The 72,089-nt window shown below is 39.7% G+C and overlaps 2 protein-coding genes across 2 annotated transcripts; one reads left to right on the forward strand and one right to left on the reverse strand.

The window, feature by feature from the left end:
• Positions 1 to 11,420: 11,420 nt before the first annotated feature.
• On the reverse strand, positions 11,421 to 12,895 carry LOC131677821 (uncharacterized). Its single transcript, XM_058957883.1, has 3 exons — positions 12,579 to 12,895; positions 12,059 to 12,521; positions 11,421 to 11,997 (listed from the first exon to the last, which is right to left on the reverse strand). Exons 1-3 carry the CDS (start codon positions 12,823 to 12,825, stop codon positions 11,547 to 11,549), a joined length of 1,161 nt encoding a protein of 386 aa, XP_058813866.1. The 5' UTR covers positions 12,826 to 12,895; the 3' UTR covers positions 11,421 to 11,546.
• A 23,951-nt stretch (positions 12,896 to 36,846) lies between these two features.
• On the forward strand, positions 36,847 to 52,819 carry LOC131677822 (peptidyl-prolyl cis-trans isomerase G). Its single transcript, XM_058957884.1, has 10 exons — positions 36,847 to 37,046; positions 37,116 to 37,322; positions 44,878 to 44,983; positions 45,042 to 45,129; positions 45,654 to 45,683; positions 45,744 to 45,883; positions 50,458 to 50,590; positions 50,654 to 50,750; positions 50,963 to 51,163; positions 51,218 to 52,819. The coding sequence occupies exons 2-10, from the start codon at positions 37,116 to 37,118 to the stop codon at positions 52,706 to 52,708; spliced, it is 2,493 nt and encodes an 830-aa protein (XP_058813867.1). The 5' UTR covers positions 36,847 to 37,046; the 3' UTR covers positions 52,709 to 52,819.
• Positions 52,820 to 72,089: the final 19,270 nt, after the last annotated feature.

Raw genomic sequence — 72,089 nt, forward strand, 5'->3', positions numbered from 1 at the left:
ATATAATAACACAAATGCGTTGAACACAGTAAAATTCTCGTGTTTGAGCACAATGAAAACTCGAATCGAGTGCCCCTATTGTTGCGCTACCATTTGACTCAATGCGTTGAACAAAGATGGCAGACACTGCTCTAACCAACGGCTTCAAATGGGTAGGGTGATAATAGAAACATGGCGCAAATAGGCTCATCACCCTATATAAAAATCAATGTATGTTTGTATGTATGTCCGCTAACTACTTCTAAACTACAAGTCCGATCTTGATGAAATTTGGTATACGTATTCTTTCCCCCAAGAAGATGTTCATGGCATGGTTTTTTTTGGAAGGGGGGGGGGGTACACTGAGTTTAAGGGGGGGGGGGGGTTGTTTTTTAGGCAAAATTATTTATATCTCCAAATTTATTAGGATTTGGCATAAGTATTTCTTCCACCAAGAAGGTGGACATGATTGTTGGTTTCGGAATCTGAAGGAGAGGGAGGGTTTCTGATGCAATATCTGTCAATTACTTCAAAAATCTACAATTTTGTTGCATGTATGTTTACCAGCACATAAATGGAATGGCAAGAATTTATTTGATAGAGATCTATTACGCGAATGACAGCATAATACTGATGAATGGCAATAATTTGTCGAAAATTAAATTGAAAATTGCACTGGCGATCACGTATACGTATTCTTTCCCCCAAGAAGATGTTCATGGCATGGTTTTTTTTGGGAAGGGGGGGGTTGTTTTTTAGGTAAAAATTATTTATATCTCCAAATTTATTAGTATTTGACATATGTATTTCGCCCACTGAGCCAATGGTTGATAGGAGTGGACCATGAAAGGGGGAGGGGGAGAAGAGAGTTCTGAAGTAAACCTTATCTATTCATTCAATGTGATTATTAGCGATGAATAAAATTTTGACATAAGTATTTCTTCCACTAAGGAGATGGTCATGGGGTGGTTTTTGTGCACGACGGGGAGGGTGAGAAGTACCTAAGCCGAGGAAAAGGAGAGGGGGGGGGGGTGTACTGAAGAACTTTTTTTAGCTACATATATTATATAGGATTTGGCATAAGTATTTCTTCCACCAAGAAGGTGGACATGATTGTTGGTTTCGGAATCTGAAGGAGAGGGAGGGTTTCTGATGCAATATCTGTCAATTACTTCAAAAATCTACAATTTTGTTGCATGTATGTTTACTAGCACATAAATGGAATGGCAAGAATTTATTTGATAGAGATCTATTACGCGAATGACAGCTTAATACTGATGAATGGCAATAATTTGTCGAAAATTAAATTGAAAATTGCACTGGCGATCACTTCATCTGAAGTTAAATCAACATTGCTGGATGATGGACGAACAGCTCTGCCCTAAAATACGTAAAATCGTTACAATATCAATCAAAATTCGGGTGTAAGCAAAATGCTGAAAGAATGCAACACTGTTATATAGGACGAATTCACCAATCGTATATTTGGTGGCGTGATCGGCGATCTTTGTCAAATTTTACCCGTTAATCGACACCTACTGATGAAATCAGTTCTTGCTTAAGGGGGTAGGATTATTGTTGAAAAAAATATCGCACCTCAAAAAAAAATGGCGATTCCGAGAGTGTTAGTCTATTCAGTCCATAATGCAATATTTTCATAAATGTTCACCGCAAAATATTGAAAATTGGGTGTGTTACAGTGAATCTTCAGGAGACACCTCGAATAAATGCGATGTACAGCATAACTCAAAATTTACTGAACCAAATTGTTTGAAATTTTGCACAGTTCTCCTTCATATCACAACATTATTAAAGATCATAACTTTGTTCACAAAAATAAGTTTTATTATTCTTTTAACAAAAATTGCATTTTTAGCTGCAGAATGCTACGAAAAATTTAAATATGAAGAAAAAATAAAAGCTTCGATCAATACCTGGGGATATGTAGAAGAACTGTGCAAACCTTGAAAGCGATTGGTCCAATATATTTTGATTTATGATGTACACCACAAAGCAAGTTTTCAACGAGATACCTGTAGAGATTCTCTGCCACTGGCTCAATTTTCAGTATTCTGCTATGATATTTGAAGTAATATTATTCAATTGCGCAGTGATTATATGGAAAGTGCATGAATATACTAACACTCTCTGTATCGCCAAAATATTTTTTTTAAATGCGCCATTTTTTATGAATTAACTTTACCCACGTCCATCTACACTCCGTTATGTCTTCGTATCATTGGAAATATGTTTCGAAAACAGAACTTTTCACTATATGTGCATTCTTTTATTGAATGATTCTTATAGTCACCTTCGCAGGTCAATTCGCCAAAAAAGTTAGATATATGAATTGGGAAAATGTTAATCGATGCAACAATAAATTCGACCACATTTCCACATGATTTTGTAAAATAATACAATCCGTTGAAGAACTAATCGATTGCGTATATTGACTTCAATTTCATACACCACTCCATCCAAAATAAAATCGATGGAAATTCTGTTACGCATATAAATCTATGGATTATCGTGCTGAATTATTTAATTCAGTCGATCCACCATGCTTTCAGGAGTATTGATTTTATACGTAACCTACCCAGCAGTCTCCGTCAGACGAGGGTTTTTATATTTAATGGAAAGAAAAAAGTTCTTTCTACGAATTTTTGCGATTAAGGAAGTTACTTAAGATGTAAATTGACCTAAAAATATTCGAAAATTGACAATAACTTTGTTGTTTCGAGAGCTACAGATTCATCGTTGTTATAAAAAATGTGCATTTTATCCAGCCCGGGGACAACTTGACAAATAGTGCTTGTTTCATATATGTACCACTAATTTGATGGTGGCGCTAGTATGCCTTCTCCGTACGAGTACCACGAACAACGAAACGAAATTGTTTCAAGAGAAAAGCGTGTTTCGTTACGTGTGTTATGAACGCCGTCAATGCAGCAAGAACAACATTTAGAAAAAACATATTCCAAAATGTGGATAATGAAAACAATTATTTGAGAATAAATTTATCCCTAACTGGAAACTACAGACACTTTATACACAGACTAGCGAAGTGTCAAAAATTTCAGCCAAACGGACTGTCAAAAAGTGCAGCCAAACGAGCATGAGGGTTTTTGTAGAGGGAGTGCAAGAGGAAGCCCATGCAAAGCTTATGGGAGCTTCCGTGATGCCAGTTTACATCCATGGTTGCTAGTTTTTCTGTTTTTCTCTCCGCTAGTCTGTTATATAAAGTGTCTGTACTGGAAACTGTCAGCAAGGTACATAAATCTTATTATAAATTTAACTGGAAGTCGTTGTTTTTTTTGTTTTATTGTTGTGTGATGTGTGTAATCGGTAAATCATTTGTGCTTTTTGCCCAAGAAATATGAATGAAAATCATTTTGGCCAATGAAAGTAAATCACCAAGCCTAACAATTCGTGAACATATGACATCTTATTTCAAATTAATTAAGAACGTCAAGAATTCTAGAATTTCGTTTGGGAATATAAACGAAATATGTAGGATTTTCTACACAGTTAGCAAAAAGGGTTTTGGATAGAATTTGTGCGCTTTTACCAGAATTCTGGCAGCAAACCGGTAGTGCCCGGTTTTAGCAAGAATACTGCCAGGAATATACAATTATGTTCGACTCTTGCCAGAGTTTTGTTCGACTTTTGCAATAATTCTTTCCAAAAGATTTTGCGATGGTTTTGGTACTGATCCCTTCAGAATTCATTTCGCATATTACTCAGTTCCAGCCTGACAGAAAACTAATTGAACGGCATCTACCGGAGGATTTCATGTTGGTTCGATCCCGAAGATTTTCGGAAATTTCAATATAAGTGGAAGTGGCTCGATTTTGAAAGCCATTTTCTTGTATTCCTGAAAATCGATTTATTTTTCTTGGATTTTGTAGATCCAAAATGGAATCTATGTTTCTGTTAAGGTATGGACAGTTTCTAATTTGAAGAGCGAAATAAATTTGGTGATAGAAATGCTTAAATTGTTCATTTTTACAGATATAGAAAATAATAGATGCGCCTTTTTTAAATTTTGTTCCATTCGAGCCGCCATGACATCACCAAATCACCACAAAATTCGCTTAGGAGCTCAATATATGGGAGCTGTCAAGTTGTCCCCGGGCTGATTTTATCGCTTTTAACAACTTTATAGAAGACACTTTTAATAATAAAAAGTAATCGTAAAAAGTTATATTCGAAAAACTGTTTTAAGAGGTCTATCCCAAGTAAACCTACATATCTCGCTACAGTTACTATATAGAGCTTTAGTATCTTCAGTAAAGTTTTTCACGATAATATTTTCTAGAACTTTACTGAAGACAGCGAGCTTCTAGCAAAATTATTTGGGAAAATAAATTTTCTATCTCACTTTTAGAGGATCACTCACTCAATTCATTATATCAAAAGATGCATCTATATTTTTTATCTAGAAACTTCTTCGAAAAAATCCATTCTCCAAAACCAATGATTCAGGAGTTATTGAATTTTGATTGTGAAAACGTCGTTTTGCAACACTGTGCACCGCATGTGTTGCAATTGAAACTTTGTGTGCCTATTATATTAGTTACTGCGCAACATCGACCCACCACACCTGTGCTTTGGTTGAAAAATTTCATTAAAGCGACCATTGTAACTAGAAAATCTAAAGGAGCAGATGTACTGCTACCTCGAATTCGAATGATACCAAGGAATTTCAAACGATTGTGTGTAGGAAAACAGAGCAATTTATTTAATTGTACTCCAGGTGGTCAAACTAAGAACATTGTCTATCCGCGAGAATTACAATAAGTTTCTTCTTAGTAACACAAATATTTGTTATTTTTAGTATATTTAAAATATTTCGTTTAGTCGAAGCGGGTGAAGCGAAGCGCACCGGGTTACAGCTAGTTATTCTTATAAATTCTTCTCATAGACTGGTTACCCAAGTGACCACTAAGCACTAAAGCAAGCATTATATTCACCTTATAACAGCTTTTCAATGCTCATAGGTTCTATACAAGCTTTGCAAATGTCTATAAGCTTTATACAAGCTTTGCTAATGCTTATAAGCACTACGAATTTTAATCATTAAAACATGTCGTATATGGGTATATGAGGCTCTATTGTAAAGCATATAAACCTTAAAGATATAAGCCAGATACCACCGATGCCATTTTAATGCCTGTTATAGTTGACATTTCCATTACTCTAAATAATAAATTCCAATTCAAAACAAATATGAGGCACATTGTAAGCATGGAAACCTTATCAGCTTCCGAGGTTTGGGCATGTCGTCGTAAACAAATTAAAGGGCACAAAACATTCGAGCCATAAAATGATATGGTACATTGCGATGATTTGTTTCAATTTAGTATACATCTAATGATAGTTTTGAAAAATATGATCAAAACCTTGCACCCAATTATAAGTATAATCACAACAGAAATCTCTCAATTTAAGAGCGCCAAATATCAGTTAGATTAGCCAACTCCCAAATGGATCAAACGTCAAGCGCGTTGGAGCAAAGTAACTTCCAAATCTTCTAAAGGCAGAAGTTCGAGCCTGGAACGTACGCTGTACTGCAAAAAAAAAACGAAACGGCGCATGCGACAGAAAGACCTTGAAAGAAAGAACGAGAAAAAAACTTTATTCCCTGTTTTTGTTTCGTTTTTTTCCAACCAGTGGGCTCTACCCACCACAAATTGTTTTGACATATCTCCATAGGCGCGGTGGAAAAAGTAGGAGTAGGCAGTATATCAACCGAATATTTCGCCAAAAGTGGCCTTTAAGCAGCACTAAAGTACGATATTGAACCTATAAGCTCTGCTACCATTGATCTATAAGCGACTATAGAACCGAATTGATGCCATTTTCACGACTTAGTGGTTACTTGGGTTATTTTGGATGTGTAACACCTGCAAAAATATCATGGACAAAGCACGTTTTCGTAACGCATTAGTGTCCGTTGAGTCCGCAAACCAAATGGTGATCGAGTAGCTTAAAAATTCAATTCGCAACGACATACTGGAGGAATTAAAGGTGGAAATTCGGACCAACTTCAAAACGATTGATCGACGCTGTACCAAAAACGCCGGTTCCTGGACCGCGACAATTTTTCTTTAATTCTGCTAAAAGAAAGAGAGACAACGACGATACAGGTTCCAATCCTTCTAAGCTGCTACGTGGTACTGATGCCGCCGGTTCATTGACACCATCCATCGCTGTGAATCGTGAAGATAAAAAAGTTTTGGTTGTACCTGTCAGGAATTTCGCCCGATGTCCCTGATGAAAGCGTCACCAAGCTAGCTGCGGACAAACTCGGAAATTCGAATATCACTGTCGTCAAGTTGGTCCCTCGTGGCAGAGATCCTAGAACATTGGCATGCCCACGGATCTCAAAGAAAAGGCTATGACGGCGTCTATATGGCCAGTTGGCATTGCTTATCGTGAGTTTGAAGGAAGTCGGATTCCAGAAAGGTTTTTTAGATACCGAATGCGCCCGACTCAGCAACAATGACTGCTTCCACTGCTCTTCGCCTTCCTCCCAACTAGTTACATCGCCTGTTTCACATCCTGTATTGCCTGTTCCCGAAGTTGCCGCACATTCCGAGCAGTTTCTTTCCGTTTACTACCAGAACGTGCGAGGAATGAGAACGAAAACACAAGAATTACATCTAGCGCTTTCTTCTAGTGACTACGACGTCATTGTCCTTACGAAAACCTGGCTGCGCGAAGACATATTAAACGCTGAGCTCTCGTCAAACTACGTAATATACCGCTGCGAATGCAACTCAACAACCAGTCATCTGCGTCGAGGTGGTGTCGTCCTAATAGCGGTAAAGAACAACCGCGTAGGCTCGCAGTTAAGCTTGTCTGGAATTGAACACCTGGAGCAAATCGCCGTGCGTGTCGCCATCCCGAATCAATCTGTATATATTAGCTGTGTTTATCTCAGGCCAAATGGTGATCCGGATTTGTGTCACGCGCACGTTAATGCTGTTCAAACAATTCTAGACAATGCTGGCAGCACCGACACTGTTCTCGTGTTTGGAGACTACAATCTTCCACGCCTTCAGTGGTCGCTCGATAATGATCTAAAATGTTACCTACCTATTAATGCCTCTTCGGAACAAGAAATAGCTGTAACGGAGTCTATGGTTGCAGGCGGTCTGTACCAGATCTGCTCATTGACGAATGTGAACCGGAGGATCCTCGATCTTGCATTCGTAAACAACACGGATAACGTAGAGCTGCTTGAACCTCCGACTGCTATTCTCAAAGTCGATCCTCACCACAAACCGTTTGTCCTGCGGCTAGATGTACGTACCAACACTGGAGATGATTCATTTCATTCGCTTGACGACCTTAATTTTGACTTTAACCGTTGCAACTTTGACGAAATCTCCGCACTGATTGCCATTGTCGACTGGACCAACATAATGTGTTGTAATGAGCTTGACGAAGCAGTCGCGCTGTTTTATGGCAAAATATATGACATACTCCGCCTAAAGGTTCCACTGAAACGAGTCAACAGGAGGATGGTATTCAAATTTCCATGGTGGAACGCTGAGATTCGCCGTTTGCGTAATGCCCTGCGAAAACAACGCAAGCGTTATTTCCGCCATAAATCAGACGAAAACAAAGTTACTCTTTGACGGATAGAACTGCAATACGAAACGGCCCGGAATTCCGCTTTTCGTGAGTATTTGAATCATGTGCAAAATAGCCTTCGCGATCACCCATTTTGGAAATTCGTTAGCAGCAGAAAACGATCTGGTAGTACTCCCACTGACGTTTTCCTTGGAAACGCAAGCGCGCAATCTCCAGCTGATACCGTAAATTTGTTTGCTGATTTCTTTCGCGGAGTGTTTAGAAGCGATCATCTCTCGCCCCAATTTATAAAACAGCTGCACCCACGTGCTGTCTCTTCCGGTGTGCATCATTTTCAATCACTCTCTCGCTGAAGGCATTTTTCCTATCACCTGGAAAGAAGCTACTTTCGTTCCCATCGATAAGGCTGGAAATATTCACAACGTCGAAAATTACAGAGGTATCTCATTATTAAACTGTCTCTCCAAAGCTCTCGAAAAGCTGGTCTACAACGTCACGTATGCAGCTGCATCCCACATTATCTCGGAGTATCAACACGGGTTTATCACAAAACGATCAACAACTTCTAACCTGATAGCTTACACTTCTAAGTTGTTTCCCGCCGTCGAGAAGCGTCATCAGGTGGACGCAATTTACGTCGATTTCTCAAAAGCTTTCGACAAAGTACCGCAAGCGTTTGGGATTTCCCACCTGGCTGACTAACTGGTTGCAGTTGTATCTTTCCGATCGCTTGGTATTCGTGAGTACAAAAAACACGCGCTCAAGCACATTCAGAACACCCACAGATGTCCCGCAAGGCAGTCATCTGGGCCCGCTTATTTTTATTCTGTTTATTAACGATATCTGTAGTCTGGGAAATTGCTATACGCGGACGATCTCAAAATCTTCCGAACTATCGCTTCTGCACTTGACGCAGTAGTGCTTCAAGAAGATTGGTGGTATCCAACGGGGAAAAACGATCGGAAATGGTGAGTGAAGCTAAGCAATGATGTGAAAAAAAATTCCCCCCAGAGGCGAGATTCGAACTCGCAACCTTTGAGACTCCGGCCCAATGTACTAACCCTTATGCTATCCCTGGGTATGGTGACATCCCAGAAAGAACATATGATTATCCCACTGGTGACGGTGATCGTACCCTGCCTGCAAAGCGAGAATCACACACAACGGCAGCTGATCACCCCAACACATTTGATCTATTTAATTTTCCCGCTAGATAAAAAGGCCCGGGTTTTATTATCGTCTTATGTCTAATTTTTAGTTCATTACCTGCGTACTTCGGTGGGTGACAGAGCTAATGAAGACTGTCGATTTCTGGTCCCTTGCCCAGTGAACAGAGGTATGACGGGAGCGAACCCGCCCGTTCGAATTAAACTAATAATTCAATTTTTTGTCTTTTGACTTAAGTGCCAATACTTTATTTAGGACTGGTGGTATCCAATGGGGAAAAACGATCGGAAATGGTGAGTGAAGCTAAGCAATCATGTGAAAAAAATTCCCCCAAGAGGCGAGACTCGAACTCGCAACCTTTGAGACTCCGGCAAATAACAAACCTTTTCTCAAGCGCTTCATCGCAATACCTAGTAATGAGAACCGCAGTTACAATAAATTGCTGTACAAAGGATATGTGAATCGCATCCAACAAAACATACAAAGAAATCCGAAAGGCTTCTGGTCATTCGTTAACACGAAAAGAAAAGAAACTGGCCTTCCATTTAAGATGGTTTACAATGACGAAATAGCGAATACGACTGCGGCAAAATGCTCACTATTTGCCAGTTACTTCTCCAGTCTTTTCACGACTGATGTGCCATTTGCTATCGAGCTCAAAAATGCGGTTCGTCCTGTTCCCGTTGATGTTGTGGACAATCGGTTCTCTCTGCAATTCGGAAAACTAGATCGTCGTTTGCTCCAGGACAAAGTGCTATTCCCTCTGCTGTTCTGAAAAAATGTCCCGATATTTTAGCGATCCCACTGAACACCTTTCGCTTCAGCTGCTAAAATTTCCTGATGAATGGAAATATTCGGTGATGTTTCCGGTGTACAAAAAAGGTGACAAATACCAATGAATATATATAGGTGTGGCAGAACACACGGTTTGCTAGTGTGGGCAACCAAAAATATGTAAACAATCCAGAAGCACAACGGGTCGACGTCATAGCGGTCACACGATTCAATGGGAGCGGAACGACCGCCATGACGAAAGCAAGTCTATTTATACTGTGATCACTCACACCACTCATGTAAGATTCATCTTACGAATACCAAAGTGCCATCTTTGCCAGACCTGTATATACGACATTGGACAAATACAACATTGAAAGTTATCGTGGAACAACTTCATTACGAGTTGAGTCGAAGGTTTTCGAATCGCTCATCAATGAGGCACTGTGCTCAGCTTGCCGATACTACATTAGCACTTGTCAGCACGGTTTTTCCTCGATAGATCGGTTGAGACGAACCGGATCTCTTTCACGTCCTTCTGCACAGAACAAATCTAGCGTGTGTTTTGTAAACGGACAATAAGCATACTGTCAAAATTCACTTTGAGAGAAAATTTCAGACAAACCGTAACTCGTCGAGACAGGATGTTAACGTTTTATAAAAGGGAAAAGTTATCTCTTTCGTTTACTGCTGTGATTTATAATCGCCGATTATTCGTTTTTTCTAGAATTTCCTCTCAAAATGGATTTTGACAGCATGCTTATTGGCCCTTTTCAAAAAAACGCGAGAAATGTCCAACCTACTACAGGTGGACACGATCTATACAGATCGTAAGGCTGCGTTTGGCACAGGTACTGTTAACAAAGCTTGAGAAACTTGAAGTTGGCTCCGATCATAACTTGTTCGCCGTGAAGTCGTTGTTCAAATTGGTGACAATGTATCTGAATCCTTCTCCAACCATTCTGGAGTTTCTCAAGGTAGTACGATTGGTCCGCTACTGTTTTCACTGTTCGTGAATGATGTGGTTTTCATCTCAATGCATGGAGTAAAACTGTTCTTCGCCGACAACTTGAAAATATTTCTAGTTATAAGGAAAGAAGCCGATTGCCGTAAGCTACAATATCTCGTTGATAACTTTTGCAGTTGGTGTAAAAGAAATATGATGGTTCTTAGTGTTGCTTAATGCTTTCTTATCAACTTTCATCAAACGAGGAACATGTTTACTTTCAATTAGAACATTGGTGGAACTCAGATGCAACGCGTTGACCATGTAAAAGATTTGGGCGTCATCCTAGAAGAAATACCCATATACCCACCCATATATCACTTCTCAGCAATCAAAAAAACTTGTCTACTAGGTTTTATGTTCAAAATATCCAACGAATTCCACGATCCTTTATGTTTCAAAACGTTATATTGTTCACTTGTCCGCTCACAGTTGGAATTCGCAAACATTCGGTGCCCCTACCATGCAACTTGGAGCCAAAGAATTGAAGCTATCCAGCGCAGAATCAGAATGAGAAAGCATGTGAGCAATATGTGAACCAGAATGAGATCGTATGTCAGCAGAGTTGGAAACGAAAAATGGAAAAGAAAACATCTATCCGCATATCCCGTCCCAGGTTAAGACTATAGAGATATGAGGAATCCTATATACTATACTACTTTTTGGCAAGTAATATTTCAATCAAATCAGCTGGAATTCTTGTATAGTTTTTGCCAAAATATCATATAATATCAGTTCCTTCGTTTGTGCCAGTATTCTGGTGGAAATCAATCGGAACTTCATGTAAACACGTCCTCGTTTGACACTATCGGTCTTCTTTGACAGTGAATTTAGCCACGTGAGTTAGCATTTTTTGGCAGTTATGTTATGGTAGTTCAATAATTGGTGAAAATTCAATTTCATAAAATAATTTTTATTTGTTATTTTGCGTGCAAAAAATGACTCAATTTGCAGGAGGACAATTTCGTTATAATAGCTGTTTCGGAATACAGTATCTTCTTAATCTACAAGTAACATACTACTTCAAGTTCTGCTGATATTCTTCGACAACATATGCAATTTTCCTTATTGCCAAATTCACTTCATCATCTGTTACATTTGTGTAGACAACAATTCGTGCAAAAGCCCAATCTCGGGCGCTGATCTTGACGCTAATACCACGGCCAGAAGAGTCCACTAACCCATCATCAAGTTCCTTCATTTTCACCTCAGCCAATCTTTCTGACAAATCGCAAGATTTGATTTTATTATTCAATATCTGCACCAACAGAATATTGGTGTGAAGGTTATCCAAATCAACGCTAATCAACGAGCTGTTTAATTTATGAATAGATTCCGCAATCTGTCTTGTACGAACATGGTCATCTTTGAGCATAGGAACAATCTCATCCAGAGCGCATAGCCCAGCTGCAGCTAGAAAACCAACTTGACGCATGCCGCCTCCCAAGGCTTTGCGCAAACGGTGAGCACTGTGGCGAAAATAAGAATTCGTTAATATACTAAGAAGAGTAGAAAAAATAAAAATCATACTCTTTGATGAAGTCTTCGGTTCCGATCAAGACAGAACCAACCGGGCAAGCTAATCCCTTACTAAGACAGTAACATACAGAATCCACATCACGAACCACACGCGAGATGGGCACATTTAGGAATTCAGCGGCATTAAAAACGCGCGCCCCATCCATGTGTATTTTAGCTGAATTCTCCTTACAAATTTTAGCCAAATCCTCAAGCCATTGCAAAGGAAGTACCTTTCCACCGCACATGTTATGGGTGTTTTCTACTAGAACCAAAGAAGTATGCGGTTCGTGAACGTCCAGTCCCCTGAACTTGTTTTTCAACTGATTCAAACAAAACGTTCCATCCGGTAGGTTCTGAATAGTATTCAGCAATACGCCGGCTATTTGAGCCGCGCCTCCCTGTTCGTATAAAAACACGTGTGCCTTATCACCAACAATGGCTTCAGATCCCCGCCTACTGCAGTGTACCATGACTGAAAGAATTATGCATTGCATTCATAAAAGATTATTACTCAAATTATGCAACTTACCAGCTAGAAGATTTGCCATTGTCCCTGTCGGCACAAATAGAGCAGCTTCTTTTCCAAACATTTTGGCAGAACGAATTTCAAGTTCTTTAACCGTAGGATCTTCGCCGTATACATCATCCCCCACTGTAGCTTCATAAATTGCCCTACGCATGCTGGCAGTCGGCAAACTTACTGTATCTGAGCGAAAGTCCACAATACGCACGTCTTGCGCATTGGTAATTATCGACGACGTATGATTAGAGTACATTTTGAAGCTTACAAAACCAGAACACCTCCTACCACGAGCGATGAGTGTTATCAACTGCGAGCATCGTTCGTGTGGCAAATTTTAATCGAATCGAAAGGAATCAGTATAGTATAGTGGTCCGTATTAGTCGGGCTTGATGAGCGTTCAAGGATCGAATTGAATGTGGGTAGTTTAACGAAGTCATTTTTTACAAAACTGAGTGCTACTATTACAAATGAGAAAACCAATCGCTACTTTAACTAAATTGTCACCTTAGAAAAATTTGCTATACATGTTTCTAAATATGTATATAGAACAAGCACTGAAACATTTTGCGTTGAAGCAGTGTAGGGACAGAGAATATGTGAAAGCAGATACGCTGCCGGCGTTCGGTAAATTGGTAGGAATATAATATACACAAATGGTTGTGTACTAGATCAGTGGTATTCAACCTTTTTCGTTCCTCATATCCCTTTCCGAATATTGATCCCCATGATGTACTTCTTTTTGAAAAATGCTTATCATCATTACCCTGTCTGAAAAGAAAGATTCTCAATTGGATGAAAACCATAGTTTGCCAATTAAAAACCTGTAAGCTCTAAGTAAGCTACAATATGTAAAGACAAATATCCGACGGGAATGTTAGGATCAAAGTTAAAATTGACCCGTATAATTCATCCCTTACAATAGTCTAATTTTCCCCGGGGGGGAATTCTTCCCCGGTTGAAAGCCACTGTACTAGATAGAATACCTGCATATTTTTCCATGTGACAGGGCAACGTCTGTTTTGACACTACTTTTAGCATGTTGGTTTGAATTTGTATAATGTTATTAATCTTTTTATACTGTTCAATAACATCATTTGTTCTACTTGATTCCATGACTTTTATATTTGTTTTTCATTTGTCTGGAAAACACTAGTAAGTGAGTATTCCATTATGTATTACCGCTCCACCCGTTTGAAGGCGTTTTTTATTTTGATTATAGAAGTTTTAATCTTGGGGTCACCCGCCTCTTTTTTCGGATTAGAAAAATATCTAACCCTATGTGCGGAATTAGGAATAGAATCCAGGGGAGCTGTGTACAAGGCATCGATTTAACAACTACGCTATGTCTGCCCCTTGAAGGCGTTGGTTAGTGTCATACCATAGATAATACTGCCGAATAGGACCAAAATAGCACCCTACATAATACAACCTGCGCAAATTATGATTGCAGTTGATAATCGAAATACGCACATGCGCAAACAGGTTTTTTCCTCATGTTATGTGTGCGCAGTTATTAAGTAACAAATACGCATATTTGTGCGAATACTATTCACTACCTAGATGTGCGTTAGTTGCGCACACATTAAAAAAATGTTTGGCGCAAGTACATATTTCGATTTTCAACTGTAATCAGAATATTTGTTTATTAGTTCTTAGGTTTCTTCATCTAAGGTAAACACAAGTTCGTACACTCAAAAAAAAGGAAATGTTATGCCTATTGATTTTACACATAGATTTTTGCAATTAACGGAGGCATATAGACACTATTTGCTGGCACATAAAAATAATGTGTGTATTTACAAGAAATATTAATCTTACATTCACATTGCATAACTATCAGGCACATAAGACCCCATTCTATAACAATATGCACATATAACTTATGTGTATGCATACATAGTTTATACAGTTGACACATAGAAGGTATGTGTGCGCGTGATAACAATAGCATTTCTTCTTCATATGAATTTTAAGCGGTTTGAAGCAAATTTGAATTAACGTTTGGATTTTTTTCAGTGTACGTATTCCAAGATACCACAGATGTAATAGTGTAACACTGAAAGACGATTTATAACTATGTTATCTAGAAATGTAATTAATCTTTTGATTTCCCCTTGCTTTTATATATTTTGAAGATTGGAGTTTTTGTCGTAAATGCAGTTGCTGTCAGTTTCAGCCTATACACCAAAATGTCTCAGCCTGCACATAAATGTCTCAACCTAGACATGAATGACTCTACCTGTAACGCTTGTCTCAACTTTAATTTTGACACAATCGACTGAGCCAGTGCACAAACATCATAGCTAGCACATGGGGTGTTATGTAGAAAAGCTATAACAAAAAATCGGAATCTCTAGAGGATGAATGAAAATTCTTGTCAATCATTCTCAAACGTGTTTATGAAGGGTTAATCACATACCTAAATGCAATTTATTCCTTTGGATTGCATATACAGTCGAGTCTCCTACTTCGCGATTAACTGGGGGCGTGAAAAATGAATCCGCGTTGTAGGATACCCATAGCTTATGGGATTTCGACTAATTGGGGCTGTGGCCTACTATATTCATAGACAAATCGAGCTCGCCACGCATAATTTAAAGGGCAAGAGAGCGAGGTCTCTTTCACCCAACCACCCCTTCGCACGCGCACACTTGCAATCCGTTTATTGAACTCCGAAAAAAGAGCGTTCTGCTTTCTCTGGAATGTGTGCGGATCATTGCATGTATGAAACTGGCACGCCTGTGCATCATTGGATGGAATGATGCCTGACGGCAGTCATTGAATATATTCCAACCTGTAGGATCCCTCGTACGAAAATAAATGCATACCTTTACCAGTCACCGTGGCAAGCAGAAAGTTAGCAAAAGTTGAGCAAAGCGAAATTGATGCTGGCAGCTTTTTGCGCGATTTGTGCGAGAATTCTGGCAAAGAATTCGCTCAAATGCAACAACCGTTTCTGACAGAAGCGGTTAAACCAACCGATGCTGCTCACTTCATCCAGAATCCAGCCAGGAATGTACGGCCAAGATCTCTGTACGCTTCCTACCACATCTTTATTAGATGTTTGGCTCGATTCGTGCTAAATTCTACCACGTAGGAATTACCAGGATCTTTGCACAGTTTATGTCCGAGTTATGCCAGGTGCTCGGTTTCTGTCAAAATTTGCCAGAAAATGCGAGCGAAACCTAGAGCACTCTAGTTAGAGCAACGTTGGTTAGAGTGTGGCCAAGAGGCCATGACGTATCCAAACGAACATGAAATTTGACGCAATCACAATAGAAATACGTCAGATTTCTGCTCGTTTGGATACGTCAAACGCGTCTTGGCCGCACTCTAACTAGAGTGCTCTAGCAAAACCGAGTTCGCCCTAGCTCAACTAACCCGACAGGATACGCGCAGAAATCTGACAAGGCTGCCAAACCTAGACTGACAGAAATCTAGCAGAACGGTCTCTGCCAGAAAATTTGGTGATTGGGTAAATCCATATTAAATTTGCAAAAGGGCGTATAAGATTTGTAAACAAACTTTTATTTTGATGGTTTCTCTTAATTTACTATAATTTCGAAGCAGAAAACAATTTCAATTACTTCCACGAAGGGTAAAAATTTACATTAACGCATATTTTTCATGAAATTCCACTCTGCAGCAGACTAATGGGCGAAACAAGTTTTTTTTACAAAAAACACTTTCGCCCTTTTGAAGAATTAATATTGAAATGTAAGTAACCTTCCCACTGAGACGTCCAAAAAATTGTTTTAAAATCGTTCAACACGGGTCCAACGATGGACGTTTATTGAACGGTTATTTGGACGTTGACCAAATTGGTCCAACGAACGTCCTTCATTGGACGATTTTGAAACCAACCGTTCTTAGAGGGTTGTTTCGAGAATGGCATGCTGAGAAACGGGGAGACAGAGAGGGAGATTCATTCGAAGCGGGACCGGTACAGCGACTACGTGGAAAAAGCCGACCGATTTTTTATACGAAGATTACGGAAGCGCTGAAGTTTAAAGAAACCCACAAAATACGTGGAGTTTACATCTGGCGACGAGGGTAAATCAGAAAATCGTTGTAAATATGAAAAAAAACATTGAAAAGTATAGCACCAGTTTTTTTTTTTTTTCGTTTACTCCGGATCTATCAAAATGGCGATGTTTGAAAATAGTTCACAATCAGTTTGTGGAGCATTCGTTTTAAAATTTTGGTTATTCCGCTTATAAACCATGCAAGTTTATATTTGCCAGGACTGTATTTAGATTCGGGTTGAGGGTGAATTGCTGTGTGGCTAGGGTGGCCAAGTATGGAAGGCAGTTCCAAGAAAAGTACAGCTGATAGTGTTATATTTAGAAAAAGTTGAATGAACCGTGACAGGGGTCCGGAAATATTTTGAGTTTACTGCATTTAGATTCGGGTTGAGGGTGCCCGAATTGCTGTTTGGCTAGGGTGGCCAAGCTTGGAAAGATGCTACGTGAAAATGCAACTGAAAGTGTTGTATTCAGGAAAGTTGATTTAGCCTTGATTAGGCGCTTCGAAAAGAAATTGATGTTAGGGGGTAAGGCAGAAGATAACATTAAATTTGGTTGGGTACTACATACACTAAAGCATGTGACGAATGACTAAATAATACGTCACAAAAAATAGTAGCAAATTAAGTTACGTTCATTGAAGAAACTTCGATTTTTTTCAGATGGATGATTCCCGTCCCCTTCCGATGTTCAGATGCGAACAAATCGAAGATCTTACACAGTAGCGTTTCGGCTTCGCGTCATCAGAAACCGACACTAACTTTTTGTCGGAATAGATTAGCGCCGGCTTGACGCAAATCTCTTAAAACCAGTGTTTCAAATAAACCACACATTTCACACCAAGGAGCCTGTTTCCAAAGGAACGGTGGAAGCCAATCATTGTTATGCACATTTTTGGGAGTGAGTAAAAAATCAAAGCAATCCAAGTGGGTTTTGACTCTTAGGTTTTTACTCCTGGTTTTGGCTGCTCCTGTCCACTCCGGTTTGTGATTATTGTTCTGTCGCCTCTTATAGACCGAATTTAATTTAAACTCGCTAATGTTTTGTTGAAAATAGACGTTTTTCAGACCTTTTTTGCATTTGTGGACAGACAAAGTGCGTCAAAATCCAACGGTAGCGTGCGTTGTCGATGGTCTCTACCTCTTTGAAAAAATAAGGACCCGATGATTGTTTTGGAGCAAAATCCGGCCCAAGCAGTTACTTTCTGGTCATGCAGTGGTGTTTGATGCATAACATGTGGGTTCTGTGTCCCCCAAATTCGACAATTTTGTTTGTTTACTCCGCCGGAAAGGCTGAAGTGAGCCTGCCATATTTTTTACGATAAGCAGCACAGTTTTCACTATTGAACGATCGTTTTCCATGTAATGCGCTACGATTTCAGCGCGTTCTTTTGGTGTAAATCGACTTATAGCTAAAATGGCACTAAATGATGTTTCAGAATTGTGTTTATCTGTCAAAATCGGCTGGAAAATGGCGGAGTTGTTCAATGTTGAAATAGGATACATCCAGATGGCGCACCCTGTATATATTGAAGCAAATCATTTGTTTTCAATTTAATTTTCTTTAACAAATATATTATTATAACAATAATCACGGGCAAACATATCTCAAATCCGGCGTAAAAATGTTTCTGCTGAAGTGATGAAATCCGAAAGTTCAAATGCATAGTGGAAGGATGCAAAACAGGTGTACTATTTATTACTGCAATGGCCTAAGCCTAGCCTAGTACGCTAACCATTGAATGCTGACCTTCGAGGTCTATCGAAATGAAGCTTTCGCCATGAAGTGTACCAAGGATCTGTTTTGCTTTTGTGCTTGATAAAATTAAAATTGAAAATCTAAATTGAGCTCGGGCTTTTAAACTGTATGCTGCAATTATAATCTAGTAACCTGTTTTCACTCCTTGGCGGTTTTCACTCCTCAGGAGCCAAAAAAACCATGAGTGATGAAATCATGGATTTTAATGATTTGTCGAACTATGGTTTCTTCAACGCATGCTGATTGGAGTGATTTTTGAAACACTGCTTAAAACTAAAACACACTTTGTGTTTCAATCGAACGACTGATCAAACGTGATGTCCCGTCCGAGCAGAAGTTCTGTTTATGCCGATGAGACACAGTGAAGCCGAAACTTGTCTTGGCTTAGCAGGCCTATGCGAAAGCACTATGCTATATTTCACCCTAAGGAGGAAAATTTGGTAAACACCAAAATTTCTCACTAGGGTGAAAATTTGTAGGTAAAACCAATCTTTGCACTTGAGGGCACAAATCCTTATTTCTTACACAGTTGCGTCTCGGTTTCGCCTCATCAGAAACCGACACTAACTTTTTGTCGGAATAGATTAGCGCCGGCTTGACGCAAATCCCTTAAAACTAAAACACACTTTGTGTTTCAATAGAACGACTGATCAAACGTGATGTCCCGTCCGAGCAGAAGTTCTGTTTATGCCGATGAGACACAGCGAAGCCGAAACTTGTCTTGGCTTAGCAGGCCTATGCGAAAGCACTTTGCTATATTTCACCCTAAGGAGGAAAATTTGGTAAACACCAAAATTTCTCACTAGGGTGAAATTTTGTTTGTAAAACCAGTCTTTGCACTTGAGGGCACAAATCCTTATTTCTTACACAGTTGCATTTCGGCTTCGCCTCGTCAGAAACCGACACTAACTTTTTGTCGGCATAGATTAGCGCCGGCTTCAAAAATAAATATAGCATAGTAAATCGAAGATGTCAAGATTGCCAATGAGTGGCAGGAATGGAAAGGCTCATTAGAGTGTTATTTTGACAGTTATCAAATAACCGACCAAAGGATGATGCGAGCCAAAATGCTCCACCTAGGTGGACCACAGTTGCAGAAGGTTTTCAAAAGCCTGCAGGGGATTGAAAATTTCCCGTCTGTTTTGTTCGAAAAACGATGGTACGACGTTGCAATTGAGCGGTTGGATGCATATTTTAAACCACGTAGGCAAGAAATTCTTTAAAGACATAAGTTGCGTAGCATGACGCAGGGCTCCAACGAACGATTTGCACACTACGTATTGCGCTTACATCAGCAACTGAAAGACAGCGGCTTGGATCAGTATTCACCGGAGGTGAGATGTGTGATGGAAAAGACGATGTTATCGTAGAAGGCTGTGCATCAAACGCACTTCGCCGTAGGATTTTGGAGAATGATCAATCTCTTGCTGACATCGAAGCTCTAGGTGAAACCATCACTCAAAAAAAAGTAAACGTTATGCCTATTGATTTTACACTTGAGCCCTGTTCGTCTCGGACTTACTCTCTGCCAGAGTGGATTGCCCTACAATCCTCGGTCGTCTGGATCTTCAAGCCCGCGTTCGAGCTCTACGCAATAACTCCCTTCTGCGAGTTCCGTTCAGGAGAACCAACTATGGTTGCCAGAGCGCTGTTACCGGACTCCAACGAATTTTTAACAGTGTGGCGACGGCCTTTGACTTCAACAGGACGCGGAATGCGATAAAAGTGAAAGTGTTGTCAATACTAAAATGTAATTAGTTTAAGCAACCACCATTGGGGCCAAGGGGCCTGTTGGTGAAGGTAATAAACAACATAAACATAAATATAAATACACATAGATTTTTGCAATTAACGGAGGCATATAGACACTATTTGCTGGCACATAAAAATAATGTGTGTATTTACAAGAAATATTAATCTTACATTCACATTTCATAACTATTAGGCACATAAAGCCCCATTCTATAACTATATGCACATATAACTTATGTGTGTGCATACATAGTTTCTACAGTTGGCACATAAAAGATATGTTTATTTATTAACAGATTAAGGCCGAAGTGGCCTGTGCCGTATACAAAAGATTCCTTCATTCCACTCGGTTCATGGCCGCGCGTCGCCAGCCACGCAGTCTGCGAAGGGTCCGCAAATCGTCTTCCACCTGGTCGATCCATCGTGCTCGCTGCGCGCCACGTCTTCTTGTACCGGTCGGATTGCAATTGAGAACCGTTTTCACCAGGCTATTGTCCGACACTCTGGCTACGTGCCCGGCCCACCGTAGTCGTCCGATCTTCCCGGTATGACAGATGGGCGGCTCCCCCAACAGCTGATGCAACTTCATGGTTCTCTGGTCGACAATGACTGGGCAGTGCGTAAGCCTCTTGTACCTGAAGGCATAAAATAGACCCCACTTGCGGTCCTTAGCCTCCTGCCCAGTAACTCCTAGCCCTGGCCTCCTCGTGGCGTCGACTGGGATACGAGTAACCTTAGTGAAGATCGGGTAACCAACCCCGGTGGTCGTATGCTGGCAGGGAAGGGGGGGTTACCCTTCTTCGGAAGGTGTAAACCTGTCCTGGTGTCCAGGTGGGACCTTAAGCAGTCCTGGCACGACGGCCCACCGGCGAGACAGGTGGTTGGCGTAGGCCCTATAAGCCGCCCCTTAAAAAACCCACATAACGAACAATACAGAAGAGAATACGACCCAGAACAATCGGCAACGACCCAGGCGACGAATAAAGGATAAAAGGTATGTGTGCGTGTGATAACAATAGCATTTCTTCTTCATATGAATTTTAAGCGGTTTGATGCAAATAGAATTAACGTTTGGATTTTTTTCAGTGATGGAAAGCGTTCTGTTCCAAGAAAAGGAGTGGCATGGTCGTTCTTTCAATAACCAACCTAATCAAGTTGTTCACAAGGTACAAATCGCTAGAACCAGGAAGGAACTCAAACAAGATCGCATCGTCAGTCGATTTCATAACAAACCTACTTAGAACAGTAGCTAAACGGGCACAACATGTTTCTCCTGTGGAAAACATGAACACATTTCGAATTCCCCTACATGCCCGGCTAATGGAAAATTGTGTCGCAGGTGCCAGTTAACTGGTCATTTCGAGCGAGTGTGTCGTAAACGACCGCACCGTGATTCTTCTTTCGCATATCCCCCCACTAAAAGGTTCCGAGAAATTAACGATGTTTCCGCACCTGTAGCTAAAAATCAGCACCGGTTTGTGATGTAACCGAAAGCAAGGTGTATTGTACCTTCCATACTGGCAACATAAGCAATATTATTATCTGTCGAATTGGTTGTGTTTCTACGGAGGTATTCATTGATTCTGGATCAGACGCAAATTTAATAACTTCTCAAACATGGGAAATGCTTAAATCCAGAGGAGTAATAGTTCGAGAGTGTAACAGGGGTAGTAACAAGATTCTGAAAGCGTATGGAAGCAACACACCGCTAGCCATTTTGATTTTGATTTACCGAGATCATTGAACTTGGTGAGCGACAGACTGAGGCAAAGTACTTTGTTGTACAGAACGGTCAAAGAAATCTACTGGGGGACAAAACTTCTAAGGAACTTGGCGTGCTCAAGGTTGGACTAGATGTCAATGAAATCTCGACCAGTAAGGAAAACAACTTTGCTTTATTTCCTAAAATTAAAAATGTGCAAGCAAGAATAGAAATGGATCCGAAAGTAATCCCTGTCTCCAAAGGAATAGGAGTACTTCGTATTCCTATTCCTTTGGAGACTGCGGTTAACGAGAAGTTAGATGATTTACTAGCAAGAGATATTATTGAGGTAAAGAAAGGGCCGGCATCATGGGTATCGCCATTAGTTGTTGCAAACAAAGCTAATGGGACCATTCGGCTTTGTGTAGATCTACGACGTGTCAACCAAGCAGTGATTCGGGATCGCCATCCAATGCCAGCAATTGAAGATGTTTTGGCCAGAATCGGAGAAGGAAACGTTGGGAGAACTCTTGACATCAAAGATGCATTTTTCCTTCTGGAGCTAGAGGAAGCAACGAGAGACATAACAACCTTTATTACACATCGCGGTCTCTACAGATTCAAAAGCGTTCCGTTCGGTTTATTATCAGCCCCTGAAATATTCCAGCGAACGATGGATGAGATTCTTGCAGATTGCGACTGCACATACTGGTATCTTGATGATATTGTAGCTGAGGGAAAAACAGTGAAAGAACCCGATCGTCGTTTGAATAAGGTATAAATAAAAATAAATGAAAATAAAGAAAGGCATATCTAAGTTTGACTGAATAGGTCCTTCAACGCTTTAAGGATGGTGGTGCTCACCTGGGACAAATGCCGATTTAGAGTTACAGAATACGATTTCTTAGGCTTTAGAATTAACCAACAAGGAATTCATCTCCCTGACACGAAACGAGAAACAGTTGTGAGTTTTCGGCAACCAGTTAATGAAAGTGAAGTGAGAAGCTTTCTAGAACTCGCCAACTATATGGGAAAATTTATACCAAATTTGGCTACAATTGACGAGCCTCTGCGAAAGTTAATGAAAAAGGGAGTTAATTTCTTTTGAGCGACTCAGGAGAATCTTCTTTTCGGGAAATAAAAGCAAAACTTGCAAATACCAGCTGTCTTGGATTTTATAAATCAGACAATAGAACATCGGTCGTTTCGAATGCGAGTCCTTATGCTTTGGGAGCCGTCCTTATCCAAACACCGCGAGTGAGGCACGGGTTATCTGTTTTGCGTCGAAATCGCTGACAGATAACCCGATTTTTGGAGGTTGTCGTGATGTTCGAAATTTCTACCACATCAACTGTTAAGGAGCTTCTGACCATTTTTTCACGATATGGCGTACCTGAGGTACTACGGGCAGAAAATGGCCCTTAATTCTCTTCTGATGAATTTAGATCATTTATTTATTTATTTATTACAATGGATTTTGATGAAGGAACAATGGATTTTGATGAAGGAACGAGAGAACGGGACATGATCGAGAAGAAGCAAGGGAAGCTGCATGCAGATAATTGTAGTAGAGCAAGATTAGGAAGCATTGAGGTTGGAGATGAAGTTCTCGCCAAATGAACCAAGAAAGATAAGCTGTGTGCTGATTTCGCGCCTGAAGTACATAAAGTGATTAGCAAGAAAGGAACTAACATAACGATTCGTTCAAATTCGTCTGGCAAGGAATATAGGCGCAGTGCGCCTCATTTGAAGAAGATCATATCAAGAGAGGAAAATGTTATTAATGCTGGAGAGACTGATGAGCCGCTACCAACGGAAATATCTTCAGCAGGGCAAGCTTGCTCGAAGTCGCTTGTCTCGAAATCAGGAAATAAAGAAAAATCGTTGGGCTATAACGAAAACATGAGTAAGAGTTCCGGACGGTTTCGGTCTGAGTCTACCCGTCTTAGAGATTATGTAACGTATTAATTTGGCTTGATTTTTTTAATATTTTGTCATCTAAACCATAGTAGGGGTGTAGGGTCCCTCGTACGAAAACAAATACATACCTTTAGGGCATGTTCAGGAGTGTTTCAGTTCTAGATTCATAATTTTGACAGTTGTATTATATAAAACTGAAAATTTTAAAACTAGAACTTGCTGTCCCCAGCAGCAGTTTTGGCGGATGTTCTATTCAGTTTAAAATTCATGTCTCAATATTCCTTCAGTGTTACTGAATTCAAATTTATTTTTCTCCAGTCTATCGGGTCTAAGTGCCTGTGCTGAAAACTTTGCATGTATTTAAAGCACAGTTCTAAACGTGTTTTAAAATCAGCAACAAATATATAGCGGAGTCGTATAACAGTTTTAAATTTTGAAACAAAACTGTTCAAAATTATAAAACAAAACGCTATGCTGGGGATGTGAATGTTTCAGTTCCAGTTCTACTTTGATACTCCTATGCAAAATAAAACGCTTCTGAACATGCCCTTAAATGTATACATCTGGCAAATATTTGTTGAAACTACTGAAAAGCCAACAAATGAATTTGTTGATAAATTCAACAAACAGTATTGATTGAATCAAACCTGAATCTTGTTTGTCACTATATCAAACAGGAAAATTGTTATTTAAACCCAAAATTTGTTTATTTTTACTAATATCACAGACAAACAGACGTAACACGAGATGAATTTTCGTCGCCCATAGAAAAAACGGTCGATTTGAATTATGAAAAATGCGCCACCTCACCGAGCGTGGCGCTTGTGAAGCGATTTTGACACATAGCCATAATGCGTCACTTCGTTACCGCAAGCACCCGAAAACCAAGATGAAGGGGAAAAAAGGTGGAAGCATTCGTCACTTTTGAATGTATTAGTTTTATACACGTCAAATTGAACATGGCGTCCGCGACCCATAAAATAAACATAAAGATTCGAACAAGCATGCTGATTCTTTTGTGCACGCTGAAAAGAGAGAAAAGGATGGACTTCACCACGGATCTTCCGATTCGAACACTTAGTGATACTTTATTATCTCGAAACTACCGATAAAAATAATTATGACTGAACCGAATCAAAACCTCTGGCCACAGAAAAGCCCACCACGTTATTTGTTTTTCTCCTTCATATTCGTTTGTTTTATCGAAGAAAAATGACAACAATGGTCCAGAAATGTGAAATGTATTCCTGACGAAGTGTCCAAGGCAAGAATTGTTCAAAATCATCTCGTAGTTTCCTGCACGATGTCGATCGGTGAGCGGATACATTTTAATATCTTGCCAATTTATGCAATGGAAACTAAAGATATGCTGAGGCCATATTCAATCTAGATATGTTTAATGATCAGTCGCAACCTAACAAGTGATAAAACATCAAGTCGTGAGATTATTATGAATGATAATAACTACATATTTAGGTTGCGTTAGGATACAGTTCCGTAGAAGACCAACACATCGAGCATAGTTTGCACTCAAGAGAAAGATCAAAGATTTCGTTGAAAGGGAAAGTAGTGTCATGTACTCGTATGCAGAAACATCGTGGCGAACCATCAGCTTAGAATTTTATAAAATTAAATTCTCCCATAACCTACATAGTGAGTTTTCATTTACGAAAAACTAAAAATGAAATCGTTGCACTATGGAGTAACTAGAACAAAAAGTTGGACAAAATAGGGATTTTTTTTCTAACTTTTTAATCAAATTATATTTTTTATACATTCTTCAATATTTTCTACATCATGTATCATTAAAATAATAACTAAAAACTTTGATCTAAATTTGTGACACGCGGTCAAACATTATTAAGAATTAACACGTTATTTTTCTACTAAATCAGGCAATAGGAAATAGTTTCTACTGAAATTGAACAATGCAATCAATGAAGCATAATTATACTAGGAAACGTTGCTTATGACCTATTATAACTACTCTAATGCTGGAAATATCGAAATAAAAAAGTCAAACTATTTTGTTTTGAAAAATAAAGTTATATTGTTGTTTTATTTTAACACTATTTCGTAATTTAAAAAGTTATCAAATTAAGTCAAATTAAGATAAAAGGTTGAAAGCATACGATACTATCGGCTATTGTCAGTCAATCGCAGGTGAATACTCATCCGACCGCGTCCGACCGTTGGTTTGAGAGCAATTTGAAAATTGTAGTTTTTACATGACTTCGATGATTTTTATCAAACATTACAAGCAACTATAAGTCTTGTTTCACTGGATCGCTTACTAAGATTTCTTATCAGTTTCGTAAATTGTTTACCGTATATAGTAGTCATATATTTTCGATGACAAACCCTCACCTCCCTCTCTCCTCGCCTTTTCAAATTAGTAGTAGATCTTATAGCTGAAGAACAAAGAGTCAACGAGGAATGTTAACGTTACACACTTTTCTTCAGTACACAGTAGATTGTAGCGTATACGTTTGAATTCTGTACAAGATCTAAGAGTAAGCATGAATCTAGCGTTAGAAATAGTGTAGATAGTCTTTGCAATTAACGTCTTCACCGGCTGACTGAAATCGCCAATCACTAAGCCCCCCGTATGACAACAAGTCAATGTCACGTCAGTTCAGTGGAAACGAAAATGTTGCCAACACCACTACATAAATGCGAGCAAACCAGAGCAGAACGGAAACGGCAGAATTCTACTGGTACTGTGCTGGTGACAAGGCAGTAAGCAGACGTCACATTCCGCCTCGAGGATCGGCCGTATTTTCATCCAGTCGAGGAAAAAACTCGAGCAAACGTGAAGTTGGCCGAGTATTTTGGCAATCAGCATTGCAGAAAATTCACTTCTCCGCGAGAAGCGCGCGGCGAAGAAATAACCTATCGATCTCGGTTTCAATCGGCGACGGAACCACACGGAAAACATCAGGACGACCTATAGCAGTAGGTGAGCAATTTCGACGGGAAGCTGTCATCTCCACGAGGAGAACATAACCTAAAAGACATTTGACTGAGTTCGAATTTATGCTGTAGCAGCTCCATTCCAAGAAGCATTCAGACGACGGCGAAAGTCAAATCTAGCGTGGATCGAACAAAAATCGGTGAAGAAATCGAACATTCCCGTAAGGAACGCATGACAAGCAGGACATCAGGTCAAGTTCGGGTTCGATCTCGTAAGACAGCACTATTTTCGAAAGAATTGAGGCTACTGCACAAGATTGATTCGCGCTGTCCGTGCTCAGAGCTAATTGCGAAGAGGAAATCTCCAATAGAACGGAACAACGAAACTAGGATCGTCCAGGTGAAGGACGTGACCGGTAGGACGAATTCTTGAAGCTCTCCGAAGTCGGAAGTTCACAGCAAAAAACCTTCCAGTGGGAAGTGAGTAAAAGCACACGATTACTTGTATTCCCGTGAGAGCTGAAACTGTTGTTTTGTCAGGGTTTTTTTTCTAGTTGCCAGACTCAGCGGAAACTGCGAAGGAGTGATTTTCTTCTGCTACACGCAGTGCACACTACGAGGCAACGGTTTTATCTGCTAAAGTGACGAAGGGAGGTTCTCCAGCTGGAGTGAAAGCCATCACAGAGTGACTGAGAAACACAACATTGTCAGTCGCACCACCGGATCGATCGCCAAGCAAAGGAAGATCGCCAGCCACGGTGTCGGTATTCGTCAAGGAGTTGGAAATGTTACGGAGGACCGAAAGCTCACAGGAAGGCTATGCAAGTCAGGCGAATAGAAGGATGGGCCCATCATACGTGAGTAGTAGTAGTAGCTAGGAAGTTAAAACTTTAATGGTTAAAGCTAAGTATGCACCTCTTGCGAAATGAAATTTCCTATAGAAAACCTATGCATAAAAAACGTCGCGAAATGCTTGCGAAAAATATTTTCGTTTCCATTTCGTAAGCGGTACGCAGCTCTCGCGAAAATTGATTGATAAAATTCCAGTTAGTCGAGACACTGCTCGAAAAATAAGCAGTTTAATGTTTTAGCGCTAGGTGGCGCCACTTTCTATATGCTGTCAACAAGGCAAGCTTTTTCCTTGCGAAATAATGGTCAGAGGTATTATTCCGCATGGAGGCTCGCGGAATTTTGACAGGAGGTGATAAAAAAATCGAAAAAATACAATAAAAATAATGTCACTTTGACTTCAGCTACGTCATAAAGTTACATTAAATGTAGAAATATAGAAATTTTCTATATGGATCAACCTGATCTGTGCCAAAAAGAGAAAAAAAGTTTACATTAATGAATTAGAATGGTGAGTATTTAAATATGATGTATCTAGTTTAAAATGTTTAATTTTTATGTAACGATTGTGTGCAGTGTGTCCGAGAAAATCCGGATCCGTTCGTAACGTTGGCATACGGCAATAGGTAAAGAGGAGGTTGAAAAATGATGAGAATCGTCTTTTTCGTCAGCGGTAGCAGCAGAAGCCACCGGCCTACATCAGATCAGTGTCGTTACACAAAAACTGCAAAATTCCGTTGTCCTGAGCGACCTGACAAGCTTTTTTTTCGGAAACTATGTGTCGAATTGGATTTCGGTATGGTCAATTAATTGCCATGCAACCAAGAGGGTGAATGTTTTGACGTTTCTTTGAAAAATGAGTGAAGCCAACATAAGCTGGCTTCCTGGCTCGGATAGTTGCCAAAAATGACAGCGAACGCGCTTTAAGCAACGTTAACATCACTAGGAGCCAATGTTGTTAACTCGAAATGAATCTTATCGAATACAAACAAACGTCATTTTAATGTGCTTAACTGGTACTGAGGTGATAAAAGCATTCGGATTTTGTGGAGGAACAACGATGAAAGAGAAAGCGATGATTTCTCATATATTGTTATTAATTACTTGTTTTGAATCCAACTTTTAAACAGTGTCGTACAGTTCATGTGAACAGACCTTGAACATTTGAAGCGTAGCTAGCGCTACTGGCACTTTGTGGCAGCTTCAGGCAACAAACAGTTTTCACGGGGCTGCATGCAACATTACATAGGCACAAGCCCAGCAGCCCTCAGCGGTTAGTGTTCCGGTACCGTTCGTAAGCTTCTACAGTGCAGTGCGTGGTGTCGTAATACATAGCAGCAGGCGTATGCGTGCATTTTGGCCAAAGTTCTAACCAGTTCTAAGTCTATTTATAATATCGTTAGTAACACGATCTGTCATCAGTTTATTTTCATCGCCCTTTCGACAACCAACTGGATTATGATGCTATACTATTTCGCGGTAGAGTCACGGTTCGATTGATCGCTAAGCAAAACCACAGAATGGTTTTCACCGTTTACAACACTTCGTCTTATTTACAACTAGACAACGACCAGAGAGTGGCATTTTACAAAAAACGAGAACTTACTGTTCCCACCACTACCATCAGCGGCTTCCGTTGTCTGCAGACTTAGTAACAGCCCAGCAATATCCGTAACTGCCATCTGAGCTCCAACGGTTATTACGGCTATGTACCGGTCGTCTCAATGCCGAAAGTGATGTCATCAGGAACAATGAACAATCGTGCTGTTATCAGCACCGCCAATGGTGTTGGTGTGAATGTCTTATTGGATTCCCCTTCGGTCACCGCAGTTGTTGCTGAAGACTCGATGATGGATTGCGCGGAGAGTGAAATGGAAAATTGCCATCAGCCGCCACAGCACCCACGGAAGCGACAAGATTACAGCGGGCAGGAGGATATGAATGGCAACCGACGGAAGACTTGGATGGAACAGCATCAGTACCAGCAACCAGGTTTCAACCTAATTCCAAACTGGAACACACTGCAGACTCACCGGATGGAAGTTGTAGATCAACAACATGGATCTCCAACCCCAGCAGTTCGTTAATATTTTCTGTCCGCCAATTAACGGCACATTTACGTTCGGCTTTTACATTCAGTCATCGGCACAATCAATGTCAATACTTCAGCAGAAAATTAAACATTCCGAGAGTCGCTGTATGATGTCACATATGATCTAGAACCACAGGACTCTTTCTCACTTTCAAATCTAGCTGGATGTCAACAATAATTATTTTCGGTGGAAGTTGGACCGACCAAGCGAGCCTGATGTACGAGAAAAACGTCCCTTTGGCAACAATTGTTATGAATTGCACGATTTGTTTTTAAGCTTACATGGTTCCAGTTGCTTTCTGATGGGATAACACTGACGCGAGGCTTATTTCCTTTTAATTCGTTGGATCTTCGGGGAACTATACCTTCAAATGTATAACTAATACTTTTAATCAATTATCTGACCAACGTTCTAGTACATATGAACCTTTGTAGGCTATAATATATCGCCGTTTAGCGTTCAAATACCCATCGCAATGAATTGACAAATTCCAGTTTTTTTTCAACGCCCTATAATTAGATGATAGGGATACTATTCAAGTGCAATATATCTATGTTCAACAGAACAAACTTTTTTAATATAATTGTATATACACCATGCAAGGCCCAGCTACCGATTGATTAACAACAATTTTAACAACTTTTCGTTGATTTTAACTTTCAACGTTCATTAAAATATAAGATTAAAAGATAAATTTAATATAAGTCCGTTTTCAACTAGATTATTTAATGTATTGCTAAATATTAAATATTTAATATTTGATATGTAATATTTAATATTTAACATTTATTATTGATTATATAATATTTAATATTTAATATTATTTAATATTTAATATTTAATATTTAATATTTAATATTTAATATTTAATATTTAATATTTAATATTTAATATTTAATATTTAATATTTAATATTTAATATTTAATATTTAATATTTAATATTTAATATTTAATATTTAATATTTAATATTTAATATTTAATATTTAATATTTAATATTTAATATTTAATATTTAATATTTAATATTTAATATTTAATATTTAATATTTAATATTTAATATTTAATATTTAATATTTAATATTTAATATTTAATATTTAATATTTAATATTTAATATTTAATATTTAATATTTAATATTTAATATTTAATATTTAATATTTAATATTTAATATTTAATATTTAATATTTAATATTTAATATTTAATATTTAATATTTAATATTTAATATTTAATATTTAATATTTAATATTTAATATTTAATATTTAATATTTAATATTTAATATTTAATATTTAATATTTAATGAATAATATTTTATATTTTATATGCAATATTCAGTTATTATGAATGCACTACTAGACTCGACACACAAACGTCACATAAATGCGTACATCACATACCAACGCTTGTGACCTTCACGATAATACAAACCCGGTCGCAAACGTGATCATTCACGCATATCGGTTCCCACCCAAAATCAGCCTGGTGATTAAGTAAACTTGCATACGGTATTCTTGAAGTACAGCAGCTGTTGATCCGATTGGCTGACGATTCGTTTGACCTTCGGTTTCGTACGTGACCAATTTAGTTACATATTGATGACCATCAAGTGATGTAGAATCATGATTCCGACCACTGAACACTTCCCCAGGATTTCTTAATCCTGTTTTTGCACATACGTACAATGGATCGACAGCGACGAACATGAGATGCTATGTGTCGATGCTGAAATACTTGGAACCAGCGGCGGATCCAGGAGGAGGGTTCTGGGGGTCCGGACCCCGCCAAAAAATTTCAACTCGTTAAGAAATTTTAAACTTATTTCAATTTTGTAGTAATTTGAAGAGTTTAGGTTTAGGGAAGGGTGGTGTGTGATGTGGGGGAGAGTAACCCCTCACCGCATATCCCTAAATACGCCCCTGTTAAAATACAGAAAACCTATATTAGTCATTAGGCTGACGGTGTTCAGAGTGATTGCATTACCTTTCTATATGAGAAAGGCAAAAATGAGAATTTGCTGTGTGGCCGCACTCATCAACCCGTAACTCCGGAACCGGAAGTCGGAATCACATGAAATTCAATAGCAGCCTATGGGAACGTTGTACCTTTTAAAGACTAAGTTTGAGAAAATCGGTTCGGTCATCTCCGAGTAAACGATATGTATTTTTTGGTGACATACATACACACACACATACGCACACACACACAAACGTTTGCCGGATTCGACGAACTGAGTCGAATGGTATATGACACTCGTCGCTCCGGGCTGGGATTAGGTTGACGATGTTCGGAGTTACTGCATAACCTTTCTATATGAGAAAGGCAAACATAGAAGGTTTTTTCCGTACTAATTATTGGTAGCATTCTCTGAGACTTCCGGAACCTTTAGCAGTTGCCATTATCATAACCAATTTTTAACGTCAGCCAATGTTTAAAGCCTAGGCTTTAGTGCGACCCGAAATCGATTGAGCAGGAGTCTTTTGTTATATTTGAGCTGGAATCCATTCAGAATTCCGAAACGTGCTTGGAAAGGTAGTTTCCCCGAGACTTGTGAAACCGATAGAGGCGGCCAAGGTAGTCAGATTTTCTTCCTAATGGTCACACGCCGATTTAGATTTACGATTCGGACAATTGCAATGAATTTGGTTTGAACGAATTTCGATAATTTCCCTGGGTCTTCTAGAACCGGTAGGAGCAGCCAGTTCTTATAGAAAATGGCCAGCCAAAGATTTAATCTTCCGATTCCAAGAAATGGGCTGTCTGAAATTGGTCAGACTGAACTGCCCGGAGACATCCGGAACCGTCACAAATTAGTATTGTGATTAAACATCCTCGAAACATGATTCACGCTGCATACGTCACTTCCCTGAGAGCTTCACGAATGGCAAATAGTTTTACAATTGTCACCAATTACATTCACATCAGTGACGAATTAATGAAATATATTATTTAAGGTTCAAGTTACCGTTTTTAAGCATGTGTTAGAATTGAACGCTTGGTAGTGTGCGTAGGAAAATTTGTGTTCAGCTTTGCCACCGGATTATCCATATAAACCTTTTTAAAACTCTAAAAGAAGAATATCAGTCGATTTATTAGATCATCACGATTCAATTCATGCAAAATACCTGTTGGAAAAACCATCGGCTTAGCTGGATGGTGCTTTTGAAAAAGTGGCTGTGGTTTTTTCATTGCGCAGTTGTGTTGCGTACCCCCGCTCGGTGTGGTAGTGTGACAAAAAATCACAGCCACTTTTTCAAAAGCACCATCCAGCTAAGCCGATGGTTTTTCCAGCAGGTATTTTGCATGAATTGAATCCTGATGATCTAATAAATCGACTGATATTCTTCTTTTAGAGTTTTGAAAAGGTTTAAATGGATTATCTGGTGGCAAAACTGAACACAATTTTTCTTACGCATACTACCAAGCCTTGAGGTAACTTGAGCCTTAAAACATTCGGAAATGACAGCAGAAACATGAAAAAGAAATAAACAAAGAACAGCTGATGTCGTTTTTCAGTTATCAAAAGCGACATCTACCAGCAAACGCACAGACTAGTTTTCGCGAGCAAATGTCAAAATTCCGCACGGACAGGGTGGCCAGACCTACCGATTTATCGGTAGTCCTACCGATTTTGGTCTTCCCTATCGATTCACAGACGACCAAGGCAAAACTACCCTCTAAGAACGGTTGGTTTCAAAATCGTCCAATGAAGGACGTTCGTTGGACCAATTTGGACATCGTCCAAATAACCGTTCAACGAACGTCCATCGTTGGACCCGTGTTGAACGATTTTGAAACAATTTTTTGGACTTCTCAGTGGGTACCGATATTTCGTTATTCCTACCGAAAACTACCGATTTTTATTAATTTTGGACACATCCTACTCAACATTCATTTTTTTTGTTGGATTTGGTCTGAGATCTGTGTTGTCAGTATTTTACAATTCTATGTCAATACTACGGTTTTGGGACAACAACCCGGCCTACCGATAACTACCGATAAACTTTTAGTGACCCTACCGATATTAAGGAATTCTATCTGGCCACCCTGCGCACGGAAGAAGGAAAAATATTTCGCGAGTTCATTTCGCAAGAGGTGCATACTAAGCTTAAGCAGGAGGGTGTTGAATAAATGTAATAAGTGCAGATTTGGGTTCATGTTTTGTTGGTTGCGTTCATGAGTTTCGGCCTGTAGACCGGGTATCCAAAGCAGCTTAGGGGGAGAAAACCAAACAAGATCTTCCGAAAAAAGTTTTTAATGCTCTTGTTCATAGCTGATAAACGGAAAGAGTGTTTTTCTGTAATTTGCTATTTACCAAGAGAATGAGATTCCCTCAGTAATTTTTCATCTACGTCGACACAAATATTTTCTCTGTGTAGTCATTTACATCCGCACTTCAACCTTTGAACAAAACATACATACACAATGACGAACAACATTGTTGTGACTGTAATATTGAATGCATGTATTCAAAGCAGCAGTTTCTGTAGTATTCAGTTAAATATCGTCTCCTTTAAATTATTATTTTTTGTTTTGAGAAAAATAACATAAGATTTGGAATGATTATCAATAAAACCAGAGTGTATGTAAGGAGAGTGAAGACAACTGTCATGATTATCCGTCAGTGATATTCCGAACGAACAAACGACCTGTCAAAATACATGAATTTGACTCGTTTGGAATGACACTGACAAATAATAATTGTTCCAATTTTGACAGTGTCGTCACTCTCCTTATATGCACTCAGAATAAAACAATGTAGTTTATGTATTCGACACAGATCTTTCATTAGGGCCTAAGTCGCAATGTACTCAAATGGAGAAAAATCAGTTTCAATATTCGGCGATGCTTTTCTAAATGTAGTTTTTATTGTAGGTATAAATTACTTTATGACCATGTTTTTCCGGAAGCATCTTTGGTTAAACCTTATGGCAATATAACAAAAAATTTAATTTCTATGTGCTTTTAGTGGGTAGAAACTAAAAAAATGCTTACGCCCAATTTGCATCCCAGTCGTGATTTCGCCCTTCAGCAACCACCATTTGCGGAAGGGCTAAACTGTGTACATAATTTTCAGAAGGGCGCGGTAAATGGGCTAAACTGACTTTGTCTTGCTGGGTAGGGCTGGGAAAATGGGCGAGCTTGACAGTATACTTTTTAATAGGGCTCAACAAATGGGCGCATAGAAACCCAATGTAAATGAAAGGGCGCGTGAATCTTTTCTTCGAATTACATGAACATATCGAAATATTCGAATGTTTATGTGCAACAACTATCGAGTAGACATGATCATAGTAGATATTGCTTATCATTTATATAATAGAACCGCCGTTTAAAGAATAATTTTGTGAATAACAACCGTACGCCCGGTTCTGTCTAAAAATGTAAGTTTAGCCTTTATATTCCATATGATAAGAAGGGCCTAAGTCGAAATCTCGAAGAAAATGCATGTTTCGCCGTTTAGTTTTCTTTAATTATAAATCGAACTAAAAACCATTTTAACTAATTTTCACCTCAATCTTGTAGTATTTTTGTAGCATAATGTCATAATAGCGAAAACGCAGTTTGTTTACATTTGCGATTTAAGCCCTAATGAAAAATCTATGTCGTATTGTCCCCAGTGCCAAAGGCAAATATAATAAAAATACGTTAGAAAATCGTCCTACAAATGAAGAAAAAAAATTCACACTGTTAGGTGGATTTTTTTATGAAAATGTGCTCAACATCAAATATTTTAGCTTTTCTTGAATTATCATTGCAAAATAATATATAGAACAGCAGAAATTAATTTTGTCCAGGTTTTCGACCTAGTTACCCCATAGTGCGTTGATGCGAATTGATCTTGATATTGGCAAGGAAATTTTAGGGGTTGTTTCTCTGCGATCTTGATCCAATTACCTCGATAACACAGCTAACTTTTTAGGCTACATAACCATGTTTTTATAGTAAAAGCAAACGCCAGTTTGAAAAATAAAATAAAGAGTTCCTGATGTCTCCGGGATTCCAAAAGCGCGACGACAAAGAAGAGTAAATAAAGACAAAAATCAATCTTACGACCAATTAACGATAAGAATTGATTTCTTCACACGAAAAGAAAAACAATTTTGATGTTGTCTAACTTCCCGTAACAATAAATGGTTGTTGGATTTTAAAAATGCAGACGTAGCTCTACATTCTTTAAATTTGTCAATTGTAGTTATTATTACAGACACTTTATATAACATACTAGCGGAGAGAAAAACAATAAAACTAGCAACCATGGATGTAAACTGGCATCACGGACGCTCCCATAAGCTTTGCAATGGGCTTCCTCTTGCACTTCCCCTTTCAAAACCCTCATGCTCATTTGGCTGCACTTTTTGACAGTCCGTTTGGCTGCAATTTTTGACACATCGCTAGTCTTTGTATAAAGTGTCTAGTTATTATGCTATGGAAATTGAAGTACGTGACATAGGCGATTTTTCTATTTCGCTCTTCAAATTTAACTGCAACAATGCTCCTACCTTTCATCTACTATCTTGCAGTTGACAACCGGTGTGGGCATTGTTGCCAGGACTTCGGTTGAAAAAAAATATTTCCCATGGTTGCCAGAATCACATTTTGTGCAATGTGTTCAACAAATGTCGCTAGTATAACGTGGGCGATGATTTTTTTAGAATTTTCTTCGAGCTGTTACGTCTGTTTGTCTGTGATCCAGGCTTCAGAATCGGCTTATTTAAGGTGTGTATAAAGCTTTGTTAGTGTCCATTTGAAGTAAGTATTGCGCACTTCCACCAACCTGGACTCCGCACTTTCAAAGTGCGAGTGATCAAACTGCTACTGAAAACTGCGAGCTGTCAAAACACATGTATTTCAAGTGATAAAGATGGTACTTTCATAGACAGACCAGTCGATCTAACCAGTCTATGAGTAGAATTTAATAGAAGAGTAGTAAGTGAGCAGTGCGGTTAGAATCCAGTTTTTAGTGCCACAAACAATAGGTTTGTTCCAGTACCAGGAGAAACTGGAAGTACTCCGGAGCAAACAGAGAGAAAATCGTTCCTGTATTATCTTCTTTTCTTTTTCTTCTTCTGGTAGCAAATCGAAGTGAAAAGGAGCAAGAATTTTTTGCTCCGGAGCAATAGGGAGTGACTTCCGTGTACTAGAACAAACCTAATATTAACCGGAATTGTTTACGTTTTGTTTATCGGCCCATTTGAAATGTTCTCGTCGATTTCAAGAAAAAATTTCTATATTTTAATATGACCTGGCATCCCTCCCTGACACAGTGTCAGTGCAGTGCTTTGCTATAGGATCGATTTTAAGTTCGGTTCGTGGTTATCTTTGCAATTCGAGAAATTCACAAAATTAGTGCTAAGTGCATTGAAAATCTCTTAATTATCCTTATTGAAAAACAATAATACTTAATAATTGGAATGAAAAGAGTATTGTTTTGAGGTCATTACTAAATTAGTGTGAAAAGTAATTCTCATCGTTCTATTCCCGGTTCAGTGACGCCATTTTCAACAAAATCGATTTATTTTCTTCCAGATGACAGAGAATCCGGACACAGTGAAGAATAATGCATCAACGAAAATACGGTGTTTCTTTGATATTACCCTTGGTGGTTTACCGGCTGGCAGAATAGTATTTGAGCTTGAACCAGACTTGGCACCAAAAACATGTGAAAATTTTCGTGCGTTATGCACCGGAGAGAAGGGAATCGGTAAAAAGACCGAGAAACCTTTGCACTACAAGGTACGCTATCAGATAGGGAACCTGGTCTGCCATTATTGCTGATTATTATGCTTATGCTTAGATTACAACGAAGAATCAGTCCCGAGAATTCTGACTGGTTCTGGAAAGTATTCCGGTTTGAGTAATATAGCCAATTCTAGTTAGAATCGGTTATTACACTAGAGCTGAAATACTAAATAAAACCAGCGGAAATTCTATTTCTCTGCACTTACTGGGATTCCCCCGCAAGATGCTAACAGTTCTGGTTGTACGTCATTTCGCGGAATACCATTTCCCGGTATACCATATTCCGGAAAACCATATCCCAGAATGTACCATTTCCCGGAAAACCATTTCCCGGAATGTACCATTTCCCAGAAAACCATTTCTCGGAATGTACCATTTCTCGGAAAAACCATTTACCAGAATGTTCCATTTCCCGGAAAACCATTTCGCGGAATACCATTTCCCGGAAAATAAATTAAACCTTGCGTACCTTGCCACCACTCATTTTGATTACACTTGCTACGCAGCAAATGTTAAACAAACTACGAAATTCTCTCTACTTTAGAACTTAAAAAGTAGTTTGGAAATATGTTTGGAATTTTATTGATATTAATGGTAAGTTTGAATAACATATAAACAATGCTTCAGATATATTTATTTTGGGATTTTTATGGATTATGCATCTAAAAAATCTGCGGTTTTTCTTTCTTATACATGCATGCTTCCTTGTCGTTATTTTTGGCATGTTTTTGATTTATATATTTCTACTATATACTTTCTACTCTACTATATACTTTCTATTTCTATGTAGTTTCACATTCTTTTAAGTACTCTTTCAAAATATTCTTGGTGTTTTATTGCATTTAAGTATTAGTGGTCCTAACATACCTTCCCCATAGAAAAGTTGACAGTTCATAAATTTCACAGTCGACCGACGAAAACGGGTGCATCGAGGTCGACAGATTAATTAAACGAGCAAGTTGGGTTTCGTCGGTGGACAATTTTCGTCACTATATTAATCGCCAGATTTAATCTGTGTGAATCTGGTTCCAGTTTTAATCTATCAACTAATCGATCGATTTAATTGGTTGAAATAGACCGATTTCAACAGATTTCGTCTGTCATATTTAATCGGTTGTTGAGTCGGCTGACGTCCATGTTAAACCCCCATAAGAGTCGGTGCAACAATCGACCGATTAATTGGTGGCATAGTCGGCCGATTGTGCCGACGCAAGCCGATTTAGTCGGTGGGAAAATCGGGAGGATTTTCTATGGGGTTAAAACTTTTTGAATTATAATTGTTATTCTATGAGCTTATTCGCCTTCTTTTGGAGATGAGCAAATCATGAAAAATATTTTTGAATTTGTCTTCTTTAAAATTTGAGTACTTTTTTGGAAATTATTAATTCATAACAATCTGATTTGAGACTTTGCCTTTTTTAAGCATAATCTGTTTTCTGGTACTTTATTGGTGTATGAGAGCTTGTTTTTTTTATTAATATGATCAGAGAGCAAAGATAAGGTGTCAAGCGAACCAAACAAAAACTTGGAATGCAGAAGAATGTCATCATGTTTTATTCCAGCACAGCCAATCAATATCTATAAAGCTTATCATATCTTGATTGTAAATTTTATTTGTCGCGGAATAATGTGAAATAAAGAATAGAGGAGAATAGGTTAGTTTAGTTTAAAAGTTGGTAGCTCTCTCAGTGTTCCATCTAAATATACGTAAATGGAATGACTCCTACAAAAGAAAAAATATTTCTTTTTCACGGATTCCTTGTTAAAATAATTGAACAAATCCAAGATTACTCTTCTGTAACGGCGAAAATGAAATCCTTTGATTTCGACGATAAATTTAACCCATTCCTCTGGATCTCGAAGACCATTCACGAAAAACAGTGGTTAATTGTAAACGCTCGTGATAATTAAAGTTTTTAGAAACCAGAATTCTCTCTATGTAACCAGGCCACGTGTATGCAGGTCCACAAACATCTTGGAAGGTAAAAAACACATGATTCGTTGGGCTGTTTCTGTAAACTCGGCTCAAAATCTCTAGTGGATTGTTCATGATATTGCTTCTATAAAATGATAAGATTTTGAATGCTATAGAATACCATATATGTAAGTCAACATAGCTCTGGATTTGTTCTTAAAGTTCAAATTACATGTTTACTTTAGATTTCAATAGTATAAATAATTACCGAGAAAAAGTACATTCCGGGTAATGGTATTCCGGAAAATAGTACATTCCGGGAAATAGTATTCCGGGAAATGGTACATACCGGGAAATGATATTCTGGGAGATGGTACATTCCGGGAAATGGTTTTCTGGGAAATGGTACATTCCGGGAAATGGTTTTCTGGGAAATGACATTCCGGAAAATGGTTTTCCGGGAAATGGCAAACCGGGAATCGACGTACAATCAACAGTTCTATTTGCTTTCTTATGAATGTTAGATGCGTATTAGATCAGTACTACCTCCAACGAAACTATCGTATTGTTATGGGTAATAGTCTAGCGTTTTAAATGGAAGAAGCTATTTTGTTTAAAATGACGAACTTTAGACTTGATAATGTAAAAACATCGATAAGTGATGTTATGCTCAAAAGTTTAATCAAATTGGTCGATGTTAACCCTTAAATGCATGAGACTTGACCAAGAGAATTTTGAAAAATCATAAAAAATAATGCCATAAAATATACTGTATTTATTTTTTTCCATATTGTCAGTGGTCCTTAGCAGGGCCGGCGGAAAGCGTGGGTAGTATGGGTAGTACTACCCACTCGAAAATAACCGAGTGGGTAATAACCCACTCGAAGTTTTGAACCATTTCAAAAAATTTAGATGTGCAATGCATGTATCTCGCACTACATACATTTGAAAACATCGATGTACCACAATTCCATTTGCATGAACGAACGTGATTAAATGTGAATCTAATGTAAGCGTGTGCATTGCGAAAAGGGGAAAAAATCCACTGGCGTGGTCGATTGGCGGGTTGCCGTGGATTGACTTTTTACTGTTGGCTGTGTTTGCAGACATTGTTCAACAGCTTAACGGCAGTCTTTGTGAGAACGGCTCGCAGTGGAAGTCATTGTTTGTCGATTTATCGTTCGACCTCGTCAACGTGCACAAGCGCAATAAAAAAAATAACAGTAGAACCCTATTAGTTGTGTTGTGTTGTAATAATTGTAATTGTGGTTTTTGGTACTAGTGTACAATTGTGTGCTAGTCGTGTGTCTATCTGTGTATGTGGGCGTCTGAGTATTTGTGGCATATGGACCAGGGAATGGATTCAGAACTGGCTTATATGATGGGGTGATCCTTCTTGGGATTCGTTGGTCACTTTTTACTGGTGTTCAATTCGTGCATTCGATTCGATTCATTCGGATTGGATAAATGAAGGTACGATTAATTTACCGACGCACGTCACTCATTCATTCCCGTCCAGCATAGCATGAGAAATTTCTAACGGAATGCAATTGTCGTTAATGGTAAATATATATCATTTTCTGGCATTTAGATTCCAAGTAGTTTTATTGCATGGTACATGTGTGTTGTTCAATTAATATTCAATAACAGTACTAACTCCACTCTTTATTTCATTTTATTTTATTTATTTTCGGTCTCATGCGTCATATTCCTCTGATGACTTCTCCGAGTTAATTTAACATAAAAGGGCAACATTGCTGTCAACAATGACTATTCGCTGCCATCAGACGTCGCCAGGTTTTAGAAAAATTGAGATGTACTTTCATACTCAATTGAATCAGATAAGTAGGAACGCACAACAAACTGCAAGTAGCATATCACACATGTCTTATTTTAACATCATGCATATTTGTATTAACATATTATTTACAGGTAACACACATATCTCAACACACAATACTTCCCATACACACGTAAACATTCACACACGCAAATATACAAATGCTCGACAGGTGACTGGGCCAAGTGCATTCGCTCGTAGGATCTATCATTTCGATGATCACCTCGATTCTACGAAACCAGTGCACAAGTAAGCTGACATAAGCTAGTCTCATCTGGTGAATGCATGTAACCTGGAAACCCCAGACACGACAGGACGAGACGGACAGACTAGACTCGACGAGGCCAGGTTCAGAGTTTTTGGGCATTCTGCAATGCACGGTTACTGACCTAAACAAAGAAACATTCGGCATGTTATTTTTCCTTTTATTACTATACCTTAAGTAAGGTTCATACTCATACTCACTAACACAATCAATTGCATATTCTCCCTTATACACTCACATCCAAAACGCACAAGCGACCCTAACTTTCGCGATAACACAAACCTGGTCAAAACGCGAACTTACATTACAATTTCAATCATCCACACACACCTACGCTCGCAATTTCGCCAACATTAAAACACCCCCTTACTTAAGTGAACTTTTCAGCACCTATAACTTTACAACCGCGGTCTCAAGCATTAACCCACCACTCGCGCGATCATAGACCGGCTACGTACGGAATTCTCTACTCTCGACTCATGCCTTCAGTTGGACCAATCAAGAATGATGCTCATATTCACCAGACAACACGTTCCTCTACCATACACTAAAAATTAATTATCATATTCACGGTCCGCGCGCGATCGTTCAAGAATACACGTGAATATGCGAATGGCCACACGAATCTAAAATCGAATTTATGCACGCAAAATTAGAGACACGCTAGCATTCAAATACTCGAGCCTTTGGCGATCACACTATTACACAATTAGTAAACGCCCACGCTAACCCAGACAGATATGCACTCCTGGACTCGAACGCTAAAAATCACACCTTCCACGCATACACCACCCAGGACTGAACATTAGATTCATACATACAAAGCAACAAGTAATAATTACAGGTATTCGTCTGGCAACCGGGGGAAGTACATCTCAAACGCAGAACTTATCATTTCAATGATGGCCTTGGATCTGCGTTGCCTGTGTTCAAGGCACCATAGCTTTGTCCGTCAGGTCAAGGATGTATGAAACCCGCTAGCCACCACCCTCGGCCCTAGCTGCCCGATAAAAAAAATTAATAGTCATTAGTAGTCGAGTAGATATGTCCACACATAGTTTGATAAAAAATTACATCACTTAATGCAAATTTATTAATCACGTAATATTTTCTGTAAGGTAAGGATTTTTCATTCCAAACTTTTAAAATTAAGGGATCAAAACAAGTATAAAAATATTTTTGAAAAAAATTTGAGAATCGAATAGAAGACGCCATAGCCAAAAATGGAATTTTGCGCTTGGTCAAGTCTCCCCATGTTCCCCTATTGTTACATATTTCAAATCTGGCAAGAGTCTAATGTAGCTGAAGAAATTCTTTATACATTGCTATCATTATCTCAATTTTTGATGTTTTGCGACTTTGTCCGGTCTGACTTAGTACAGACCAATTGATGTTGGGATATTGTCAGGAATCGGCGCATAATTTTTATTGTTGTTCACGACGAATGCGAGATTCGGTCGAAAGTGGCTTGTATTTTCGTTTAGGACAAAAAAAATCAAATGAATTTTCTATTCGTTCGAATCGCTATCGAACGCCATAAAGGGTTAAACATTTCACTACAGCGTTTTATGAAGCCATAATGAGTTTTTAGAATATTTATTAAATGGTCTTCGATGCTGCAAAAATATATTTTTACGATTGACGGTTTGGTCCGTTTGGCTACCCATGGAATACAAAGGAACACCTTATTGTAATTGTAATTTTATTGAATATGGTATTCTGTTCGTTTACACCTAGTATCAGGACAAGGGAATATTCTTTGGATATAAGTTACTTGATTAGAGCAGATAAAATGTCAATCGAGGCTATACTATTCAATGCTTAATCGAAGTATAATATGCAATCATGAAGGTCTTCCAAGAGATCGTCAACCAGCTTAACATAAAAGTGTTATTTTCCTAATAATACCTGTAATTGATCAGATTGGAGGTATGAAAACTCCGTCCCACTAGCATATTGTCCGACAAGGCACTTTTACTGTTGCGATTATTTAGATATTTATGTATAATCTGTTGCAAGGTTACAATCGAGAACCTTTTACGAAAAATAATTTTGTGCAACCACCCCTGGCTGCTACTCCGTTATCGATCTGGACTAGCTGGAGGGAGTCAGTCGATAATAGCTCAAGCGAAATAGCTTGTTATGGCTCCCCACTCCACGTAAGCGGGTCTCGCACGCACGCGCGTAGCTGATGAGCCTCTTTGTATGCAAGTAAGTTTGAGGCAAATGCAACAAATATTGATAAATGATGTCAGAATAATTCAATCTCACTGTTTAGTGCATTGAATCGGTTTTGACTTCCCAACTAAGTGCATGTGATTCAGAAAATTATTCTGAAAAACGCGATATGATCGGGAACTCTAGTAATACAGGGGTGCTCACTCGCTTCTAGCATTTGAACCGCATACTGTAAATTGAGTATCATATTCGTGGTCCGCGCGATCTATCAAGAGCACACACCAATATGCTGATGGCTACATGGCTACAGAATCGAGTTTGTACATGTAAAGTCACATACGCGCTGGCACACTCGACAAACACCTTAAATATACCAATACAAACACTTGAGCCCTTCGCACACCTACGCTGGCGATCTCGCAAACACCCCGGTGATAAAGTGATTTTTTTTTAAACCGAAATGAAAATGAAAATCTTCCATCGATTTTCACTTCACTAACTTGATTTCTCTCCGTGCCGCTACTCTTGAATCCTGGAATCCTCTGGTCTGGAAACTGCTTTCTATGTTGCTTAACTACCTGCTTCACGTATCTTAATGATTAACGTTTCATATCTTCCAGTCCCTTTCTCATTGAATATCGTCAAAACGTATCAAAAAAGAACAATGTCAGCAAACGAAAAAAATATTATTTTAGGATGAAATCCTAATTTTTTTTTTTTACAAAAAGACATCTACAATGAGTGACTCTCATTTTGTACTTTCTCTTCTGTTAATAATTCGGTCGCTTTAACATTTATCTCTCAACTATTTGAATAATATGCTAGTAAAAACCAACATCTTACGATCTGTATTGTAAAATAAATTAAACGTGCTATAGTGACGCCGTAAAAATCGAAAGAGAAAGTAAACCAAGAGAGTCACTCATTGTAGATATGTCGTTTTGAATAAAATCTCTAGAAATATCCTTTCTTTTTGAACCTAGATTTTTTCACAAAACCCTACCTGGAAATCTCAGGGAATTTTTTTTCTGCTGATAAAGTAGACACCATGGCGAGGTATCTCGAAAAAATGCGGTGTACACCATATGCTTTAACAAAATTGGACGTTAAATAAATTTCTTGGACGTAGTCAGACCTATAATAAACACAAGTTTACAGTTTGCATACATCAATTCATTGGTAGTAACCGCAGAGGCGTTAAAAATATACGATTATAAACTTGAATGTGGTAAATTTGTATTTGCTGACACCTATGCTCAAAACCATTACAACGTACTGCGAAATATGTCTTTTTTTATTATTAATGTAAGCAATTTGAATTAAAAGCTATTATCATCTTATTTCATTTCAGGGAATAATTTTCCACCGGGTCGTTAAAAATTTTATGATCCAGTCGGGTGATTTTTCGAACAGCAATGGCACTGGAGGCGAATCAATATATGGAGGGACATTTGACGGTTTGTGAAAGATTTGATATTAATAATCCATGATTCTATTTTTTTATTCGCCTTTTAGATGAAGATTTCATTTTAAAACATGATAAACCATTTCTTCTTTCTATGGCAAATCGTGGAAAGAATACAAATGGTTCTCAGTTCTTTATGTAAGTGTCAATTTATAATGATGGTCGTGATACCATTTATATTTTTATTATATACGACGAGTTAACCCATTACCTTCCAGCATAAATAAAAAACCTTCAGTCAGTTCTGAGATTTTAATAGTATTGTACAATTTTTTGTACCTCGTTTGTGTTGTGTGTATAGAGCAACAGAATGATTCAGCTGCTTCAACATGTTAAGTGACCGTCTCCGTGGTGTCTCGGTGCTTAGGGGGCAGTACAACAAAAAGGTTAAGGAAAAATCGTTTACTTAATAGATCGAGCCAAACGCGATAGACATTGGGCACGGTGCAATGGCTTGACGCGGTGCTCAATTTCTATCGTACGCACACGTTCGTGTCGCGGCTCGGAGCAGCAGTTTGTACACAAATGGTATGCGAATGCCGCACCAAAAGACGAAACAACAAATATTTTTCAAGAACTCGCCAAATATCAACTCTACTCGACTAAAAACCAAAAGCATATGCAATCAATTTTGTGTTTTGTTCTTTCTTTTCCCATTGTAGTACAACGCAACCTGCACCTCATCTTGATAAGTAAGTACACGAGAACTTGTTGCATTTTACATAAACTTTATTGCATTACTTTCATTACAGCGTCCATGTTGTCTTCGGACATGTAGTTTCCGGTCATGATTTAGTGCGACAACTGGAACAGCTGCCGGTTGATAGAAATTCTCGTCCTCTTCAGGACGCTGTCGTTTCCAACTGTGGCGAATTAGTGAGACAGATAAAAGGTAAGCGCAACATTTTTTTACAAGATCAAAAATAGCTTGAAGCTGCGTGATGTTAGATGCAAATTCAGCTGATCTGTTTAAAATCGTAAGTCAGTCCCATGTAGATAAGGCATCCCGTTGAACATGGGTCTGACTTTAGATTATGGACAGTGATGATGTGTTGTACAGCAGCCTGAATTGTGCGTACATATTTTTGTGGTGGAGCTTTGCTTGATCGGGGATAATAGCCACACTTTGTGATAACTTAGAACTCGAAATAAGAACGATGATCCGCGGTTCGAAGTACCATATGGTCGGTGTTAAATCAGATCGGACTAAGTGACAAAATATTGATTTCGAGAAAAACTAGTTTAAAGTTTGAGTGGCATGTTGCCACAACTCTTGTTTATTGTTACATATTTCATATCTGGCAAAAGTCGAATGTACCTGACGAAATTTTTTATCCAGTGCTATCATTATTTCATTTTTTGATATTTTGCGACATAGTACGGTCTGACTGAACACCGACCGTATGTTCGGTGGAAAAAAAAATTTGGTTGAACTCTAAACGTCGGATTCCTAAAATTCACTTACTCCGGTTGATGTTACGGTTGCTGATATTGCTTTACTTGCTGTGATTATTTTTCGCTGTCCTCGTAATAATTGCCATCGATGAAGGATCGTATCGTATTGTGAAATCGTTTACTATATATCGACACAGATCTTTCATTAGGGCCTAAGTCGCAATGTACTCAAATGGAGAAAAATCAGTTTAAGTATTCGGCGATGCTTTTCTAAATGTAGTTTTTATTGTAGGTATAAATTACTTTATGACCATGTTTTTCCTGGAGCATCTTTGGTTAAACCTTATGACAATATAACAACGAATTTAATTCCTATGTGCTTTTAGTGGGTAGAAACTAAAAAAATGCTTACGCCCAATTTGCATTCCAGTCGTGATTTCGCCCTTCAGCAACCACCATTTGCGAAAGGGCTAAACCGGGAACATAATTTTCAGAAGGGCGCGGTAAATGGGCTAAACTGACTCTGTCTTGCTAGTTAGGGCTAGGTAAATGGGCGAGCTTGACAGTATACTTTTTAATAGGGCTCAGCAAATAGGCGCATAGAAACCCAATGTAAATGAAAGGGCGCGCGCATCTTTTCTTCAAATTTCATGAAAATATCGAAATATTCGAATGTTTATGTGCAACAACTATAAAGTAGACATGATCATAGTAGATATTGCTTATCATTTATATAATAGAACCACCGTTTAAAGAATAATTTTGTGACTAATAACCATACGCCCCGGTACTGTCTAAAAATGTAAGTTTAGCCTTTATATTCCATATGAGAACAAGGGCCTAAGTCGAAATCTCGAAAAAATGCATGTTTCGCCGTTTTGTTTTCTTTAATTATAAATCGAGCTAAAAACCATTTCAACAAATTTTCACCTCAATCTTGTAGTATTTTTGTCGCATAATGTCATAATAGCGAAAACGCAGTTTGTTTACATTTGCGATTTAAGCCCTAATGAAAAATCTATGTCGATATGCACTATTCGATTGCTGATCATATGCCAGTTCTAATTAACATAATCATAACACGGTCATCATCCGTTTGCGTGTGAATTCAGAATAGACAGATTGTTTTTCATATTATCGGTAGACTCGCTAAAGGACATGGTCGGTCATATTTTTGTTCCAATCAAGTAGGTACAGTGAATCGTCCCTAGCAGCCTATAAAAATAGAAAAAAATTCTTCAAGGACTTTACGTACACGATAAGTTTTTAGCTTACGTATGGTGTCAGGCCATTCGGCATAAAGCCATTTTACATAAGCCGTTTGATATACAGTCGTTTGGTATAAACTCAATTTGCGTATTGGTCGTTTGACCAATGGTCATTTGGCATAACGGTCGTTTGGTATAATAATCATTTGGCATTAGTGTCATTTGGCATAAGCACGGGAAGGAAAGCGGGGCAGTTATTTTTTTATTTATTTATAACGTCGGAGGCGATAAATCTGTAATCTTTGCCTAGTTTACTCAGACATAGGGGTTATGGCTAGGTTAGGTCCAACTGAGCGGTTGTCTCCATCTATTATGTCGCCGTTTAGCTCTCGTCCCCGTGAGCCTTTTAGGTGCTGGTTTCTTGAGCCATTTAGCTCATGTTTTCGTGAGTCATTCTGCCTTATCACGATCTACTTGGATAGTCCCCGACGGTAAACTTACTACTCCTATCAATAGTACCCCGACGGACGAATTTCTCCCGACATCGATACCCGCTTCCTTGAGCCATTTAGATCACAGATTTGTCGATATCAACTCGGATATTATCCTACTCCGACTGAGAGCTCCCCGGCAACGGAATATCTCTCAGTACCATTGTTTGTTTCGTGAGCCAATTAGCTCCCCCTTTCGTCATGATTCTGTCGGGCAGTCCACGGCGGCGAATTCACCCTACCGTGATTTCCCCAGCGGAAGATTGCTTCCGATACCGATGTTCGTTTCTATAAGCTATTTGACTACCCGCTTCGTCTACTCGGTCTAGTCCCCGGTGGTAGACCTAACCTACTCAACGGGCCAGCAAGTAGGTGCTGAGTTCCATCCAACGATTTCGGGTGGAGCGTAGCATCCGGTTCTTTGGCGCCCTAACGGCCCACTGCAAGCTATTCGATGCGATCTACTCGGTCTAATTCCTGGCGTTGGATCTAGCCTACTCACGAACTACCCGGTTAGGGCGATTCCTGTGAAGCCTGACGTCCGGTTCACTGGCGCCCGACATCCCGAATCCGGTGCTACGTCGCGTACTACTCAACTGAACTCAACAACGATTTGTGGTTTTACGGCGGCTTTCTAGCCAATGGCGCTACTTTGTTGGTCCCTTCGCTATTTCCTCTGCAGCTCGGAAAACACTCTGTTGACAGCGACCCAGGTATGCTCGTCGTGGCACATCTCTTCACTGATATTGTCCACTGTCACACCAGGCAGACCCTTACGAGCTTCTTCGAACCTAGGGCATTCAAAGACCATGTGTTCCGGTGTCTCTTGCACGTTCACACACTCCGAGCAAAGGGGTGACAGCATGTCCAAACCGATGCAGGTACTTCCGGAAGCATTCGCGAAGGGACAAAAAATGCAAATGGAAGTTCATCTCTCCATGCTTCCTATACACCCAACCCGACATAGTCGCCTCTTGTGATCCCATGATTATATCTAAGGCAGGGAGGTCGTGCAAGTGGTTGACACTATCCTTCATGATGAGTAGTGTTCAGAGCCGCATTGGCGTAAAATCGGGAATGCTTGAACCGAACCTAGTACCACCAACTAAATGGCAACGAGTTTTGAACGTACCTGGAGACCTACCAGGGTTTTGTCGAGACGGAGGCAGCCATGCTGTTGGCCCACTCGACATTTCAAGATGGTGTCATCCTTTCTCACTCAGGGAGTAGAATAGCACGCGTGTCAGCCCAAAGTGTCGTGATCCGTGTCCTATCCGTTGCCATTCGCCACGGCCAGTATGCCATAATCAGGATGTCACTGGCGTCGATCCTGATGTGCCGGTTGGGCTATGGTGCTTTTTATGCTAAGATCTTAGCTGCTTTCGGATTTATGGCTTTTTTAGAGGTTTAGCAGGGCGCAATCCAAAATCCCACTATATCCTAGCAGGGTTCCCCAACTCGCAGTAGTAACGTGGAGGAGGCGGGGTGGTTCGTTAAGCCCCTAGACTCCTGTCCTTCCTGTCCCTGCTGGCCGCTGTGTATGTGGAAAAACAATGTCACCTCTGTTTCTCAGAGATGGCTTGACCGAATTGCACAAACTTAATCTCAAATGAAAGATACAACCTTCCCGTCGGATGCTATTGAATTTTTTTATTAATTGCACTTCCTGTTCCGGAATTACGGTATGAAGAGTGCGGTCACACAGCAAATTCCCATATAAACTGGTACCGCCATGATATCCAAATGATGCAAAACCTATTGAAATGAATGCAAAATTACTTGGATTTACCAGTCTAGATCAATAATGACTAACCAATGTCGCTTTGACCACATTGGCCACCTACGACGGTTTTTGATTCCCTATAAGCAGGAACTATAAATACCTCAAGGGGGTGGATGGTGATAGATTGATTTGTGAAGAATGACACACTTTTTAAAGCCATGTTAATAAAAAATTTAAGCAATTAAGATACATAGATTTGAATTTTAAACAAATAAAACATTTTTTGTGTTAGAAAGCGGATTTTTAAATCTGCTTAGTACAGGCTCATTCTGCATTATGACGAATCCATTTTTCAAACGATTATTTTTTTTACAATTTTGTAGAACATTGCGTAGATCTATCCCAAAGAGCTAAAAACATTGTACTCAAATATTCTAAACCATAGGCTCCATTCTAATATAAATAATATATAAACTGGCCAAAAATTATACTATAAACTATCTATATAAAATTAACCTTTTGGTTGTTAACACTTTAGTACTCCTAAATAAAGCTTCGTGACCATAGTGAAATCCGTTATCCCCTTCGAATAACTTTTGTACTAGTTTTGTACTATAATTCTTGATTTCCCATAAATCTGCCATTACAGAAAAAAAGGAAAAAAAGAAAAAGAAGTCAAAATCACATGCAAGCGATGGTTCAGAAGAAGAAGAAGAAGGCTCCAAAAAGCGCAAGAAGGAAAAGAAGAAAAAGAAAGAAAAAAAGTCGAAAAGTGAAAAAGAGTATGTTTTTGTGGACACACAATAATAATAAACTAAATATTTAAATATTCTCTACATGCATAGAAATGGAAATACATTGGAGGAAGGCGAGCTAAAGGACGACGGTGATGCACATCCGATGATTGTTAAGACTAAAATAGATCCAAGCGAAATTCCGGAGGTGATGTTACACGATTATTACAGAAAGCATTTCCCGAAATAACATTGTAATGGTTTCTTGATTGATTTCAAATTGCCGTGGTTTAGCTTAAATCAAACAAAATATACTCGGCATTTCAGCGTTTTTTAATTTGATAAACTTGTAGATTTTGAAATCAGTCCAACATGATACAAAGTATTTCGAAATAAATGTTGACTGAATATTCTTAACAGGTTTCAAACAAATATCTGATGCGAGGCGGTGGCAACAAACGACGCTATGACAGAGACAGCGAGGAGGACGAAGAAGAAGATGACAGTCGCAGTCGACGACGAGAAAGAGATAGAGGGAGAGAACAGCGTGGTTTTGGATGGTCAAAAAAGCGTGTTCCAGTTTCTAAAAGCGGCAGGGTCATCAAAGGACGCGGAAACTTTGTAAGTATAATTTGTAAATTATTCGACGCTCTTGAAAAAAAAATAAATTTGTAGCGCTATCGGACCCCTTCTCGTTCACGATCCCGTTCGCGCAGCTTCACGCCAATTCATTGGAGAGTTGCGCAAAACCGAACAATCAAAATGACGGATTTAGAGAAGATGGAAGAAGAAAAACGACTGCGCGATTTAGAAATTAAACGCCGCGAATCCGAGCGTAAAAAAAGACACGAAGAAATGGCTAAGGATGCTTCAAAAAAATCGTTTTTTGAACTAAAACAGGAAAAAGAATCCAATTCTCGTACCATTGAGGACAATAATGGATCAGATCGACGAAAGGAAAACACACAAGATAAGCCAATAGACATGAACGCACTGGACTATGAACACCAAGGCGCATATTCTGATGTAGATGGCGATGATGGAAGCAAAAATCCACGTAATGAAACAATCGCGAAGGTGTTTGGTTTAGACCCAAAGAAAAGAAAAGAGGCCGAGAAACATGAAATTCAGGTCAAAGGAAAACAAAAACTTCAAGAAAACGAAGGAGATACCCGTGGAAAGAATAACGTAGAGAAGCAGAAGCGAGATAAAGAAGAAGGTCGGGAACGAAAGAATGAAAAAGATAAAAAGCGTGAACAAAAGCGCGAAGACCACAAAAAAGATATTTCAAGGAGCCTTTCGAAAGACCGTAGAAAAGACGAGTCCAGAAGTCGTTCTAGAGAACGCAAGCATGATTACCGAGATCGTTCTCCTGTATCTTTCCGAGGAGGAAATCGGAGACAGTTTGTTGTTCGGTGGAGTAATCAAAGAAGAGGTGGATTTTTTTCACCGCGTGGTAGAGGTGGTCGATTTGATCGTTACCGTCGTTCACGGAGCTATGATCGTAGAAGATCTCCAGTTCGGCACCGAAGAGGTCGTACAAGATCTAAAAGTTCCCGATCTTATGATCGAAGCAGTAGAAGTAGATCTGATTCTCATCCTCGTCATCGCAGTAGTGATTCAAGATCCAGATCACGATCAATAAAATCTGAAAGGGCAGTCACTTCTCAGCCCAAGTATCGTAAATCCCCCGAGGTTTTAATTTCTAAGATCAAACAAGAGCCTACTGAAGAAGAGAAGGCACAGCTTCAAAAAGAGAAAATGTTAAAACGTGCTGAAACTCTACTGCTATTGAAAAATCACATGGAAAAAGAAATTGAGGAGCAACAAAGGAAAGCTCGTGAGAAACAAAAATTGAAGGAGGACAGAGAAAAACTGGAAGCTGCTTTGGAGCTTGCTCAGCTCGAGAAGCTTAAGAAGGAAACTATTGAAAAACTGCACGCCCACGACAGTATGAAACTGGTAGCGGCACATAAAATCCTTGAAACCGTCGTTTCGTCAGTAAAATCTAGTGGTACATCAAAGAAGAAACAAAGGCGCAAACGTAGCTCGTCCAGTTCATCGTCATCCTCGACCTCTTCAGACGGTGATAAGTCGCGCAAAAAAAAGAGAGAAAGAAAGAAGAAAAGTCGACGTGGATCATCACATTCGTCCTCGTCGGAATGAAACAGAACAAAATTACAAATGCATTTTTATCGGGTTTCTGTTGTCGTTACAGGTTGGATTGAATAAAATGAAATAAATTTATCTCTTATTTCTAAGATACCACAAGCAAAACAGTTGCTATCACTTTCGGTTAAAGAGAAAACCAACAATAGTATAGTTTCGCAATCTATCCTATACAAACTGCATGTCGGTCCTGAGTACTATCGAAAACCCCATATCAAGAAGACTGCCAGCTCTGCTCATAATCTGGAGACAGCGACAGTAAAGGTAGTACTTACCATATGGGATTTTCGATTGATTGACACCGGTGTAGTGGATTGCACTGGTTTTGCACATTCTAGCAGAAGTGTCAATGGAACATACCCAGTTTTCTGCACTTCTGCTAGAAAGTGCAAAAACGGTGCAGTTTCAGTGCACTCCACTACACCGGTGTCAATCAATCGAAAACCCCAATAGTGATGCAAGCAGACATATATACTTTTAGGTTGAGCTTCCTACCTTCGCACAACAGTGGAGCTGTGACTTCTGTTGCTTCTCATTTGTATGGTGAAAGGTGGTCGTTTTTCTGATAGATTATGTCGTCCTGAGCACGCTTTGTTGAACAAGCTTGCTTATGGTAAAACACTCGAAAATTAGAGTTTTATATATTCTAATGTGAACAAAGCCCAATACTTTTTCATTTAAATAGATTGGAAACACTACGTAAAATATGAATTAGGTTTTAAATAAAGTATGATTATAGCTTTTTGATACTAAATCGCACTACAAATAATCGTGATTACCAGTTTGAGCTATTTTTGGTAGCATTTTGTTCTGAAAAAAAATCTATATTTGGAGGTTATAGATATTGTGTTAAGAAAAAAAGATGGGTCGGTAATGTCTAGGACATAACCGGAATTGAATGATACTTAATGAAATATGTGGGAATGTTTCAAGTTATTCTTTATAATAATTATGGTGGTTCTGAAAAGAACCTTTGTTGTTGTTGTTGGATTCTAAGCTCGTTGAGACATTCATTCATGAAATGAACAAATTTAATTTATTCTTGCTTTGAAATATCAATGTTAAAATCTCTCGAAACAACCATCGGAATCTTTTTCCTAGCGTACAGAAATGAATCACGCTTAGCAAAAAACTAGGGGCGGATAATGTCCGGGACATAACCGCGATGATCATATTCTTAAAATTCTGCTTGTATCTCTTTCAAATGGCTAAATTTTACGCATTAAGTTCGATTCAACGGGCTCAGCGAAATTTTTGGGGGGATCCCGTTCGTTAGTCTATTCAGTAAAACAATTTTATTACCGAGTTCTCCGCATTGAATACAGGTCAATATTTTCATATGATTTAAACAAGCAGACAATGTACTTGTATGAAAGGTGGGAGTATTTTGAAGTGGTTTTAGTGGAGGTAACAACATAAAATCGTGTATTGGACATTTTACAATGATTCTCCTTAACCCCACAAAACCCCCCGGGGATGGCAGCAGAGGGTTAAGTTGTTTGGAAGAGATGACAGTTATTATATGATAACTAAAAATATAAAATTGTTCTATAAATTGCAAAGTTATTGCAGTTTTAACCTGAAGATTTGTCATTTCATTCATATAGGAACAATCATTGAAATTATGTCAATTTATGCTTTGCACGATTTGAAATAACGTCGAAGTGTGGTCACGACACCCCTGTTATGTCATATACATTACGAACCCATATTTTCCCATTATGCATTCGTCCTAATAAGGACGGTTTGTAGAAAACTATGGTGATACAAGACGAGAATCTTTTGAAACGATTCAAACCTTGTCGACGATTTGTTGCTACTGCGTATACACATTCGAACATTCCCCTTTCGCAGCTCATACCGAATGAACACGCATTGCATCAAGGCGTTCCTAATTATTAACTTTTCGGTGCAGATGGAAGGCCATCCTTTTGTGCGATAAATGAAAATAATTTCGTCATTCGTTTTGGTGTAGCTTTCGCTTAGTGGTAGAGTTGCCACATTCGGGTTTGTAAATTAATTTGAAAAATATTTTCTTATATGATAATTATTTTTAATTATACAAATTAATAAAAGGAACTTCCTTTTCCATTATATATTCATCCTAAGGACGGTTTGCATATAACTATGACACAAATCCATCCACAATTAACAGCGCTAACGGAAAATAAGCACCAATAATTCTTTACAAGAATTTTGTTAGTCCTGAAAAGGACTTTTGGCTACATTAGAGACGCGTGATTTCACTTATCTTCTTCGGGCAGCTTTCTTGGCAGGTTTGGCGGCCTTCTATGGCTTTGGAGTCTTCGGCTTGTTCGCTGCAGCCTTCGATGTTTTGGTGGCATTTTTAGTGGCAGTTGCTACCGCCTTTTCAGTGACTGCGTTTCTTAGCAGCAACCTTTGGCTTTTCCACCGCCACCACCTCCATCAACGTTTTTCTTCTTCTCTCCGGTGGTAGCCGATTTAATTGGTCGTCCGATGCAGCTTCTCAATGGACGACCTAACACCTAGCACGCACGTCCGTTATGCACTGCGTCTTACACACGTCTGGCTTTGAGAAAAGCTGCGTCACCCCTATTTATAGGTTTTATCATTAATGTTGATTCTCATTTAAAGTAGTTTTTGAACTATTTAAACAAATTTTATATAGCAAACAACATATCGGTAGCAAGCGCTGAACGTTTCCTTCCGATTTATGAAACAAGATGAGCAATCCGTTTAGTAGAAGGAAAGTTATTAAGGTTCAAAATGTACGTAACGCTTTCGCCAATATGCACTACTATCGCTTTCTCGCTCCTTATCGTGCCGTGCATGAGCCTTTCCTTTCCGTCCGGCTTCTAATGGCATAACCAAAACGAATATGCCGGCTTTCCCTCACCAACTACTCTCGTCAAGCAACCCAAATAGGAACAAACATGTACTGCCCATAACAGCATAAGAGTCCCATGTTGAAAAACAGCAAGCCGAGAAAAACGCTAATCAAGATTGTCCCATCCATTGAGCCAAATGGATGGGACAACCATGTTTTGGTATTTTTTTTATATTTTCTGATCAAACCCGGTAATCTTATTTGTGCAGTGTGATTCAGTGGTGATACAGAATACAATCCAACGGATAACTCATTTTCGACAAAAATCCACATGGGACTCTTATGCGTTTATGGGCAGTGTAGTGGACCTATATTTAAAACTTTTCATCATTTTATTGTTCGGTTGGTGCACCATATTGACGGATCTGTGCGGGATGGGCTGAAAATTTTCTCTTCCGAGTCGCTTTCGAAAGATTTTTCAAAACACTATTTTTCCGTTGATAATGAATGTACTCCATATTCCAAAATTTAATACAACATTGGTGGTAGAAATATTTTCGACAAAATGCCGAAGAAATTGATTAAATCCATTCAGTACAACAAAAGATATAAGCGTTCAAAACCTTACATCATTTTTCTTCCGAAATTTTGAAAAGGGGCCCCTATATTGAAAGGTAAGTCATTAGTCACGACAAAATTCTAATTTGATTTTTGCCTTGCTTTGATAGAATATACTCTCTGTATATTTCATAGAAATTTGAACTTTAAAACCAATTAAATCGTTTCCAAATATATTTTTTATTCTTTAGGGATAGGAGAACCCGGGGCTATTCGGAACTACCTAAGCAAATCGCCTTTTTAGGTGAATAGATGTGAAAAAAGTTACCGATCAAAAGCTGTCGATTGGCGGTCCATGTCTTTTCTTTGCTGTAGCGTGTGCAATGGTGTGCACATCCGCAAGCCGGTGGTTGACGAAATAAGCTTTCAAAAACACTTACCTTTTATTTTTTCACTTTTATTTGTTGCTTTAATCACCGTTTTTCCATTTTAATGATTTTTGTTTTGAGAATGGCAAAACAACGAAACACGCTGTGTCTCCTTTCTACAAAGAACAAAAAATCTACTTCAGCTCTAAATTAATGTTTCTGAATAGCGGTTGCACGAATATGTACGATAGTCAGAAAGTCTTGCTATCTTCTGAGAAATCGAGGGGGTCCGAATTACCCCCACTGTCTTAATAGCCCCGGGTTCCCCTACCAATAATTCATTTGAAACGTTTAAGCTTTTAAAGAGGGCAATAATTATAGTCCTTAGCAAAACTATTTTTAGTTCCATTCAAGGCGAGCACATTCCCACTCATGATCAATACTCTTCAGTCAGTAAAAATATTTTGCTGGTTACAATCACTGTTCAATTTAAATATCAATCTACAAATTATCAAAATTATTAGTTTTAGCTGTCATCTAATACGTGTTTGCTAAAATATTTTTCTAATTTGGGACCATCCATAAATGACGTAGCATTATATCACAGAGAACAGACATCCATGATCGAACAAAAATATTTAAAAAACGTGTGTAAACATTTGAATTAATATACTAAAAACACTAGCGCCGCCACACCAACCTATCCCAACTATCCGTCAAATCGATTCCGGAACCGGTTCGAAATCCTGGATAGATTCAGCATGGAATCTAGCTCAAAGAAAACAACCGATTCCGACTCTATCGGTTGACGCATTTGAGCTGGAGTTCATGCTGGAGGTCCGAATCGGTTCCGGACTAGTTTGACTGGGTATAGGAATAATCGCTGTCAATTCTGTCGCACTCAGCCACAAAAAAACATGACGACAGTAGCGCACCTGGTTTAGATATCCAAACTACCTTCGAAACCGTTAGAGATTTTACACAAGTTGAATACTGAAGATGGACGTCTGTTCTCTGTGATTATATGGTGGAAGGGGGAGTTTTGTATTTTGTGATGATGTGTGACGACAGGGGAGTAGGGGGTCATGTCATGCTACGTACCTTTTTTGAAGGGGAATAAGCAACATAGTTTTTTTTTTTAAATTACGTGACAAGGGGGAGAGTTACCGTCAAGCTACGTTATTACCAGGGGGTATTTAGAAGTTTGTGACGAAATGCTACGATAGGGGAGGGGGTGTTTAAAATCACTCAAAAATGCTACGTCATTTATGGATGGTCCCTTTTATGCCTAATTCGAGATATGTGTCGAGGGTACAGCAGAAAAACGACGAATTGTCCACTCAAGATCATTTACCCTATTTCTTAATATTTCCTAGTCTTTTTTAGCGTCCTTGATTTATTGATTTCCTCATATGGCCCCAAAGTTTGAATACACTTGAGAAAGTTGTTTTTAATATAATAGCAGTTAAAAGAACTTCCATGGGCTTGGCGGCGGACTCTAGACTAAAATTCTTTATGCTTAGAGATTTGTAGCTTGGAGACCTTGGATTCTGGTGATCCCTAGAATCTAATAGCAATACGGCGCGTGCTTCAGGTGGTGAATAGAAGCGAAGGGATACCCTAACGACTGGCAGATTGAATTATTTTTGATGTAAATTCAACTAGATCCAGACCGATGCAGTATCCTATGATTCATTAAATATAATCTAAATTAAATATCATGCAATTTGCACAATGTTTTAAAACTTAGTTGAATTAGCCAAAGTATTGTGATCATACCAATTTAACAATCTACCATGCCTAGTAATCTTGAAGAACCATCATCCACGCGAATCAAACCGTCAAACATGCTGGCTGTGTTCCCAAATATAAGCAACTTTAAATACGTCCCTCCCGTTCATTTCCTATATTTCATTAGTCTGTTTTTGTTTTACTTCTATTAGTTTGCTTTTCCACTATTTATTTATATCAAAACATATCAGTCAATTTATACGCTTCTGTTGATCTCTTTTCATATTTTTTCTTGTAATTCGGCATGTTATTTTTCCTTGTATTACTATATCCTAAGCTAGATTCTAATGTTCGAAGTGCTAATCTCTATTTGTCATGTGATGTATTTTTACAGCACATAAAATCTTGTCTAAATCTTCTCTAACCTAAAATTTTTCACTTGCTAACACGTGAGCCATCAACCGTCGACCAGCGGAGGATGACAAAATTCTATTAAAATGCAATTTGCATTAGTGATCAAATGATTGTATGTCGTTTCCCGGAATACCATTTCCCGGAATGCCATTTCCCGGAAAACCATTTCCCGGAATGTACTATTTCCCGGAATATCATTTCCCGGAATGTCCCGTTTCCCGGAATGTACCACTTCCCGGAATGTACCATTTCCCGGAACGTACTTTTTCTCGGCAATTTGTTATACTATTGAAATCTGAAGTACTTTGAGAACATTTGCATTTAGAGCTATGTTGCTACTCAAATATTTGTTTGGTTCCCTTCACAGCTTGTCTTTGCTCGCTGATCATGTTAATGAGTTTGAAAAACTAATTCTCAAGCATATGTAATTTTATTTAAAATCATCAATCGATCGAAGGTCCAGAAAATAGCTTATGCTAAAAAGAAGGCGATATCAAAGAAGGTCGTAATTTAATTTAACCGTTATGTGTCCGACGCGGTACCCGGGTACCTTTTTAGGTTTCAATTAATGAAAATCTCATGTTTTATCCATAGCTGAAAATTGAAACTTTGTGACATCTTACAACTTCACTAAGTTAAGCTTTTCGGTTAATAATATTATTGATATAGTAAGAGGGGAAGTGAGGAGGGGTTCCTAATTTTTTTTACTACGTATCAGGCCGACGTGGGTACCCGGGTACCCACAAAACTGAAATGCCAATAACTAAAGTAATTTTTAACCGATTTTCATACTTTTAAGTGTTTTGGATTCAGGAACTCATCCACTTTAAGACTTAGTGAAAATAAATATGGTTACTTGATTCGGTTCCCGGGAATCCGGATTTCCGGAAGCTTGCTCCGGTTTTTGGATACTGTTTGTGAATTTCAATGAAATACTAACAATATGGGTATCAAAATTCTTGGAATTGCATCAGTAGGCTGTATATCGTGGCTTTGGAACCGTTTGCTGATTTGACCCCGGGACGGATATTCCGGAGGAGGTTTCCGTGGTGCCGTGAGTGGCCATTCCATTCCAATTCCACTTTTCAAATTACCATAGGGTCCCTTAACAAAAATAACAGACTTCCGAGACAATTTGAAGAGTTTTGATACTCATATTGCTAGGACATTATTAAAATTTACAAATCATACCCTAGTACTGGAACACTACTCCGGAAAGTCCGGATTACTAAGAACCAGATCCGCTCATCCGGTTCTACTTTACAGAATCAAAAAGTGGACGAGTTTCTGAATCCAAAATATCAAAAAGTGTCCTAATCGATTAAAGCAAACCATAGTTATGAGCATTTCAATTTATGGGTACCCGGGTACACTCGTTGGCCTGTTAAAGGTGTTTTTTTTTGTTGGACACATACCTGTTAAAATTAATAGCATTTCAAAAATATGCTACGACAATTTTAAAGAAGGCAAATCCATTTCATTGTATTTAAATCAATGAAATTCTAAAATTATTGCCATTGATTTGTTATTGTTCCAAAGAAGGCTAATTCACAAAGAAATTTTTAATACGTTAATAATAATATAAATTTAAAATAACTGAAGGCGTTTTCAATGTACTGTTACTGTAAAAAATATAAGTGAGAATAAAAATCAATGAAAGTCCAAGATTATTTTCAGAGAAACTATAGATTAAAATAACATTCTACACAAAATTCCATAGAAGAATGCTTATTTATATGAAGGCAGCATCTCAGACAAATACATTCACAATCCATAAAATTTCAAAGGTTCCAGAAATATTTCTGACTAAATTTTAGGAAATGTTTATATTTTTTCATTACCTTTTACTTAATTTTTTATAAAAATTAATCAACGTACTCAGGGTATTTTTAGAGTGCTGTGATTGGTTATCATAAAAATGTTGCCAACGTTGTGGAAAACACTGCCTTTTCAATTTCAAAGATGGCCGTATTTCGAGGCGTTCTAAATTGATCGTTACGAATTTACACTATCTCCTGTAATGTTTGACCTAGTGTCAAAAACTAAAGTTTTTTTCGATTCCTTAGAAAGATAGCAAATGACTTATAAAGGCTTTTTTCGCGATTTTAATTTTACGCGAAACGCTGAAAATATTGAAATCAGCACCCCATCATTTATAGAATATCTATCCGTCTATCAATTTCATTGCGTTCGTTAATCTTAAATTTGCTGAAAATGGCCAAGAAAATCGATACAGACATCATTTATTAACTAAAGTCCTTCGTACGTCGCTGGAGAAAATAATTTAGAATATGCTGTGAATATTTCAAAGCTGGGGGTGAAGGGGAGGAGCTGCTTCTCTAATCTTCCGGTCATCACATCGCATGCTTTGGTATACTTAGTATGTATAACAAACATGAAGCGCACTAAAATCCTGTCAATTTTATTTCTCATTGGATTGTCTGCTCTAAATATATCACCACGTTAGGGAAGAGCGTCACGTAACGAGATAAAAAAAACTAAAAATGAATTTTAGACGTATCAGCGGATCAGGGATAAAAAACGTATAACATTGTTTATGAATGGCCCCCAAACAAAGAATATTCCATAACGAATATCACGTAACATCGGTGACAGAGCATTGGGATCAAGGCCAAGTCTCCCCTGGGTCGTGCAAAACTGAGAAGCAACATCAATTTAGGCACAGATAGCAGACGTCCATTTATTTTCATTTTGTTTTGTTTTGTCTTTTCATTTGTTTCTCCTGCTACGATGTGTGTGGGAGAGCGGGACTGCCAAGGAAACGGAAAGCCAGTGGCCCAAACAGATCAGGAACAGGAGGGAGGACTGCGAACAGGGAAACCGACAACAGAGGAGAAATCGTTTATTTATTTATTATAGCTACGATACTAATCACAATTGTTTTTCTTTTCTTGTTTCGTTTCAGCAAATCAAAATCTATAGGGACTAGCACATACGAACAGTTAGCCTTTGTAGGTTCTCATCTTGAAAAATGACAATGACACTGTACGAGGTGGCGCTGGGCCTGTGGCCTTCGACTGGCATGGTCCATTCTCATTGATTCGGAAGTCTTCTTGGCTGGTTGGTAGATATGTGCTCCTACTTGCAAGTTGATCAATTCGCTTGGGTGGGGGACATGTGGATCCCACTAGTTGTCGAGTCTTTTGATCGTGAGTATGAGGCTAGTTCAGGAAAGGAGTGCAGGACTGGCACCTAAGATATAGTTAATTATTCAGGACTTGTTCTTATGATTACTAAACTCGACCAAGCACACCGGCTCTCAGAAATGATAAGCAACCCTTTCGGGTCGGTGTGGTCCGAATTGAACCAGGCGGACATTCGTTTCGAGCAAACTTTATGTGGATAAATATTGCTTACGCCTTTATTGGCAGAGATTCTTTTTAACGAAATCCTAAAATACCTTCACTGGTATAGCTACTCAGGATAATAATAATAGAAAAATTAAGGGTTTGCCTAGTCCATAATGTAATGAATATGTATATTGACCAGAACAGGGATAATCGAGTTATGTTGTAAGATAGAGAAGAAACAGCACAGTTGAAGGAAAAGTATTCGCGAGTAAGGACTAATACTGCTAGTATGTTTACCGTTTCAATTAATAGTCGATTGATCTGCTTCGGACCTAGTAGACAAAAAGGAGATTAGGAAGAGACAGAAGCGGATTCAATGCGAAATTTGCCAATATGACGTTGACCCCAAGGCGATGGTAGGATGATTTTCCATAGGATGACAGACTAGATGACACGACGTTACACGCTCTGAACTTGCGCCAAATAGTTTGTATGTATGTATGAAATTCGCGGACATCACGGCTGACTGCGATCTCTAATTTACTTAACAGTCGATTGATCCGCTTCTGACTAGGGGACCCATGAGGAGATCAGGAAGAAAATAGAAGCGGAATCAATGCGAAGCTTTAATTGCATCACTGGCGACTTAGCACGCGTTGTTAGGAGCAGGATACATTAGACCAGACAAAATAGAGAACTTGACGTTACGTTAAGCTGCAGTCCCATCTGCCCGATAAAAAAAGCTAATCACAATTATTTTGCTTTTCTTGTCTCGTTTCAGCAAACCAAAATCTCTTTACTATCTCTTCATTTTCTGTCTCCAACTATCCTCTATATAATGTATCTGAAACTTGTGGGACTGGTTAACAGCCGGCGCCTGCTTGTGGAAGAAACTGGTGTGCTATACGGACTAGCACATACGAACAGTTAGGCTTTGTATGTCCTCATCTTGACAGAGTCTAGATGGGCGGATGAACGTCTGCCAGGGTGTGGGCTGGGAAATGACAATGACAATATGCTGTGAATATTTCATTTGAAAAAAAACTCGTTTGAAGTTTTTAGTACGCTTGGAGTTTACCTAAAAACTATAGGATAGAATTAATAATATATACAATTAGGTATTCTGTTCACCTTCCATTTTCTGTTATATCTTTTTATTTCAATAACAATATATCCAAATCTTAAAAATTCTACAGTGGTGTATTATGCTTTTCACCAAAGATTGCCACGCGAAGGAATCGATTCAAAATAGTAAAAGAATTGAAAATATACCATTTTAACTGAATCCGCAAAATTTGGAACAAATATGAGGCAAAATATAGGGCCTGTTAGTCAGGAATTACACGGTCATAAATTTATGGAATTTATTCACCCATTCACTACCTGCGGTGGGAAAATTGGAAAGTATTTGTTTCTATTTTGGTACTCATTTAATTCATTGATATCCCATCCATTTGGGTGTTTTTTATTCCCCACACGATTTTTTTTAATCCTCCCAAGTTTCTTTTTGGTTCAAAACCTAAAGTCGTTCGTAAGCTGTTCATATAATGATCAATTTAAATAAATTTTCCTAACATCACGGAATCGAAAAGATTAAATCTTTAAAATTACAGTTTTGCAATCTTGTCACTATCTTGTTTTTTACTACAATAACCACTCAAGATAAAAAAATAGAAAATATTTTCAAACAACTTTTCATGTTCTAAAGTAGGTAAAATATCCTAGAACACAATTAGCTGCATAGCAGGTCTTCTAAAAATAAGTTTGGTCGGTGAGGTACGAGTTTTTTTTCCGGGAAATGGTATTCCGCGAAATGATACATTCCGAGAAATAGTTTTCCGGGAAATTATACTTTCCGGGAAATGGTACATTCCGGGAAACGATATTCCGGCATATGGTATATTCCGGGAAATAGTTTTCCGGGAAGTGGTATTCCGGGAAATGACGCACAACCGTTGCATGTTACTCGTGTTTTTTTCTATTGTACTCCATGGATTAGTTTAGTCCCGGTTTGGTTTCTTTCCACCTTCATTTTTATTTGCATAACGACAATTAATGCTCAATAACAATACTGACTCTTCTCTTTATTTTATTTTATTTTTTTATTTTCGGTCTCATGCGTCAGATCCCGAGCAGAGCCTTATATCAAATTGAGAACTAAACTTGATGTTGTGATGCAGTAGGTAACCCGATCAGAAACACATAACAGAAATATTTCAAAACTATATCTCGCATTGCTACTTGTTATAAATTTCTGTTATTTTAACTACTAACGAGACCTAATTTATAACACAATAGGTTACAAAAATTGTGTTCTGTTATAATCTTGTTATTTCATTCTGATCGGGAATGATTACTCAGGTTGCGATCGTTTTGGTCGTTTTAACAGTTAAAAGATCAAAACCGAAAGCAGAAACATTGTCCTATGACATCAAATAGAAAATTATTTATGCTATCAGTGAAAGCAAATTGAAAACTCGTTGAGATGTTGAAATATTTCAATAAAAACAAAATAAGTAATCAATTTGATACTATGTTGCGTTTCGGCTTCGCCTCTTCAGAAAAATATAGCATAATCAATTTGATGTTTGCCAAAGAAATAGAAACAATTTTTTTTTTCTAGAAAACGCAAAGCAAAGTGAGATCAAAATATGATGTCATCTCTGAAAAAGTTTAAACCGATATCAAAATGAGATTTCAGTTTGATGGCTGATATCAAAATATGCTGTAATTTTGATGTTTGACTTTGCTCGGGATTCTACTGATGACCTTTTCGAACTCATACAACTAAAGAAACTAGAATAACAAAGAGACGCCATGTTCCGTTTGGAATTCCAATTTTACTGTCAATGTCATTCCAAACGAACAAGAGAATTATCAATCGTAAATGTTTAGCATTATGTGGCATTGTTTTTAAGAAAGTATTGTTATGCAATTCATTAAAATTACTAAGATTTTAAAGATAAAAATTATATCCTCAAACCAAATTTGTTACAATACCATCGTGTTTAGAAACGCTAAAGAGAAAAGGGCTTGGTTTGATGGGAGTACGAATTTCAGCATGAGGGTAACGAATACCAAATGATGCAAATAATAAATTTTGGCCTAATATGGGTTTGCTGCTGCAAAATACGATTCCTGCGGATATAACTATGTTTTAGCTGGTCGAGGAACTCAGCAGACCAGAAGTCGCATCGGATTTTTATATTGGTTAGAAGAAACAAACGAAATAACAACAAACAAGTTTTGTGAGGCTTGCACATTTGCAGTGTTGCCTGTGACCTGTAGCCTGGTTGCTAGTTGAATTGTTTTCACTGAATTAAGATGGCGCCTCTTTGTTATTCTAGTCTTTTACATACAACCAAGAAGGGCAACATTGCCGCCAACAATGATTATTCTCTGCCATCAGACGTCGCCAAGTTTTAGAACAATGGAGATGTATTTTCATACTCGATTGAATCAGATAAGTATGAACGACCAACAAACTGCAAGTAGTACCTATATTACACATTTCTTATTTTAACATATCACATATTATTCGTATTAACATATTATTTACAGGCACCACACATATCTCAACGCCCAATACTTCCCATACACACTTAAACATACGTCACACAAATGCTTGACAGGTGACTGGGTCAAGTGCATTCACTCGTAGGATCTATCATTTCGATGAACGGCCCGATTCTACAAAACCAGGGCACAATTAAGCTGACTTAAGCTAGTTTCGTCTATATATACACTAAAAATTATTTATCAGATTCACGCGCGCGATCGTTCAAGAATATGCGAATGGCCACACGATTATAAAATCGAATTTATCTATTCATCAATTATCATACATATCATACATACTTCAAGGTTTGTTATTTTGCAGCTGAAAAATCGGTTAATAACATCAATAACAACATGTTGTCATAGAATAGATACGACGCAACGATCGACGGCGGTCTTACCCCCTTGATTTTTATTATAGAGCTGTCACTCTGACGGTGAACCGGGTTTAACGAGGGGTCTTATTTGGATGGTACATAGAAAATATTTTATTTTAATTTCGATTATAGAGGTTTTAACCTTAAGATCATTCGCCTCTTGGGGTTAGAAAGATCTCCTATGACAAATTTCTAACCCTACACTCAAAAAAAAGGAAACGTTATGCCTATTGATTTTACACATAGATTTTTGCAATTAACGGAGGCATATAGACACTATTTGCTGGTACATAAACCCAATGTGTGTAATTATAAGAAATATTAATCTTACATTCACATTTCATAACTATTAGGCACATAAAACCCCATACTATAACAATATACACATATAACTTATGTGTGTGCATACATAGTTTATACAGTTGACACATAGAAGGTATGTGTGCGCCTGATAATAATAGTATTTCTTCTATGAATTCATATGAATTTTAAGCGGTTTGAAGCAAATAGAATTAACGTTTGGATTTTTTTCAGTGTATGTGCGGGGTCGGGACTAGAACCCAGGTGCGCTGCGTACAAGACAATCGATTTACCAACTACGCTACGCCCACCCCTACACATAGGAAATCTCTGACCGCTCTATGTTGAGTTTATCTTCGGCCAAACTAAGTGTAAACTCCGCTAGCGAATGACGGATCCCAATAGTAGCATGTCTGTAATAACATACGTACATGGAACTATTGAGAACCAGAGCTACAGGTCCAAAGCCCTGGTAAAGGAGGATGGTTGTGATGATCCGGGCCGAGATCACCACGTAAAGCAAGGTAGGGCATAACCCCAATTCCAAGGCGTGAAGCGACCCGTGCCGAGGGATGAGTGATCGAGGGGTGAAAAAGATGCTCGATCGTTAACGGAGCCTGTGGGGTACCTGGGCAACCCCCACAGTAAGCGTCCCTTACCACGCTAATGCGGAGCTCTGGCGTGGCGGACATATATTTCTCGCGCTACTCGTGAGACTATACATGGAGATAAATAAAAACAAACAGACGGAGGTGCCAAACCCCTTCGCTAGAGGTGGTTTGGCGAGGTCTCCCCCCCGTGGGGAGAGTAGTGGAGCGATGAGTGCTGCATCCGAAAGCACCAGTGACCCCCCAGCGGCGGTAGGCAATAACCCTACCAATGCATCGGAGGGGCCAATATCTGCGATGCGCAAAGTAGCGAAGCAACTCGATTCTATAATCGACTTCGCTAGCGGAAAGCAGAATATAGCCAAGGAGTTGAAGTTGAGCCTCCTGGAGCTCCGGAAAGCTGTTCGTGTCGCAAGACAGGAACAGCAGGCATATGTTGAGAGGGTGGAATGTCGGGAGAGGCCCGACAGAGAAACCCAGACAGTGGCCTCCAGAGAAGGTCGATAGAGGTTCACAGACAGTGGCCTTTACCTCCTACGGAGCAGCCACGTCGATCGGAGCGGCGACCGAGTTCCCCTCGAAGGGAAAAGGAAAGGGCAATCGCAAGACGGCATCGAATGCGAAGCGCCCTAGGAAGTCGCCAGGCGAGGGTGCCAAAACCGACACCACTCGGCGTGCAACCGTCAAGGTCAAACGCCGCCTGGGTGAGGTAAGCGAGGGCGAGAGTGACCTCGCTGTGGAGAGCGATGGTACCAGCAACCCGGCACGACCGGGGCAGGGGGGCTCAAACCCCTGGACGCTGGTCACCAAGAAAAAGCCGGCACCGAAACCGGAGGTACCGCGGCCTGCGAGGAAGGCCAAGGACAGAGGCGAAGCCTTGTGGTTAAAAACCGACAAGGACAAATACGCCGATGTCCTTAAATCGATGAAGGCGGCCGAAAGCCTCTCGGCCCTTGGGCAGGATGTGCGTAGCGTAAGACGCACCAACACGGGAGAGATGCTCCTGGTGCTGAAGCGAGGCGCACAATCAAGTGCAGTATATAAGGCCTTGGCCCAAGAGGTCCTTGGTGAGGGCGCCCAAATCAGGTCGCTAGGTGCGGAAACAATTCTCCAGTGCAAGCACTTGGACGAATTCACGACCGCAGAAGACGTCGTCGCAGCCGTCAAGGAGCACTGCGGCGTCACAATCGAGCGGGCCTCTGTGCGATTGAGAGACGGACCCTCTGGCACCCAAGTAGCCTACCTCAGGCTACTGAATGCGGATGTCAAAAAGGTAACCGAGAAAGGGAAGCTGAAGATCGGCTGGTCGGTATGCCCTATTAGTATACCCCAGCCGCCTTCAGTGGATAGGTGCTATCGGTGCCTTGAATCCGGCCACAAAGCATACGAATGCAAAGGCATAGACAGGAGCAAGCTATGTCGTCGCTGCGGCGAGGAGGGGCATAAAGAGCGGGGGTGCACTAAGGCATATAAGTGCCTTATCTGCACCGCTAAGAAGCAAGCCCATAAACATGCTATGGGCAGACCTTCGTGTCCCTTCGGCGAGTTCAATAAGAAGAAGCCGTGAGAGTCACACAGCTAAATCTTAACCATTGTGCAGCAGCCCAACAGCTGCTGTGGCAGTCTGTCTCGGAGTCGAGGACAGATGTCGCCCTCTTATCAGACCCGTACAGCATCCCTGCCGGCAACGGCATTTGGGTGTCGGACGGGTCTGGAATGGTGGCAATCTGTACAACGGGAAGGTTCCCGGTTCAAGAGGTAATACACCCCTCCGCCGAGGGTGTGGCGATTGCCAAGATCAATGGTGTGTTCTATTGCAGCTGCTACGCCCCACCAAGGTGGCCAATAGAACAGTTCTACCAGATGATCGACAGGCTCTCGTCGGACCTCGTGGGCCGGAAACCGGTAGTAATAGCGGGAGACTTTAACGCTTGGGCAGTGGAGTGGGGCAGCCGCTGTACAAATAGCAGGGGTCAAGCGCTAATGGAAGCGTTTGCGAAACTCGATACTGTGCTAGCTAATGATGGCTCCGCTAGTACATTCCGTAGAAACGGAGTGGAGGCGTGGATTGATTTGACCTTTGCCAGCCCGAGTCTGGCTCCAGGCATGGAATGGAGGGTAGACGAAGGCTACACCCATAGCGATCATTTAACAATCCGCTTTAAGATCAACTATGGTGTGCAGCATCCGAGGGCGGGAGATCCCTGTCAGGTACGCGGGTGGAAGTCCAATCACTTCGACAGCGAAGCTTTCACCGCGGCCCTGGGACTGGAGGCCAACACCGACAGTCTAAGCGGGGATGCGCTGGTAGCTGTTCTATCACGCGCGTGCGACGCCACTATGCCGAGAAAAACACTGCCAAGAAACGGTAGATGCCCGGTATACTGGTGGAGTGCCGAGATTGCAGCTCTACGGTCAGCCTGCCTCAGAGCTAGACGTAGGATGCAAAGAGCTCGCACCGAGGATGCAAGAGAGAACCGCCGTGAAGTGTTTCGAGCTGCGAAATTAGCCCTTAACAAGGCTATTAAAAGCAGCAAGAGAGCGTGTTTCGACAACCTGTGTGAGAGTGCCAACGCGAATCCGTGGGGTGACGCCTACCGGATTGTGATGGCCAAGACCAAAGGGGGCTCCTCACCCCCAGAACGGTCTCCGGACCGGTTGGCAACGATTATCGAAGTACTCTTCCCGTCTCGAGCCACAAGCCCCTGGCCACCTGCACTACGAGACAGTGCGGGCACGGTCGAAATGGTGGCTCCAGTGACGAATGAAGAACTACTCGTAGTGGCTAAATCCCCAGTAATGAACAAAGCTCCAGGGCCGGATGGAGTTCCAAACAACGCTCTCAAGGCAGCGATCATAGCGAACCCGAACATGTTCAGGCTAGCTATGCAGAGATGCCTTGACGAGTGCCGTTTCCCCGATAGATGGAAAAGGCAGAAACTGGTGCTGTTGCCGAAGCCCGGGAAGCCGCCAGGCGACCCATCGGCGTACAGACCAATCTGTCTGATAGACACGACTGGCAAACTGCTTGAGAGGATCATCCTCAACAGGCTCACCCCGTACGCGGAAGGTACGGACGGTCTGTCAAGCAACCAGTTTGGCTTTCGGAAGGGTAAGTCCACAGTGAACGCTCTCAACTCAGTGATAAATACTGCCGAGATAGCGATCCAACGAAAAAGGCGAGGTATTCGATACTGTGCGTTAGTGACACTTGACGTGAAGAACGCATTTAACAGCGCAAGCTGGGATGCCATCGCGCTCTCGTTACACCGGCTTAGCCTACCGGTGGGTCTGTACCGGATCCTGGAAAGTTACTTCCAAAACCGCGTACTGATATACGAGACCGATGCCGGTCAGAAAAGGGTTCCGATTACCGCCGGAGTCCCGCAGGGCTCGATCCTAGGTCCGGTGCTATGGAATCTCATGTATGACGGGGTTCTGAGACTGAAGTTCCCTCCTGGGGTCAAGATCGTCGGCTTTGCCGACGACGTAACCTTGGAGGTCTACGGGGAGTCAATTCCTGAGGTAGAACTAACCGCAGAACACGCGATTAGCACGGTGGAGGAATGGATGAGCGCGAGAGGCCTGGAGCTCGCTCATCATAAGACGGAGGTAGTTATCGTCAACAACCGCAAGTCGGCACAACATGCAGTTATCCATGTGGGAGAAGTCGCGATCACTTCACAGCGAAGTCTGAAGTCTCTCGGAGTCATTATAGACGACAAGCTGACCTTCGGCAGCCATGTCGACTATACGTGCACGAGAGAACGTCGACTGCTGTTGCGGCACTATCGAGAATGATGTCCAACAGCTCAAAGGTGTGCGCCAGTAGACGTAGGTTACTGGCAGGCGTTGCCGTATCTATCCTCAGGTACGGCGGCCCGTCATGGTCAAGAGCACTGAGGGTAACCAGTTACCTACAGAAACTGGAGAGCACCTACCGCGTGATGTGCCTCAGAGTGATATCTGCCTACCGCACGGTATCACACGATGCATCCTGCGTGATAGCGAGCATGATGCCAGTCGGGCTGGTCATTCGGGAAGATGAGGAGTGCTTTGAGCTACGTGGAAATAGGGGAGCCCGCGAGCGCACCAGGGTGACCTCGGTCGCCAGATGGCAGCGTGAGTGGGACAACTCCTCGAAAGGTAGGTGGACCCACCGGCTGATACCTAGCATATCGAGCTGGGTGGGAAGACCCCATGGGGAAGTTCACTTCCACCTGACACAATTCCTGTCAGGCCATGGCTGTTTCCGTCAGTACCTCCACAGGTTCGGGCACGCGGAGGTCCCAGTCTGCCCGGACTGCCCAGGTGTAGATGAAACTGCCGAACACATACTGTTCGTATGTCATCGGTTCGACGTCGAAAGAAGAGCAATGCTTGACGTCTGTGGCTGGGACACAACCCCGGATACCCTTATTCAGCGGATGTGTCAAACGGTGGAGAAGTGGAACGCAGTCTCGGCTGCTACCACCCAGATTGCCAGTAGGCTACAGGTAATCTGGCGAACCGAGCAACAGACGGCGGACACGGCTAATTAGTGATTGGTTAGCTGGAGCGAAAAAGGCCAAGCGCAAAATAAGAGAGTGAATGGTCTGTTCATGCCGAGGTAGGTTGGCGCAGCGAATGGCAACCGCGTAAGGGGTAAACCCAGCCACCCCGAAGCAAGACAGAAGAGTGAGTGTATAGGCGTATAAGTGGACTGCCTCATGCCAAGACGGGAGGGTCGTAGCGTAGTATGTTGGAACTAAGCTATCGATGCCTCATGGCGTGGCAGAGGAGTGAAAGGGTGAGCATCCAAGTCAGTCTCACATTGCATGTTAAGGGTGAGCATAAAAGTCAGCCTCACAGGTTGGTAGAGACTAGCACAAAAGTCAGCCTAGCAAGGAATGAAAAAGGTGAGCACAAAAGTCAGCCTCGCATGGTATGTCAGAAGTGGGGCCTAAGAAAAATGTCCCACATGGGATGCCAGAGGGAGTGACAAAGGTACAATAGAGTGGTACGATTGAGAGTGAATCAGGTGATAGGGTGAGCACCCAAGTCAGCCTCACATGGATGGGTAGGGCGAGCACAAAAGTAAGCCTAGCAAGGAATGAGTAAGGTGAGCACACAAGTCAGCCTCGCATGGAACGTAAAAGGTGAGCACAAAAGTCAGCCTCATGTGGGAGTGTTTGAGAGTGAATCAAAGTGCGATTGAGAGAGCACCCAAGTAAGCCTCATACAGGATGTATGAACGCGTGAGTGAGAGTGAATGAGTACATTTAGTACAGCCATCCCCCCAGAAGTAATACCGAGAGGTAGTTCCTGGGAGGAATGATGGCGGAGCCCAATGGAGTTTAGTCGG

Source organism: Topomyia yanbarensis, chromosome 1 (genome assembly GCF_030247195.1).
Source record: "Topomyia yanbarensis strain Yona2022 chromosome 1, ASM3024719v1, whole genome shotgun sequence".
NCBI classification, from domain to species: Eukaryota; Metazoa; Arthropoda; class Insecta; order Diptera; family Culicidae; genus Topomyia; species Topomyia yanbarensis.

Bases quoted from the DNA above. Each gene is read 5' to 3' on its own strand.
- LOC131677821 (XM_058957883.1), bottom strand. From the start codon at position 12,825: ATGTACTCTAATCATACGTCGTCGATAATTACCAATGCGCAAGACGTG. The intron at 12,522-12,578 runs GTAAGTTGCATA...TAATTCTTTCAG, and splicing joins AATGGCAAATCTTCTAGCTG to TCATGGTACACTGCAGTAGG. The intron at 11,998-12,058 runs GTATGATTTTTA...TTTTCGCCACAG, and splicing joins ACCGAAGACTTCATCAAAGA to TGCTCACCGTTTGCGCAAAG.
- LOC131677822 (XM_058957884.1), top strand. From the start codon at position 37,116: ATGACAGAGAATCCGGACACAGTGAAGAATAATGCATCAACGAAAATA. The intron at 50,751-50,962 runs GTGATGTTACAC...TATTCTTAACAG, and splicing joins ATCCAAGCGAAATTCCGGAG to GTTTCAAACAAATATCTGAT. The intron at 51,164-51,217 runs GTAAGTATAATT...ATAAATTTGTAG, and splicing joins TCAAAGGACGCGGAAACTTT to CGCTATCGGACCCCTTCTCG.